The following is a 72,089-nucleotide window of genomic DNA, read 5'->3' on the forward strand; positions in this document are numbered from 1 at the left end:
TCCCGAATACATACGCTTCCTCTGGTTAACAGATCTTGGTCAGTGCTGAAGTCAAAATACTGGGTTTGATTAACCCTTGCTTCAACACAGAAAGCCATTATTCTGGTCTTTTCAATCTGTTCTTTTTTGTACATTCTGACTGAGGCATGACAAGTTGGTTAAATATTAGATAGTTTGTATTATAGTTCACTATTTTCTCCATTAAATAACCAATTATAACATATATTTCAATTTCTGTCAAATGGAAAACAGAGGAGTTTCCTTGAATTTATTTTTATTAGGGCTCTTCAAGTCATTTCATTTTGCAAAATTAAAGGAAATGTCTCCTGATAATGTTATTTTGATCATTACAGCTAATATTTGTGCTACATTGTCATAATAAGACTTGGCAAAAACTGAATATGCATCATTTTCCCCAAGCAGTTTTCTGTGTCATATTTAATAAAAAGTACTATACAGAAATTTTATGTGCATTAGTTGGAGAGAATGTTGAGATAATCTGTTTATTAAAACCAACATATAGCACTAAAATGTATTTTAAATGATAAGAAGAAAATACCATAATTCTTTTCTGTTCTAAAGTGCATTTTTTTCATGTCTAATATTCTGGAATTGCTTAATCTCTTGACAAAAACTCTATAAATTACAATACTCTTCTAATGATCACAGGGTATTTCTTTCACTCTCAGGACATTATGACTCTAGTGGGAATTATGGTCACACTTTAAGAGGATTTGATTCAGTATTAGGACAGCAATTGTGTGTTAATTAAATACCAATTGATTATTTAAAGTGCATGTGCTGAGTTTTAGTGCATTTATATTAGGTACATAATCTGTAGATCTTGATTACAATGTTTTGAATGATAGATTACAGGTGCTGATAAAGCAGAAAATGTTTGAGTGATGCTGAAAAGTGAATAAACCAACTGTTTGGTATTCAAGGACACCATGGCATAAGTAGGTAAATGGATGTTCCTGTTAAACCATATTTATAACTGGTTGTGATGCTTAATTCCACCATTTTGCAGGTTTACTAAATCTAAGGACATGGTTTGCTTTGGTTTTCTACTACATGAGCAAACTAGCACAGCTTCCTTTCTAAAGGAAGAAAAAGATTTGAAGGCTAGATATAGTTTCTGTCATCTCACACCTAGGGGATTACACACACTGGGGCAAATAGGAGTTTCACGGATGGGTAGGTTTATGCTATATTCTGTGTTGAATAGCCAGTAAGAACAACCAAAGCTTTTTTGCTTTTATTAAGTCTCAGGTCAAACACCCCTTACAGAATGTGATCCATACCCACTTGATTAAAAACTGGATGAAAGCTTAGGGTTCACAAAGAAATATAGTCAGTTTATGGCAAGCAGTGGGATTTTGTTTGTGCTTAGCTTACCAGGGCTTATGTTGGCAAAGAAAAATTCACCACCCATGGCTTCCATATCAAGGCAAGAGCTATAAATAAGATTGAAATATTTTCACATTTTCATCACTTTACAGTACTCCATGATTTTTGGGTGGTGCATTAGCTTGAGTCACCATGCTTTGTGCATAGAAGTGAAAGATACTTTTACCAAGAAGAATAGATAAACCAAGAAACTACAGGAAGAAGGTGTCCTGGTTCCAGTTAGGACAGAGTTAATTTTTCCTCATAGTAGCTGGTAGGGTGCTATGTTTTGGATTAGGGTGAGAAGAGCGCTGATAACATGCTGATGTTTTAATTGTTGCAGAGCAGTGTTTACACCAGGCCAAGGACTTTTCGGCTTCTCGCTCTGTCCTGCCAGCGAGCAGGCTGGGGGTGCAGCAGGAGCTGGGAGGGGACAGACCCAGGACAGCTGACCCAAAGTGGCCAAAGGGGTATTCCATACCATATGGCGTCATGCTAAACAATATATAGGGGTGGCTGGCTGGGGTGGGGGGGCCGGCTGCTCGGGGATAGGCTGGACATCGGTCAGCGGGTGGTGAGCAATTGCATTGTGCATCACTTGTTTTCTTACACATTATTATTATTAATACTATTATCATTATCACTATTATTATTATTATTGTTATTATTATATTCCTGTCTTAATAAACTGTCTTTATCTCAACTCACCGGCTTCACTTTCCCGTTTCTCTCCCCCATCCCAGAGAGGGAGGGGGGAGGGTGAGCGAACGGCTGTGTGGTGTTTAGCTGCCAGCCGGGTTAAACCACAACAGCCCTTTTGGCGCCCAACGTGGGGCTTCTTCAGCACGAACCACCTCCTCCTCTGATGATATCCCAAAGTATTTGCCTTCTGGCCAGTCCATAATCACCTCCAAGATTCCTGGGCGACTGGGGTTTCCTATTCGAGCCCGCTGAGTAATCAGTGCAACCCACTTGCTCCATGTAGCATCAGTTGTGGTAGCGATCGGCACTTGCTGTTCTTCAACCCTCAGCAACCCCACAACAGAAGGGTCCTCTGAGAGACCAGGCAAGGTAGACAACTGTTTAATGTCCTCTGTCTCCAAAGCAGCCAACTGGAAGTATGTGCCAGTACTGTACTAGAACAGGCATTACTCCAGTAAATAAATGATTCTGGTTTTAGCATCTTTGCATATTACATATGTACAAATAATACATTCAATCTATTTATTGAAATACCCACCCAAAAAAAAAAAAAGTTCCTTTTTTTTTTTTTTTTTTTTTTTTTAACGTTGAACTGGTATATTCTATGGTAAGAACTTAGGAGTTTAAATGTATAAGTGCCTCAGACTATGGGTTATTATAAGAGGAATGAAAATTACTCTAATACTGTTTGGAGAATAGCAGCTGGTTTTATCTGCTGTGCCAGGTTTATTTTTGGCACCATTCCTGATGTTTCCTGTGTGCAGACCCAGTGGGGGTGAGGATAGCAAGCCTGAGTTTGTGTGAATGGTCATTGCCAAGATTCTGCCTTTCTACTGGAAAAGAAGAAAAGGAGAGAATAGATTTGAAAAGACATTGGACTGACAAGACTGAAGTTCTGTGTTTACCAGCAGAGTATCTGTATAACAAACAGATAATGGCAGTCCAGGCTTCCCTGTGCAGGTGTGCCAGCATCCCTCTTCAGAAAAGATCAAGGCTGTGGGTGAGAGGCCAAAACAGATTTTTACGTTCATATACCCTGGTATCCCGGGTTGCATTAGGAGGAGCGTTACCAGCCGGTGAAGGAAGGTGATCCTTCCCCTCTACTCAGCATTGGTGAGGCTGCACATGGGCTGCTATGTTCAGTCCTGCCTTCCACCTCCCCCCTCCCCCCCCTTTCTCCCCTTCCAGCACAAGAGAGACCTGGACGTACTGGAGACGTACTGGAGAGACCTGGTCCAAGATAAGCCAAAGAGATGATGAAGGGACTAGAGCATCTCCCCTATGAGGAAAGGCTGAGACCCCTGGGACTATTCAGCCTGGAGAAAATAAGGCTCAGGGGAGTTCTAATCAATGTGTATAACTACCTGAAGGGAGGGTACAATGAAGATGGAGCCCGGCTCTTTTCAGTGGTGCCCAGTGCCAGAATAAGAGACAAGGGCACAAACTGAAACATTGGAGGCTCTGAGGTCTGAACAACAGGAAATTTTATTTTTTTTTTTTTACTGAAGGGGTGACAGAGCACTGGCACAAGTTGCCCAGAGAGGTTATGAAGTCTCCTCCTTGGAGATCTTCAAAAGCTGCGTGGACATGGGCCTGGGCAGCCTGCTCTGGATGGCCCTGCTTGATCAGGGGACTGGACCAAGTGGCCTCCAGAGGGCTCTTCCAATGTCAGACATTCTGAGATTCTCTGATTCTGTAATCCTGTTTAGAGGCCTTCCTGCTGTGACTGCCAGCAAGGACATCTATTTTATAGATTTATTTATTTATTTATTTATTTATATTTTATATATATATATTTATAAATATATATATATATATTCCTGTATAAAAGCTGGACAGAGACTAAATGCCAAAAGTTCACATAGGTCCCTGAACCAATGACAGAAGTCAGTCACCAACCAGCAGGACTTAACTTAGGAAAACAGCCAGAGGTGTCAAAGTCTGCACTGCAATCATCTGCACCCCAAATCACAAATCCTGATCTTCAGCAGTGCTGTCAAGCCCTCTGCTGAGCCCGCATTGTCCTCTCTGTCCCATGCCCTCAGAATGACAGGCTTTGCCTTTCACAAACTTTAATAATAATCTCTGTGAGCCAGACTGTGCACTCAGGTAGTAAGCAAGCTGCAATACCCCTTGAATATTTCTGTATTATACCACAATTCATCAAGACCCTTTTAGGTCAATTATTTTTTTTTTCTAGGAAAGGAAGTCATCTGCTACCCATTTATTTCGGGCGTAAAATCCTAATTTCCAACTAAAGCTGCTTTGCTACTTCCTCCTTCCCCTTCTTGGAGGCACCAAGGGAGTAGAAATTCCAATACTATCTAGTCACACCTAGCATGAACACATGAAGCTATGCAAGAATGCAGAGAGAATTTTGTTTCACCCTGCTTCCCAGAAGGACTGCATCTGACCTTTCCGAATTCCAGCCTTCAGTACTGTCAGATAATGGATTTTTATTTATTTTTAAGGTCACTGACACCTTACAAAGAACACAGAAAATGTTGGATGGGATGCTTTCTGTGAAATGGAAGATTTTCAGTGAATATTACTCATTCATAATTATTGGAGACCTGGATCAAAAACAGTAAGAGAAGACGATTTTTATTTTTTTTTTTAACTTCAGTATTCCTTCCTTCCTTTCTTTCCTTCCTTCCTTCCTCCCAGGTCTCCATCAATATTATATATATCTGACTGGATGAAAAATTATGGCAAAAGGTATGTGAAAAGCTAGTTGTGGTGTACATCTTATTCTACTCACTGGGTACAAGACAAAGCTCCACTTGAATGTTTGGAAATTGGGTATGATCTATCTTTACTGTACAGGTTCTTCAATTTGCAAGATAAGCACAGAAAAAAAAAAAAGGAAAAAAAGGAAAAAAAAAAAGGAAAAAAGAAAAAAAAAACTGTTTATCTGTGAAAAATACCCTAAGAACAGTACATGCATATTCATGTACATTTGGATAGAGATGGAGTGATGATTACATTTTGACTAAAGTTAAGAAAAGGAACTACTCTCAAATACCTAAGGGGAACATATATATATACATATATATATATATTCTACCAGCAAAAACAATTTAGTCATATATGCTGTCTAGCACTGTTTTGTGGTTGCAGTGACCAGTTTCTAAGGAATGGTCTTTTCTGATAAATGACTCTAGAGATAAAATACTGCCACTGTGTGTGGAGCTCGTTAGTTGTATCCTGATGTATCAGTGATGGCTCAGAGAGATACAGAGAAAAAGAAAGGAAGCATGTTTTATCCAACAACTAGTTGTTCACAGCAGTAATTTTACATATGCACATATGCAAATATCTATGCACATATATATTTACTCAAAGGTACACATACACAGGCAGTTATATTAAACGTATTCTCTATGGGAGAATGATTTTCAATATAGCAGAACACAAAAAATGCTGAAAATATGTTTACCTTTGAAACAACAGGAAAAAAATAAAAAAACACAACCCACATGCCCTCCCCTCCCCAAAGGTATTCTGTCTAACTGCAATGTACAGAATTATGTAAGAATACTGTGTGCAGTTAAATAAACATAAGACTGAGCAGATTTCCCCAAGTGGGAAAAAAGCTATTTGAAGACTTTAGCTTTATTTTTTTAACTGTTCAAAGTATGGTCAGTAGAAGAAGCAAGCAGAGTTCTGAAAGGAGTAATGAGATGACAAAAGTAGAGAACACCTGAAAGAGCATCTACTCTGTACGAAGCACACTATTTCCCTTTTGTTGTGAACTCTTGGACTCGTGTAACCCAGTCAGGCTAGTAGTAGAAAGAGGGTTACATGCAGGGTGAGTGAGGCAAGAGCTGTATCTCCTTCCAGTTTGCTATTCTGAGATTTGATAGAGTCCAGTCTTCATGTTCCACTCATGAAAGAGGTACAATCATCTGCGGTGGGTGGGAAGGTAAGTGATCTGAAAGAGTTATGAATGCCAGCTGAGAAAAGGGAAATATTCTGCTACTAATTCAGCATCTTAATGTCTTAATAAAAATATTCAAGTACTTCAAATACTCGTTGACTTCTGTGTGACTAAAACTTTTGAAATCCAAAGTGATTGGTTGATAGCTTGCCAAATTGGAGCTTAGAACCTTGACACTGGATAGGTGCATTATGTGTGTGTATATGTATATTCATATATTTTCCTTCCGTGGGAAAGAGAGTTTTTAAGAATGACTTGAAATGTCTTATTTTCTAAAACTTGAACTGAATATAACTTATTTTTTAAAAGATTTCTCCAGCCTACCCACCAAGCATCCTAGACTGGGTTTCTCATTCTCACACTGCATATCATGAAGCACACTGTGATGCATCAAGTCATATATCAAATTTAGAGAGGAATGAATCATAGCAGATTGAAATTTTGGATGGCTCACTCTCCACATCTTTGCCTTGCAAAATGAGGCTGAATAGCTTGAAAGAGTGCTGTTTCCTTTGCCTTCTTTTGTGCCTAAAGATAGTAAAGAGTCAGCAAACACTAGGATCATTCTCATCCTATTTCTTTTGGTATTTGCATGTGCATCCTCTTTCTGTTCTTAGCCAGTGGTCCAGATGTGCTGCCAGTACTAGTTCTCCCTTCAGACATTGCTTCTTTCTTTCCATTAAGCAGCCTATTATTCTTCCTTCTTCACATAGCTGACGCTCAGTTGCAGCTCTAGTACTAGCCCCCCTGCCAATAGATTGCGAACATAAATCAGACATTCCTGGCTGAACCCACTTAGTTGTTTGTCTGCTTGCCTCCTGTTAATGCATGCACATGCCCAAGATCTTCTTAAACTCCATCCACAGACTCATTACACTGCATGCCTCGTCCCCTCAAAAGTCAAGTACTTAAATATGGCCTTAATCCACAAGTATAATCTCTGCTATTTTAGGCCATGGCTGGAATCCCAAAATAGAAAGATGTGAAATAATGAAAACCTACTAACTTTTGTTAAACCTCAGTTCTATTTTTGAGTGAAGGTTCTGGCCACAATTTCCTTTCTACAGGTCAGCTCAACCATTCCCTAAAGCAAACACGACAGCCTTAAAAATGCAACGGTGTGTCACCCTGTGATTCATCGTCCAGCAAGTCAGAACCAAAATAATCATTTCCTAAGCAGGGATGTACCACCATGTGATACAAGGAAAGCTGACATTTTAAAAATATACAGGGATGGATGTTTTTTCAAAGGTTTACCAGTCAATACCCCCAGAGAAGTTTCTTAAATAAATCTGTAGTTTGTAAATCTATGCTAAATGCTTGCCCTGAGGCCTTATTCCAATCCCATTGATGCTGATGGAAGCAGAATCCACTGAGGCAGAAACAGCAGGCTGGAGTAGCTAAATTTCAACTATTCTAAAATTCACAGCCTTTTGCAATCACTTGCTACCGCAGAAGGGATGAGGCCAATCAAATCTTCCCCTGTTCCTCTTGCTGCCAAATTCTTCCTTACTCTATGCCCAAATATTTTATACTTGCTAGCATCTGTTGTTTCTCCTACAGTCCCTTCTTTGTAGATTTGGGGGTTATGAACCAAGAAAGTTTGACAAATAGAACACACGAACAGCATGAGAGTATCTGCCCTCTTGCTCAAAACAATGGTGCAGTCTCATAAAAGATACTAAAATTTCTGTGTGGGTTAGCATTACCTTTCCTTTGCTGTGTCCTCTAAAGCCTTCCCCGTTAAGCTGCTGCTTGATTTATGTCATGAAGCATTACTTTTTATATCCTTTTTCTTTTTTTAATCTTATCTAAAGATGTTCTCATTATCCATATAAATGCCTGTTTTTCTTTCTGAACTCTAAGTCTCAGTGAAATCTTATGGCAGTGGGTTTGGCTGATTAATTATGCATTGTATAAAAAGATACTCCCTTTTATCAGTTTGAATTTATTTCCTTTCAGTTTCATCTACTCTCTCGTTATTCTTGTCTCTTGACAAAGGGCAAGTTTATCTTGTTTTAAAATCCCTTAATATCCCTCAGTGTGAACCAATATTATATCCCCATCACCTGTTACACCAAGGATCTCAATATGTCTCAGTCTTTGGATGTCACTGTCTTTCTTTTTTTTTTTTTTTGTAGTCCCAATAGCTTTCTAGTGGATATACAAACCCTGGTTAACTTGGTTATAACTGTGCTTCTAATACAGGTGTTCTGCAGATATGTAGAAGCAATCCAGTGACCTCAAGATCAAGGACTATCAACTAAAAAATATTCATTCTACACCGACCTCTCATCAGTGTTCACTGCTCTGTATTTTAACTTGATTTCTGGAAGCTGTGCTCATTCAATGTTAAAGTTTACATTGCAGATCAGCTCTAATAAGATCTTCTCCAAACTATTCCTTTTTCTTCTCTTCTTATCTTGAATTTTCCCTGTCATTCATTTGCTTCTCTTTTGCCATTTGCTTAAGTGATCTGTAAGCACAGAGTAAGGAGTTAGAGTGCTTTAGAGTCTACTTCCCTTCTCTCTCACTTGGCATGGCCATACAGCACGTGGTAGTGCATGCACAGGTGTGCAATCAACCCTTCTTCATCGCTGGTGTTTATATGTCTGTATTCTGATATGCTTTCAGTTTTTCTGGTGAGAAATTCAGCACACTAATCATGTGAATGCATAAACTTGATGTGCACCCAAAAAGTGCCTCTTTTTTAACAATAGAAAGTTGAAGCTGGTATACAAAACTCCAGGTAGCGATAGCTTACTGTAAGCTATGAAGAGAACCAGTAACATCTGTTTGATTCTATTTCTCTAATTTCAGTTTGGCTATAGTTTTAGCAGGGCTCAATTGAGCTGGCACAGGAGGGTCTAGTTTAAAACTAATTCTGTTTACTACTTATCTATTAATCTCAGCTATTGAGCAGTGTGGGTACATACCCAGGTGTTTAAATTCAATGGAAGTGTTTATCAATGACTGTATAGAGAGAATCTCTCTCAAGAACAAAAGGGTTTCCTCCATTTTGTCACTGCAAAAGGAACGTAGAAAGCAGCCGTGTATTAGTCATCTGGCTCTGTGATAGGCAGTCCACCTCTAGGACAGATTCTGACTGAGGAAAGCAGAAAGAGTTTAAAAGCTTTGACAACTAGTTTCAGTGTTGATAGATGCTGTCTGAATGTTCTCACACAATTTTATCTCCATCTATTTCTGGTCAAAGTTTAAAGACAGTTTATGACTCTATTAAACAATATCCTTGTGATACAGAGCACTGAAGGAGAACACTGGTAGCATCTCTGAAAGCATCTCATTAATGCAGGACAAATCATTGCCTCCTGGCATTAGTTTTGTGCCTTATCACCAGAACTGTTCATCTGACCATGTGACTGTAGTGGAGGGGAAGGAAGCACAGAAAAGAGCATGACAAAAAGCACATTCTCACTCTATCAAAACCCTCTTGCTGTGGATTAATTAGAGGATTTCAGGAAGCCCCAGATTAGTAAATGGAAATCTTTGTGATTTGCCTTGGCAATTATTGGACTGAAATTTCAGAAGTTGAGATAATTCCCAAGAGAAAGTGCATCTGTGCACTTCAAATTAGCTGCTTATATGCTTGCTTAGATTCTTTACATGCCTTGCAAACCATGCTGGCATCCTTAAAAAGTATACTCAGGTTGACAGATTTAGAAGAAGGAAATCTTTGGTAGATACCCTGGCAGAAAATTCCCTGCAGTGTTTCACGTAGAATGTTTCTCCTCCTCCTAGAAAAGATATCCCAGAGGAATTCAGCTCTTTCTCCAGACATATCTGCCGAAATCTCAGGAAATAAGAATTAGGAGCATAAAAGAGAATTATTTGAGACCCTCAATCTATCTTGAAACTACATACACCTGGCAGCCCTGGCTCTGGTCCCAGGCTGGTGTAATTTTAACCCCTTATATGAGTAACAGGTTGTCATAAGCAAGGTTTAGTGTCTCTTGACCTTATAGGATTAACAAATGAGAGTAGATGCTATTGGAAAAGGGTGAGGTTTTAAACTCTGAAAGCATATAAATTGTGTTTCAAGTCTTAACCACTTTCACGTATCAGATTACACAGATATGCCTATTCTTTTCTACTGTTTTATTTGAAAGGTTTTATAGCATCCCTTATGCTTCTGAACTAGGATATCTGACTTTACAATTAAGGGTATTCAAAAGTGTTCCTATAAGGTTGTTACTTTTTGTTTCTTTTAGCACTTAAAATCCTCCCTTTTTCTCTCTTATTTGTAATTTTGCTATGAAGTATGAAATCTCCAGTATTTTATTCCAGTTTTATGTCAGTATGAACCTCTGAAAAAATGAGACAAAATTTGTCTAGTGAAAAGTTACATTCAGTTTAAACATACTTCCTGAGATCAGTTTTAGATGCACCACAAGCTTCTAGCATCCACTTTGGAAGGGCATGACTCTCGTGCAGTCCATTGCTGTATCTACAGAGCCTCTGTGGCTGTCTTGGTTTTGCTTACATCATCTCAATGATGCTGGATGTTTACCTTGAGTTAACTGAATCCTTTACCGAACATCACTCAAAGCTGGGTTGTGAACTCCCACTGAAACTTTTTTAAGACATTATGCATTCAAAAATCTCCACCAAAAGCTATATACCTCACTGTCCCTTGTTTTCCACATAGATGCAATTAAATAGTGGTGTGTTCCATATCCCACGGGAAGTGTTGGGAACATGAGCATTCCTGGATGCACTCCTAGTATAGCTCAGCCTCAGTCTTGAATTCATAAATAAATATCCCATGTAAATTAGCTCATTTATTTGCAGTCAGGATGATGCTGGCACTTGTCATAATCATGTATTCTACATTTTTTTTATTTCTCAGCTAGCTGGTTCTTTTTTTCCAACTATTCAAATTTTTATCCCTTGCTATTTATTATCTCATGGTGCAGCTCAGATTGCCAATTACTGTGACCAAAGCTGACACTGCAGCATTCAAAGAAATTTGCTTTCTCACCTTCTCTCTTCTTCCATTCTGGGAAAAAAAGAAGACAGAAAGAAAGAAAGAGAAAAAGAGAGAAAGAGAGAAAGAGAGAGAGAGAAAGAGAGAGAGAGAGGGAGAGAGAGAGAGAGAGAGGGAGAAAGAAAGAAAGAAAAGAAAGAAAGAAAAAGAAAGAAAGAAAGAAAGAAAAAGAAAGAAAAGAAAGAAAGAAAGAAAGAAAGAAAGAAAGAAAGAAAGAAAGAAAGAAAGAAAGAAAGAAAAAGAAAGAAAAAGAAAGAAAGAAAGAAAGAAAGAAAGAAAGAAAGAAAGAAAGAAAGAAATCTTCTAATCTTCTGCATATTCAAGAGGAGAGGGATAGTCTCTCAGTCTGCCCAAGTGAGATAGATAGGTTTTGGTTTCTGTTTCCTTCCTTCAAATTCCATTAATAATCTGTAATTTAGATGATGTATAAGGAGCTTTGATACAGGAACAGTGTCACAACACATGGAGTAGCCCGCACAGAAACTTAATTTTCCTTTTGACTAAAATACACAGAAAAATTATAGTTATTATATCATAGTGCTTTAAAAGTCTGGTTCATGATTGTTTTCAAGCCATTTTACACAGGATGAAAATCTTAGTGAAATGTCTTGACCCAATTCCTAGAGAGTCAATGACAAGTTTGGGATCAGGGATAAAATTGCCATAGTACAATTTGCTCCTGCTGACTGAGATACAAAAAGTATATTCTTTAAAAAGAAGTAGTTTCTTACAAAGTGCGTTCCCTTTAAACTTCTTCAATTTCTGGAAACACAGGCAGTATTTGATTGTGTCTAAGACTGAGGGTGACCCTTTTCTCAGATCAGCTGAAAAAGAAAATCAGTTGCTGATTCACAAACTGAAGTACTGTGTTCATATCAGCCAAAGCAGAAACACATTGGTGGGAGGTGATGTGTTACTGCTATGAAATCTGGCCCCATGTCAGCTAAGATTCTGCCATAAAGAAAAGGGTCATCTCAACAAAGGAAGAAGAAACTCATCCAGGGACACAAGCTCCATCGTGTTCAATGATCATCTCTCTTTAGCCTTGGACACTTGATTTACCATCCCTACTTTACTTTCATCATCTCTGAAATATTCATGTTTGCAAAGCTTTTGGGAAGTAAAACGGGCAATAGAAATGTTCCATATAATCAGAGTCAGTGTTCTGATGACATCTGAACTAAAACAATAGTTTTCTATAAAAGAGATTTTCATTTTTACAAATAAATAAATAAATAAATAAAATAAAATAAAATAAAATAAAATAAAATAAAACAAATGTTAGCTATAAAGGCACTGTGTTTTTCATTAGGTAATGAATAATGCCTGAAGTAAAATAGGAGAAAAAAAGTCCAATAGCCAAAACAAAAGAGAATATTTAGCATATGGAAGAAAAGTCTGGAGTGGGGTAAAAAGTTATAAAAAAACGAGAGAGAGAGGGAGAGAGAGAATAAATTTAGAGGCAAATCAGAGGTTTTAGATAATAATCAGTACATGCTGAGTATAAATGCAAGGCTATTCTGGCTCTATTTTATGAAGAACAAAATTACAGTATGCATTTTTATAGTTTGACCTAATTGCTGTTTTGAAAATGGCTTCCTTATCACTGAAAGCTAAGGGAATGTGAACATGCTTGTAGACCTTTGTTCTTTTATTGAAAGATTTATGTTGCTAACCTTCAAACACTGGGTGATATATGGGTTCATATCTTTACTGACAAATTCCAGCCTCCCTGAACTCTAAAAGTTGGAATGCAGGTATAACAGCACATACAACTCACTTATCAGATTTCTCAGCATGAGGAGAACTTAAATAAAAAACATCAGAAAAGGATATCAAATGTCTGTGACCTATAACCACCCCTGAAAGCTAAGAATGGACTTGATCTGTGTGTGCTTTGTCTGACATGTAGAAACTGCTAGCCACTCAGACAAAAGAACAATGGGGTAGAAAGAAAAATATTCTACAGAGATTATATATCAGACCTGAAAGACAAGATAATTTATGATACACATTAGAGGCATTAGAGACACAAGTTTTCTGGTCAGGCAAAAATACAGCATTCTATTTAGCAGGCAAAAGCTACAGAGAACTGATATATTTGGGAAATTCTGATCCTTGTAAATTTGTATTAGAACAGACTGAGGAAGTAAATGAAGCCAAGCTATCAGCAGTCTTAAAAATCAGATGTGCAAGTAAAGCAGTAAGATCAAGTAAAGGTCAGATTTTATGGCAAAAATCAAGGATTAAATCATGGGAGCTGTCATCATTGATGGTATCATATATTTTCTTTTTAATACAAAACGTGGTCATGGACTGTGTTTCTGTGGTAACAGGAAAGGTTGATATCAGAATTATGATGTAAATGAATGGATCCTCATATACCTTCTGATTCACAGTCAGTGAAGGATATGCATAAGGAACCTAGATGTAACTTCTCCAAGAATATCATTAAAAAGAATAAAGAAGAAAGGGTCTGTGTGCTGACAGAGGGTTCTGCACATTTTTTGACAGGAAAGCAGTAATGAGAGCAAAGCAAGCTGTTCTTTTACTTGCTTGATTTTTCCCTTCTCTCCTCACATCTCTCTTTATTTCCTGTTCTGTTGTCTTTCAAAGATTATATTGTTAGGCCTGAAATATTATAAATGAAGTTGAATGAGATTACTTGATAAAAGGAATGAAATATTGATTCCAGATAAAAGGGTCTATTTCTAATGGAAGTTCCTCCATAAACATATGTATTCTATCAATAACTATGGTGAGTGCATAGCACATTGCTAAAAAAGTGAGGACAAAATGTCCTTGAAAATATAATGAAGTCAGAAATGGCCTCGGGACCAGTGCAGAGATGATGCTGGTTTTCACTTGGAAAACCTGTCTTCTCATGTTTGAGTGAACTTGTATTTATTTGTGTCTCCTCTTTCAAGCCAACTATTATGTGCCAAAAAGAAACTCTGAATGAGTGACATTGTGGGGTTCCATATTTATTCTCTCTCAGTGGCTTCCAGATCAAATGCGTATGTTTTACAAGTTCAAAGATGGTTTTCTGACTGCCAGAGCTCTAAATTAAATCTGGGATCAGAAAATTAAGCATTGTTCTTTCTGAGCCTTTGTGAAATGTTCGCAACAAAATGCCAAACACATCAAAAGTACAGGTCACTGCATTTTCAGTTGATCTTGTTTTCTTGGTCTTGTTTTCAATTAGAACTGCAAAGATGTTATTTCCTTCCATATCAAAGCTCAAGAGTGGCACAACACTTAAGCTAGAAAATGAAAATGTATGAGAACAATTCTGAAATCTATTATTTTGAAATGCAAAATATTAGGATGGAGATCTGCCATGTATTTTCACTGTGGAAGTTTTTTGTGTGTTCTAATGAAAGCCAGCCTTTTCACAAAATGCACAAAACATGAAAATTGTTGAAAGAATATTTTCCATTTTTCTTTTTTTTTTTTTCTGCTAATCACATTTTTATATAGTTTATAAAAAGTTTATAAAAATCATTCCAGGAAAACAAGCCTGAGGGGAAAAAAAATCATATATCCCAGTATGCAAATAGAAGGAATAAGATATGTTTCAGTTAATATCTCTACATGTTCACATGACCCTTTCTCACAATGGAGCTTAAATGTGGGACCAGAGGCTATGACTGAAACAGAAAGCCCGCTCCTGAATTTTCCCGTTAAGGCAGCATTTTGAACATAGAAGAGCCCAGTGAAGCCTTGCAATGAAGCCAGCAATCAGTCTGTTCAGGAAAAGTTAGAGATTTCAGTTCTATATTTTAAATATACATATAGTGAAATAAATGTAAATAAGGTGAGCAAAGATAAACTTGGTTTTACTTTTAATCCTTCTTCTGACTGTAGCAACACTTAGGTTTTTTTAAACTCAGTAGAGCTTTTTGAGTCAATTTGCCATTTCCATTCATATAAACCTTTAGATGAATTAATTTTATCTATGTTTACACCATCTTTTCCTCTACTAGTCAAAGAAGTTAAAATTCAAAATCTCTTGTGCATTGTTCATTTCATATTTGCACACGAAATAGTCTATCACAGCTCTATTTACACGTCCCTCAGTGAACAAATAGATAGAACCAAAATCATATAACTTAAGTGATCAATTACCACCAACCAACAGAATTCTCATCCTGCATGTGTACCATTGACTCTTGGAGTAAAAGGATATCACAAAGATAATAATTGAAAAAATTCAGGTAATAACCACAGTGGAGGAGATCTCAGAGTTTTTTTTCAGGAATTACATGTACCGATACAAAGATATCGTACATTTATCTAATAAATCTTTCATTATCAAGAGTTGATTTCAAAGAAGAGACATTATTTTCAACATTGGAAGGTTTTCCAGTGCTTGGGACATGCTGACATAGTTTTTTGCTTTTCCTTTTCATTTTTATTTCTCTCTCTCTTCCCCCCTCTCTCTTTTCTGCTCTCTTTCTTTCTTTTTTAAAATGAGATGTTGAGGTTTTCCACATTTTTTTTTGTAATAGTATCAAATGTCGCCAATGATTATGGCAATTAGTGAGATTGCGCAACAGAGAAATGTGCAATGGTCAAAGATCCTCAGGATGATAAGGAGACAATTCTAAATGGGTCCTACAATAAGCATATCATGCAGCAGAAACGTCTGATATCCTCAATGTGCAATATTTCATCTCTACATATCAGTATGGATTAAACTGGAAGAACAGGTCTACACAGACCTTGAAACTGATTTGTGCAATCAGTCAGCAACAATCAAGTTTATAAAAATGTTCCTTAAAAGCACACTAGACCTAACTTTATGCTTTCCTCCACCAGACACCTTTTCAAGACAGCAGTCAAAAATATCTTCTCCCTACAGTTACGCTTGTTTTATCCTAGTTATGTTACATATAGAGATGTGTTGAAAATCACAATCTATTTATAAGCCAGTTGAAGAAACATGCTTTGGCCATGTACTCTAAAAGCAGCAGATGCCATCTGCAATTAAAATGATGTAAATTTATTATATTGAGGAACAATTAAAAAGCATTTGTGTGAGTATTTCTGAAGAATCATAGCACCTATATTATTATAAAGAAAGAATGTGAGGTCTCTATGGCATTTATTTTAAAGTTATTTCTGCAGTCACATTGTCTGTTATTTCAGTGAAAAATAATAGAGATAGCATTTATTTGAGTTCATCTAGTATATCTGAACCTGTATATTTGTAACAAGCTGATTAAATAAATAAATAAATAATGTTGTGTTGGATGACTAAGAATTCAAAATTATTAACCACCACTGCATAAAGCAAGAACCAATGAATATTTGGTTTTGTTGCTCTTTTTTTTATTTATTTTTATTCCTAAAAGGCAGATGTGAGAAATGATAATCCCATCACAAAATCTGCTCTTCAAGCAAAGTCCCTTTTCCCAGTAGTCTGCTTTAAATGGTGATCCTTGAAGCATACCCTGAAGACAAACACATCCACACTGAGTCAGAGGAAGAAGGGAGAATAAGTTACAAAACTAATGATTCCGCAAGGAAAAAATCTTAATTTAGACATCTCTCCTTTATATCCATAACTAAATAAATAAATAAATAAAAACTTGTTTAGATGTCCATGATATTTTGACAAAGTTTTAAATTACTTTCATTATAGCTGTAAGGGAGTGCCTATTACCATGTTGGTGTTACTCCAGATGAATTGTCCATATTCCCTAAGACAATAGAAAATATTGAAATTATAGGGAAAAAAGATCCTTCAGTCTATGCAAGTTTTGCAAATGAGTAACATAAAGAAGGAGGAATAGTAATAATAGACTTTAAAAAAAAAAGAGTAAGAGATTCCAATGAAAATTTAGTTTGAGTCAAAGAAAAAAAGAAACTGAAAGTTTATTTCTCAAAGGAAGAGGCTTCAAGATACTTAAACTGTACATATTACAACCAGAACTTGGAAGATCTGAGAAACCGTTGCATTTCATCACTGGAATATCTATGTTACCCATCTTCCACACTGATGAGAGCTCTTTCATTTTCATGAAGTGTTGTTTCCAAATGAGTACAGGAAGTAGGTTGAAGTAGGACAACTTGAAGATGGCAAAGGCTTAAGTAACAAAGTGTCCTTCAGAAATAAAATGATAACATCTTCACCACGTGTAAATGACAGAAGGTAATCCTGGTAACTGCTGAAAGCTGATCATCCAAAAATAACAAGGAATGAAGACTTGATAGCCACACAAGTGTCAAGTATCACACAGAGGCAGATACGTCAGATCTCCTCTAGCCAATAACATATCACTTGTTTTATCCAGAGTGATTCTGGAGCCAGCTGCTCCGCTGTGACTTCTACCAAATTCTGGCAGGAGATGTCATCAAAAAAACTCAAACAGTGACTTCGAAGAATTAGAGACATGCACTAGGACAGTTTATCTTCATGGGGACAAAACACACTAATTTCACCTTCCTCCTGAGTGCAATCATGGTTTTCTTCACAGGTGAAGAAAAAAGAGAACATGATGAAGATCATCAGCACTTTTCAAGAATGATGTCTGGAAAAGAACAAGTGCTTCGCAGTATCTTTTGTGGTCTTTATATGCTAAGTCAGTGAAGCCACATCAAATCAGTCCTGCTGGTTTACTACAGGCAAAACATTCTAGAAATAAGGGGAAAAACGTTTTAATACTCCAATAAATGAGACTGTTTATGAAAGTTCTTCTCATCATTGACTGAGAGACAATACAAATTTTTGGTTCAGCTGCCAGAATTCCAAAAATTAAGTTTCTTAATTTTTCTTAATAAAAATGCCTAAAAGGGCTTTTCTAGAGGAATCCACAAAATATATTGTGGTTTTCAAGTAAAATGATGTTATTAGAAAGAAGAAAAAGACATAAACATTCAGTTAATTTAGTAAATGCATAGTTTGCATGTTAATATCTTAAAATGTAATAATTACCCATACATTTTCACATTGTGACATGAAATTACAAGTTAGAAAAATTAAAATGAACCATAAATTACCCATGGAAATGAACATGCAGCAAAATGTTGGTACAAAGACAATTAAAATATTTAAAGTCAACAAATGTAATACCTGTATGTCCAGACTCACTGAGAGTATTCTCATTCTTTCCTGAAGAGGGATTTCCCTGGGATGTTCCTAGAAGTGAGGATAAATTTCACTGTGCATCAATTCTGAGTTTCTTTCCAAGCCTAGAAGTTGTAACAGAAATCTGGGTGGAGTGGAAAATTACAAACACAATTACAAATTACAATTACAATTACAAATTACAAACACAAAATCTGTTGTCAGCATGATGTTCCCTACAAGCCTTAGTAGGCTTAATCTCCAGATAGGATAGATGCTTCCTTACAGATTAAGACCTCCATCTATTTTTACAGAGATTTACTAAAACCTCTTTGATATACATATTTCTTCCAGTAGATTTTTTTCATTAAATATAAATATAAATAAATAAATACATAAATAAATAAAAACCATGGGAAATAACAGACCAAATCTAGTTCTTAAACTCTATCCACTTAAAGCTGTTATCCAGATTGACGAGGAGGTCTGAGATCCACTGAATATTGTTACAAAGATTACAGATAAGTGCACTAAAAGGTGATAGCACTATCAGTGTCTTGATGACTTCAGATCACATTATGTTTTTTAAGAGTTTCTATTAGTATTGAGCTCAGCATTTTACCACTAGCTTTTCCTCATACAAGTCTGGCATGGATTCAGATCACAGTTCTGATGTAAAGTTCTTCCAAGACGTTAGAGAGAATGTAATGTTTGAAAATAAATATAAACAAATGTATTGTTTGTCCCAAAGGACCTTGTTCTGCTGCTCACTCCAAATCCAATTAATTTTTCCACAGTATAGATGACATTTTTCTCCATAATCAGTAAACACTCTGATCACTCAATAAATAGATTCATTCAAGGTTAACCAAACAATATGGCACCAAAGAATTGTTCTGACTGAGATTTTATGGATGCTCTGATGAGGCCAAATATGTGCTTGGTCTTGAAAAAATAAAAAAAAAAAAATCCTAACAACTCCAGAGTCTTGTCCTTGCCATGTTAGAGAAAGAAGTTAAAAACCACTATAAACCACAACGTTTTAGAGAAAGCAGTCACATAGCAGTATTAATTTTGTCAATCCTTTAGTCAAAGATATTATTTTAAAGCTTATCAGCCAATGGCCAAATTGAGCAAGAAAAAGAAAAAAAAGAAAGCCTTAGAAATGAGAGAAAGAGAAGAAATTATTTCTAAAAGCTAGATCTAATACACAGGTATGCCATAATCTTGGCAATAATTAAAAAACAATATTGTTTGCCAGTGTTTTTACACTGTTTTTACATTTCTCCGTATTACTAGGACTATAGTTTTCTGTTTGTTCATGTAGTGTTGCTACCATCTAGCTTAAATTGACAGTGCTGGTTGATTGGTCTTCGTTTTAAAAAGTCAGCATATGACTTTTTACTTTTCCTTTAAAGGTGACAAGTAAGTTTGCCCTGTTCCCTGTTCAAAGGAACATCCAAATCTCAATTTTAAAAGCAGGTTTTTTTAATATATTTTTGTTGATTTGAGTGACCAAGACATTATTATTTTCAATCAAAATACATGTCTTGGATAAAAAGATCATAATAATGGAGTCATAAAAATGGTGGTTTTATATCTGAGGGTAAATAAATTGATTGCATATTGAAATATTTCATCACAAATTACTCAGATGAAAATCTCATGATATTTATCAAGCATTTTTTTCATATAATTTGAGTGGTTGCTCAAATTATAGTAAAATAAGGTTATAATTACAGTAATTTGAATGCCTAGGGCTGGGTTTAAATTTAAAAAAAAAAAAAAAAAAAAACAGTTCATTCAGAACAGCTTTTTTCAGATTTTCAGTTTGTCTTCCAACACGAAAAAGAAAAAACAAAAATGTTGCTTTCTGGGGAAATCATAACCTCATAATGTCCTACATTTCAAATTGCCTCTTACATTTACGTAATTTGATATATTAAGTCATTCTGTCTGAACTTAAAGCACAGCTGAATCAAATTTTGTGAGGGTCTTGAACTGGCTCCAGAATTCAAGTTTGCTAACAACTTTCTCAAATTGCTGCTGAAATCCAAAGATTATTCTTACAAAATGACAAATAATTGTGTATATACACGTACATATGTCCATATATATATACATATTTATACTTATATAGATATCTATATTCTGCTTCTGTGTCTACATACAACAAAATTATTTTAGTTTCCAGCTGGTGGACAAATGTGAATGTGATCTATAAATATGAAGTTTGACATAAATATTTTACGTTAAAAAACTTATAACAAAAAGCGAATCTCTAAAGCTAGTGGAAAATGAATTCAGATTATTTTCCCATCCTGTCCTCTTCTGCTGTCCTCCAGTTTGGACAAGATCTAGATCTGTATATATTATAGATATTTTGAAAATATTTGCTCATGTTCTCAATCAATTCTTGTCTTTAGCAAATATTTCTCATGGTTCTTTCAATATTATATTTGTTCATATGCTTTTCAAGTTTGTAGATTCAATCAATCTTTCCCTGTAACTTTTCCTGCGGGCATAAGAAGATGTGTTTAGGTATATGTTTGACTATTAATAGCTAATAATAAACACACACACACACACAAGAAAACAAAACAAGCAAAACAACAACAACAAAAAAAACTTTCAACTAAAATTTAAGAGAAAGCAAATAATTCTGGATTAAATATTCTCCACATAATGTACATGCAAGTATTCAACCATTTCAATCACTTTAAAGGAATCCCCCTACCCCTGTAGTTGTCAGCCTGAATTTGTGAGCTTTATAATTTTATCAAAAACAACCCTTTTCTCATAGCCATCTAACTTTCTTACTGATTTCTTCTTTTTAGCATACCTCTCTTACAATGTGCCAGATATTCTTTGCAAATGCCAAGAGCATTTCACCTAGAAATGTAACCACCCTTTTCCATATAATTTATTTTACTTCTCAGTTAACACCACATTAAGCATGTGCTTAACTCCACTCAGCAAGCCAGACTTTCTAGGTTCTAATCAAAAGCAGTATAAGATTTTTCAAAATTATTATGTCATTGATATGCAACCTCACTTGATTTTTCAGCTAATTTTACTTAATGATTGGGATCAGGAAGAGACAAGAGTTATTTGCAAATAGGGTAGTGAATAATGCTGCTGTTCAGAACTGAATCAGGTTCTGTGTGAGTCCTGCATGCTTATTTACTCATAAGTCAATCATTTTTTCATTCATTTGTAAATACATGTAACTGACTGCTTCTTCATAAATTATTCCACATTTCAAGATAAAATGTCATAACATTATTTTTAAGTCTGATAGCATGTGGCCACATACTATATATAGCACCAATTAGCATAATACCAGATAACATGAGGTGATATGCAAATAGAAGAATGCAGCACTGGCATGGCCCAGCACAGCAAACTCTGACATCTGCTTGGCAATATTTTGCACTTGTAAATTCTGCAGTTCTGTCTGTTTGTGTTTAATGAACTTGTCTGGAAATTTAGAGCACCTAACTGAGAGATTATCCAAAGTAACAGCACAGCAGCAGTCTGTTTTAATTTAGGCTGTCTGCAAGCTACTGCTATGAAAATTAACAACTCTTAAGTGTGTTAAATAATCCCTGGCCTTTGTAATAATTGAGCAGGCTGAAAGGAGTCATACAACTTGTATTATCTTGTTGTCAAACACCAGCTGACTTTTTTTTCCCCATGTATATTGATTTGGAGAATTAAGTTGCCTCTACTTAGATATGTCAACCTGGAAGGGTTTTAAGGACATCCAGCAAACTGCTAGGGCTACGCTTTTAAATAATTTGCAACATCCAATGGGGTTTTATTTCGTAGTAACAGGCACAAACTATACTTCCACTTCCTGAGCATCTCCAAGGGCAACTGCAGCACAAATTGCTCTTCTGCCTATCTATAAAGCATTGGGACAAAGAGTAGTGACAGAAAAAGGTTGCTAGCAATGCTTTGTAACCCCAGTATGTTCCGTGTATTTTGTCATAAATTCTGCCTAGTAATGCCTTCTCCAATACAACAGCTGCCCAACGCTGACTTAATTCAGCCATTTTATGTGTTTAGAGTACCATTCTGGCAGCAGTGCATGTTTGCCTAGCGCTTACTTGGCAATGTTACCATCTGACACTGGGGACAAACTCAAGCTCAGAACAGATGGGAGAAGAGAACAAGAGGTGCCCCTGGCCCAGGAGATATCACAAAACCTTATTATCACCATGGATGCTATTGTTATAATGCCAAGAAGCCCCAGCTGAGGCTAGCAACTTGTGGTGCCAAGCAGAGTTTACACAACAATATAAGACATAGTTCCAAAAGTTATGCCTTCAAAGTTTCAGAGAAATACTGCCAGGAAAACTGCATGTATGACATGCAAACATTCAGAATGTTGAGTAGCAAACCTCACAGAAGGTCTTCATTCTGGACAAAAAGACCGAAGTTTTGAACTTCTGTAAGGAATGAGGTGGATGGTGCTCTACCATTGCCCAAGTCTTGCAAGTTAAAAGAACTTTAAGCTTCATCAGGCATATATCATCTCATTATTCTGCAATAGCTTCTGACTGATGGGCAGTTTTGTGTTGTGGAAACTTCAAAGGATGCGGAAAGTGGTATTGATTTGGGGAGAACAGAAGCTGGAGTGTATTTCCTATTTCTCTGGCACTGAGAAAGACTATTAGCTTGCTTTTACAGAACTTCAATTTTTGATTCTCTGTTAAGGTGCCTAAAGACTGGAAGAACAATTTACTATAATTATCTTTTTTTTTTTTTTTTTTTTTTTTTAACAGAGACTAACCAATTTTTGTGCATGGTTATTGAATAACGAATGGTCAATTCTTGGGATATAAATATATGGGTGGATGGATAGATGACCACAGGCAGGAGAAAAATCCATCCTGGTCTAGTTTCCTTGATTATTTCTGTAGCTATAGTCTGGCAGAGCCCATTGCAGATTGATGGTGCTGATGACTACACTATTGTTGTGGGACCTGAGGTCTTGGGGGGGAAAAAAAAAAAAAAGAAAGAAAAAAAATCTACCTCTTTACTTAAAGTTCAGTGCAGCAACAGTCCGTACTGGAAATGCTTAGTTTCTATGTTCAGCAATCTTGAAGTCTTGATTAAAATTTTACACTTTAATGAATTTACCTTATATGTACTGTGTAATTACATGTGTTTGCATGACTGAAAATGACAGTCTATGCAATTTCAAATATTTGATTCTGAATACTAATAAAATAAGTTACATAAATTTCAAATTTTATTTCACTGCAAGAAATCCTACTATTTTCCAGTAGATACAAGTCCTCTAGGAATTTAGCTGAGGGCACACACATTGCAGATATATATACTGAAGAGCAAGAGTGACTTTTCTCATAAGACTGACTTTTTTTGTTTGTTTTTAATTAAAATACATGTATTATGGTTTCAGTATGTGCATATTTTTTCCATGCAAATATAAACACTAGTATGTTTATGGAGAAATTCATTGATCTAGTGTATCAGATAATGTTCTGCAGTGGTCAGGCTCAAGGGAAAATAAGTATGTTTTATAAGAGTTGAAAAAATGTATTTAGTTACAAAATAATATTGTCAGTGTTTTTCTTCTTTTTTTTTTTGTTGTTGTTGACATGAGACTTTCTAAGTAAACATTATTTTTCATATCATGCAGCCATATCTCCTACCACCAATTTTAACAGACAGAAAACATTGAAGTGAGCACTATTTTTATTCTTTCTGATTAAATCTTTTTTTGGTAGCTATGTGCTGTATGGAGTAAAAGACACTTTTCAGCATTTAAAGTTTGAGCTGAACAAGCTTCATTTTATCTGTCTGCTTTTGATTTTGTTCATGGATTTATTGTCAGAGAAAATTTCTTCCTCTTCTGATTGCATAGCTTGAATTGGATGAATGTTCCTAAATCGTTACAGAGGGATTGTATTTTTCAAGGCAATAATATAAAGAAATAAAGAACATATATATATATATATATATATATATACGTTGACTGTTCTCTCTATTAATTATGGAATAGCAAAAGGATCCTTACTCTTTGGTATATCCATATAGGTATGGATACGAAGAGATTAATAAAGAGCTCCAAAGACTGAAGCTCCTAATTGTTATTATGTTTAATATAACCTTGCACCATGTTTAATATAACATGCACAGTAGAACGCTACAAAGCTGTATGTTTTGCACGTCTGAAGTAGTGACCTTATGGTGGGAGACAAAAATACTTTGTCTAAGAGTCCTGGAACTGGCTGGGACAGAATCTCTTCGCTTGCTTATTTATTTATCAGTCAAGGCCAAACCTGGGAAGAAACCCATCTTTTACTCCATCTAGAGACAGCAGATTCTGCTCTGTGAAGGAAGACACTGAATTCATCATATATTGCACATATCAATTTAAGGCCACTTCATATATCTTGCATGTATTATATTTCTTTCATCATTATTAAATGTATTTTTAAATGTATTTTTATTGTATCAGATCATGCTCAAAAGTATATAAAAGTCCTTAGGAGGGTAACAAAAAGTACATATACATGTTATGGTTTAACCCCAGAAGGTAGCTAAGTGCCACACAGTCTAGTAATGCAGAGATATGATCAGTGTAACTTTCCTTCGATCAATCAGTCACACCACCAACCAGATCTCCCTGCATTTTGCATTTCTTTACTGAACACTCAGGATTTTCTTTTCTTCCATTTTATTTTTCATTCTACTGACAAAGTATGCCATTTTGCAATTGTGTGTCCTTGTCCTGAGGGCAATCTGCCTCTCTAACTTTGATCTAACAGGAGTTTATCATGTCACCAATGCTTTCACATTCCATATTTCACCTGCTTGCATCTTATTACTCTATTATGTCCTCAGGGCAACTACCCTTTGAGGTTTGTTCTCAGATGGAGCTTCTGCACCATGGGACAGAAAGTAACATCAATAATAACAGTGGACATAAAACAGCTGTAAAAGGGAAAGACAGGCCTTCAAGAGTCACAAACCTAAAAGAGTTAGAGCCAGTGATGACTTTGTCTTTGCCAAGCATGTTTCAGCACCAATAAATCTTTGCAGTGTGGCTGCTATCTGTTCATACATCAGCAATGTTTACACATTTGAAGTTTCTGTCCACCTTGGGATTCTTTGCACTTCGCTTCATTCCAAAATCCACAGCAGAAACAACACAGTCTGATGTGATCATCGGATGATCAGTTCAATACCCTCACTTGTTCCAGGGAAAGGGATCTAGAAACAGAACTACCCAGAACCTACCGTAAGCAAAAGAAAAAAGCCTTACTGACCAGCACCAGGAATGAACAGGGAAGATGGCGTCTACTGGGTACCTGATATGCTTAGGAAGTTGCATTGAACCTCTTTTTGACTGCCTCTTCTTGACTTTCTTCTTGATCACCTTTCAAATATTCCTAATCTAAAGGCTTTCTATTTAGTGAAGAACAGATATTCTGATTTCTTGATCTTCAATGGTGGGTAAACAATTGTTCTAAATACACGGCATCTCCCAGGCTATGAGTGTTACATAAAATAATAAAAAGAATAAAACCTATGTCATATGACTATAAAAGTAAATATTTATCCATATATTCATTCTTCGTTCATATGAATGTCTATGAATTTACAAAAGCTTTATCTATAGAGAACAAAATAAACATTTGAAGTCATCCATAATTTTAGCTATCACTCACAAAGTAGCTATTATAAAGGTCTTCCAAAACCACTTAGTTTGAGCTATACACTCAAAATCTTTTAATTTGATGTATGCATTCTAGAATAAGTTCTGTATATTTTTTATGCCAGTTCATTCAAAAATGTCTTTGGTGAAATTAATATTGGTGGATACTCATATAATTCAGGAGATAAAAAGCCTAGATGTCCCTTCACGTCAACTGAAATTGTATACATACGAATACTCTTATATGCATAAAAGAAGTTTCTTGGATTTTAAAAGTTTCAGTATGAAATGTATCCGACCTCCCAAAACTGAGAAAAGTCAAAATATGGTAAAGCAAAATCACAAGATAGACAGTGATTATGTATATTTTAATAGTCTGAATTGCTTTTATTTGCATAATGCAATACTATTGCAGTCTTGTTGACTGGAGTAGTTTTGTTTTTTGAATATTAAAGGATTAGCATCAGTAGCATTCTCCCCCTCAGTAATACTCTTTTAAATGCACATTGTGCTTATAAGAAATTATAAATAGCAATCTTCCAACAATAGCAAGACTAGACATGGATCATTAGCTGTATTAGAATCTACAAGTCTAGATCTATTCTCCAGGAAAAAATGCTGGTTCAATCTGGTTGAACAACTTAACCAATGAAGCATTGGTGTTTTTGTAATGATACTGGAGTGAATTCAGACCAAAGAGAAAACAAAAACAGATTTCCTTCTTTTCTTTTTTTTTATTGCTATATTAAGTAAATACATTCAAAGAAAATCTGATTGCAATCACTGACATTTTAGAAATATACTTTCCCTTTTAGTATCGGAACCTACTGTTGCCAGCAGCTATCAGAAGAGGAAGTATCACAGATACATAGGTTTCAGGTTTATTATTTGTTTCCTGAAGAGTATCATCTAGTGTACTTTCACGTCAGGGATAATATAATTGATATGCTAATAAAGCACTGAAGTTCAGGGATTCATCTGGAATCAGTGATTACAGTGATCTATCCTCACATTTCACGCTTTTGGCCTCCAGTTTCAAACTCACAATAGTTTAAAATGTTAATCAGTGAGTCATAAACACAGAGAAAGGCATTGCAGAAAATCTTGATTGAACACTTTGTGTGGAAACATTTTTGATGAAATGCCTTCTATATATATATTTTTTTGTTACTTTGATCACTGTCTTTTCCAGTTTTTCAACGGAAAAAAAAATACTTTTTCTCTCAATTTTCCCCATATGTTTTCAATTATTCATAAAAAAAAAATGAGCTTAGTTTTCTCTTATGGTCTAGAAATGTCTTTTGAGAGGATTTACTAAATTTGATTTTATTCTCCGATAAACACTTGAAATTCTGCATATTTTGTAATCCAGAAAAAAATATATATGTTGGAGTGTTTTTTTTTTCTTTACTGGTATGAAAGTAATCAGGATTTAAAAAAAAAAAAACTGTAGGAGTGCAAGGGTTCTGACATAGTATTCTTTGCAGATATGTCTGAACAATGCCTATGCTCACTACTTGCCTTGCTAAAGACAATAAAAGAACTCTGGGAACATTAAAGAGAAAAAGCGTGTGATAAAGAGGCAATGGAAAAAAGGCAAATGTTGATTCAAACTAATCATTGTGAAATAAAGTGTGTCACTTTATTTTGAATCAATTCAACTCAATTACTTAATGAGGCATAGTGGAGGAAGTCAGTCGCTGGAGTGATTCAATTGTTTAAAAATATTGGAAATAGTAAAGGGGAATACAATGTGTTAAGATTTTTAAAGTAAAGAATAAATAACTAAGGGAAGATGAGAGGATACTGGCAAGTCACCTTTCACAGAAGTAGGTGGGCAAAAGATAGTCCAACATTATCTCGTGTCTTACTCTTTTTGTGTCTTTCAATTATTTTTCTCTTTCAGTGAAAGAGTTTCAGTTTTTCTTACCTTGCCTTTGCCAGTGTCCCATATGTGACAGTGGCTTGGTTTACCAGGAAAGCTAAGCAGGAACCCATTCAGCAATGGTGGTTACATATTGTCATGGATTAGAAGTCTAGAAATGGTAGAGAACAGAACAAAGAACAGCAGAAATACATGGCAGGAAGAAAAGAAAAAAAATAATAATAATAAATAAATAAATAAATCCTCAATTATTCTCCAAAGAAAAGAAACAAATACTTTCCCTGATATTCTCCTAGCTGCATGCCAAAAACATATTTGAAATGTTAAACTATTGTTACAATTTGGAAAGCATGAAAATTGCAAAAGCTGCAAGCTGAAAATGCTACAGATAACAGAGAATCACAATTTAGTGGATTTTCACTCCTTCTACTAATAACTGACAAAGGATGCTTTGATCAAGCAGATTCTGTTGACAGAGACTTTCTATAGCAGACAGAAGCTCTTATCTTCAAGCTATGAAACACAAAAAACATTCATAAAGATCACTTTGAATGCCATTTTCTCTGTATTATGTAAGTTTAGGGATTACTGAGCACAAAAAGGTGTGTGATGAAAGATACAAGACTTGGAAGATATTCTAGTGCACAGTAATTCACTGCAGTTCTTACCATTAAATTGCACATACTGCTGGTAAACATTATTCCGTATTTAGCAATAGTGTCAATGGTTCTGGCAATTTTCATAGGCAAAAATTTTGCTCTTACAAATGGATGACCCTTAAAAATAGCACAGGCTTTCAGCAGTAACTACAATAACTTTTTCCCCTCTTAAACCTAAGCTCTGTCTCAGAAATACAAGTTATTTAGCATGAATTTCATTAACTTACTAACTAGAGAGTGAGAGGCTGTTGCTGAGTAGAAGCACTTTAAGATCACAGTGCCTTACTTGCATTTTCAGAACATCTTGGTAAACCAATTAAAACAGCTTTTATTTTAAGCATTTGTTATTGCATTCAGCACTTTTTCCAACATCATAAAATTCTTTAACTAGCCTTTCAATATTGAATATCCCATTATAATTTTACAGTTGGACTTCCAAAAACGTTAAAGAACTTGACGGGGTTATGAATCACAGATTATTTGCTTCTCTGTGGACTAATCTATCACAAAGATTGAGATCAGATCTTTATCTAAAGGGCTGGTGTTGATTCAAATTCAGTGGCAAATTAAACTGGGAGAGTATGCGATTATCTCACACACATATCCATACTCTTCCTACAGCTGAGATTTAATTACTCCTAAATCATTTTTCAGACCAATGTATTAAAGCTAAATCAGTAATCCCACATGAATTTGCAGCATAGTGTATGTATATATCATCTTGAATCAATACTAGCCCGGAGGTCTCCTCACTGGCATATACATGATGATACGCACACTCTCACTGAAGATCAGGGTATATATATCTCATATCTTGTCTTTGGGGCTTAGGTACTTAAATCACGATTGCTTCACACATGTTGCCAGATTTACAACAAACTAGAATTTGTCACTCAAAACCTTGTGAAATACAGTATTGATACAAGAGCTTTCCTAAAGGAATGGACTTATAAAAACGTCCACCTTATTTTGCGTGACCTCAGCCTGTAGCTGATGCCTGTGACATTTTCTCCAATGTCACAGAGATGATTTCATCTTCTCTCAGAACTAAGCGATCTAAATGATGCTGATAAGAAAGACAATATCCAGCTTTTTATTATTGTTGTTTTGTTCTGTTTTGTTTTTTCTTTTATTGTAATTTTGTCTCTTTATCGTTTCGATTTTGTCGATATTGTCATTCAGTGATCATTCTCAAAATTATTAGCTGTTTCAAAGTTTTATTTGATTTTCATCTAAGCAAAGCCAATAATGTAACTGACAATTGCTTTGAGTATTCATTTCTCTACCAATTCACAGACAATCAGATTCATTCCCACCTTGAGACTAAGCTATCATCATTCACCTTAGCCTATCAAAACAGTCAATCTACATAATGGGAAAATATAAAAAAACTGGGGTCATAAAGAGCTCTTTCTTCTTGAAAGCTGCAAGGAATATTCTATTAGCATACCTTGCAGACTTTAGCTGTGTATGTTCACAGTATAGGTCAAAGAAATGTTTGTTGTGTTATCCTCATGTGTTTAAACCGCCTGGAAAACAGTTAGAAGTCCTTGAGTGTTTTTCTCTGTATTTTTCTACTAGGTGGTTTGGGGTTGCTTATTTAGAATTAATACACTTGGTGGATTAAAGAAAACAATGGATAAATACTGCTACCTGAGTAGGAGTAATTCTTGACATGAAATAAAAATTACCCTTTTCTCTATTCAGACAGGTTGTAGGAGGTCCAGAGAGAACAGCATTTGAAAAACTAATGAAAGTCCCTTTTAACTCTCTGGATCTGATTCAAAATCTGATGAATTTAAAGAAAAAATCCTATCAGCTGCCATAGGCTCTCACTGAGTTTCTAATCTGTGAAAAAGAATCATTGCAATTTTATATTGCATTCATACTATAACTTTTATATCAAAACTGTTATAACTTTTAAATCAAAATATCATTTCTGTCATTGGTCATGCATGCATAGTATCCCTCAAAAGGAACGCTCCCTGTCCTTTCTTTGATGTTCTTTTGTCTACGGTGTGTCTTTTCAAGTAATTGTGAGCAGAATATAAGTCCTTAAAAACATAAAGCAATAAGCATTGGGGGAAATAGGGAGAAATTCCAGAGGGAAAAAAAAAAAAAAAAAAAAAGACAGACAGACGGACAGACAGACAGAAATTATATGGCCTTTAATGGAGTTCCAGTAAGAAGTCTTCTGATACTTCCTGCCTGGTGACTCTGAATCTGTCTACGAGATAATGTCTCCAATATGAGGAGATCAAGTCTTTACATCTTTCTGAAATGACCTTACTTTTTCACTAGCTTTAGAGCTGATTACTGCATTCACTGAAAGCAGAAGACCTTCAAGCCTTTTTTCATGTAAGCCAATTTCCCCCTTTTTAGATGTAGTCTTTTTATATTCTTACATTCCTTAAATTGCTAGTAAAAAGACTTCAATATATAACAGATGTGCACATGAACATTGCATTGAATTTATTTTAGATATAGAGTACAGACTCAAAATTTCATTCTTTCTCTTCTCATGTGGTGAGCACCTGCATCTTTTTACCAAAAAAAATGTGGTTGAACAGGAAAGAAAGCTTGTTATGCTTGCATCTCACTTCCTTTCTGCTTGTATTTTTATAGCAGAATTACATTTGGATACCTGTTTTATTCCCCTATAAATGAATATTTTATGCACATCATATATATATATTAAACATCTCTGAACAAAGCAATTCACATAGGACATTTCAGACGTATATTTACTTTTTGGAGATGCTCGATATCACCATTGCAACTTTTTACAAATGAAATGCCATGATTGGAAAACCTGTTCTATAACTTTAAAATGTAACAGATTTAATGTTAACGGAAGGGAGGATTGAGCTGTGGTGTGTTTTACAGTGGTTAGCAAAACAAATCAAGAAGTAATGTTTGTATTGCCAAATCTGACTCCCAGACTCTAGTCATATAGGCATCAATGGAAATTTTTCAAGACTTTCATGAACCTTCCAATGGGAAGAAATAAAATAAAATTTCAGAAATATGATAGGATTTCCTACTCAGATTCTAAAAGATATCTAAACAGCTAGGCCTAAAGAACAATGAAACTGTCATTACCAGGCACGCATTTCAATGATGGCCATCTCCAAAAGGCATAAATCATGGAGGATTAACTGGATGGATTACAGGAATACAAATGATATTATAGACTTTGCTTAAAAATGTGCCATTACAACTGACATAAGGATGGAAGCCTAAACTCCCTACTCAGAACTACTTCTGTAAGCAAGCCTAGACTAATCACTTCACTGTCTGCGTTTTCTGCACACCAACCAGAGAAATGGTTTAAATGTGCCAAAATCAAAACAGATGTTACATTTTTGTTGAAGCTTTTTGTGGTAAATTTAGTAGTCCAAAATATAAATGCAATACAAACAACTTAAATTACAGACAGTGAAGACTGCTGAACAGTCACAAGACTTGTACTGAATTTAGTGAAAAGGAAAATATTTAAAGCAAGTGTTTCTGACTGGTTCTGATGGTTTGGTTTTCAACGTCTTGTGTCTTCCATTGCTACCTGCAATTCCAGTACATTCAGTAGTATAATAAAACATCTAGAAATTTGGTATTTGTTTCTTCATCACAATTTTATTAATTATACACTGACTTTTCTAATGAAAAATATTAGTAAAAATATAAAAACACTCAAAAACTAAAATAATTTATTCCAGACTATGCCTAGAGGTTTTGATTTCAACAAATATGATCTAGAGAGATTAAAAAATGAAACAGAAGATGAATTGGTAAAATTTTCAATCCATTCCACTGGCAAGTGCAACTGTATCAATGTAAATCACTGCTGGGTGGAAAACAGCTTCTGTCCAAGAGCTCGTGAGACCTGTTTGTTAGCATGAGCCCGTTTGTGATCATAGTAACAAGGCTGTACTCTGCAATGGACTTGAAATAGATGATGCAATTCTATATGGCTATACAGCTTCAGGAGTAGCATTTTCATGCATTTAGCCACCTTGGAGTGTGGAGCAGCTAGCTTGTGGCTATTTGTATGAAGTAAGGTCTTTCAGCAAATACTGAATCCTCTGATGTCATCATTTCCTCATCAATAAAATAATGCCAGTGCAGTGATACAATTATCTTTCGCACAGTATTGTCATATAGGTTAAAAAGTGGTATTTCCTTGGTTCCAACATATAAAACAACTTCTAGTTTTTACATCACAGTTTTAAACTAGCATTGAACCTGATAGTCAGGTCCTAGATTGCAGTTTATAGCATTAGGGCTAATGGGCAAATGCAATCTGAACAGAAAGGCTTAAATGATGATTCATGTTATCACATAAGATTAACTGGACCATTTTGACCTGCATGTCCTGCTCCAGCAAATGTGCAACAACCCTAATAGTTTTGATGCAGTAGTCACTATATAAAATTCCAGGACCTGTGTGATGCAGAAGGTCAAACTTGACAATCACAGCAGTCCCATCTGCTTAAGCTAGTTTAATACTTGTTTTATGTGTCTGTAGCAATACAAATCAGTCAGAACCTAATGGTGAATTTGACCCTAAAATTTGTTGCTGTTTATGTCGCATAATATTGTCTTATGAGGAGTGGCTGAGTTTAGCTGGAAAATGCAAAAAAAAAAAAAAAAAAAAAGGAGTTTTCATTATCCTAGCCTTGCTCAACCTTGTAACCTTGTGTCGAGTTCCACCTAAAGGTTCCTCTTCCTGGCTGTGTATCTACACCTTGTAAGGAAGTATGAACTGAGGTGATAGGAAATTTTGATGGGATGTAAGTGTAGATAAGTAGGTCTTCTCTAGGTGCTGAATATCTGAAATAGTGTTTAGGTAGGTAGAGACACAGATGAAAGAATAATAAGCTCAATTTAATGCATGGATAAACAGCTAAAAATACATGTTACTTGGAGGATATTTACAATGGCTATAAATGTTTTTTGTAACTATAAAGATTTTTTTATTTTTTTTTCAAACTTTCTATCAGGTATGGAGAAGTCTTCTTCTGAAATATGATTTTACTCTGCAAAATACCACAATTACCACATGAACAAGATCATTTATATTTGCCCTCTCTTTTCAAGATATTCAAGCAAACTTTTTTCAGTAACTGCAAACTTTTTTCAGTAACTGCAAACTTGTGCAAAGCTGCTATACATTCAACCTATGTCTGCTTTAGTATCCTGCTTGGAGTGAAACTTATGAACAAAAAGGTTGCACAATATTATTTATTTATAAACAAAATATGCACTCGACAAAAAGATAGAATGATTTGAAAAATCAACTTCGTTTTGTGTTTCTCAGCAAGCAATAAATAAAAAGGTTATAGTATTTCTGATTTATAACCTTAGGAGAAGTTAAAATTAGAAAATTGTTTTAAATAACATCCACACACTAGGTGAACCTTTGACAATATTTTTTTTTCTCACAAAAATGAAGATTTACAGCTAATTGTTGACAGCATTCATATACTCAACACATTTATCCCTCTTTGTTCATTTCACTTTCTTCTACAGTCTGTTTTCATAACATGATAACTATACTAGCTTGTCACTGGTAAGAGACTATGATTTCATTTCAAGAAGAGAAATCAAACAGAAATGAACTATGTAGAAAAGCATAGAGAAATATACACGTCAGCCTTCTCTAATATTCATAATAACAGCAATGGTTTAAAAAATATGCATGTTTTCAATTCACATGGACAGGGCTTCTTATCTGTTGGTCAATACTTACAGATTTATTTGTTATAAACCATCTTTTTAACTGGTTGTTAAATGTATATTTATACGTTAAATCTCTGGCCTCCTAAGTAGACCCAGAAATGCAGTTTGGTTTTGCTTTTGGTTTTCCTTTTTTGCTTTGCTGGCTTAAACAACCTTCTTGCTGTATTAGCTAGAAAGAGGTCAGACTCTGAAAGGCTGGCAGTGCTTTGTGTCCTGCAGGTGGAAATACTACACAGTGAAATGGAAAAACACAGATGTGAAATGCCCATATTTTTAGCTGAAAAATATAAGTCTGAAATCAAACACTGCTTGCAACAATAGGCTGTCTTGCTGTCTGACTGAAGAATTCTTAAATATATTCGAGTTAAATGTGGGGAAGGGGAGGAAGGGAGAATAGTTACTAGATATTCAAAAAAAAAAAAAAAGCTGTTCTAAAAGCTGGGGAAAACAAAGAGGGGGAGGAGCAGGAGGAGAGGGAATCTGAAACAGAACTAAAAAGCTTTGGGTTAAATCTCACCTAAAAATTGTGGGTGGAACCTGAAGCTTATCAAGAAAAGGAAAGCTTCATAACATAGCATTTTTGTATTTTCCTGAACTTGAGGCTTACCCAGTATATTTTCCTGAACTTGACGCTTACCCATTACACTGAGTACCCAAGAACCTATACATTCTCCAGTTTCCCTTACACTCTCTGGTACAGTGTGTGTATTCTGGCTCATCTGCTGTAACACATTCGTTGTTTCCCTCTAAAGTCCTCAGTAGTTTAAAGCAGAACACCAGCTCTGCGGGTGATCATTATGTATCATATGTGACTTTAGACACAGAAGTTGGTGGTCTAATACAGACACAGTGACTGTACAGGAGTTTTGAAAAAAAAAAAAAACAGTTACTCTGTCCTTTACAACTTGCCAAATCTGCAACTTCAAATCTTCCATTTAAATACCCACATAAAACAGACTTTTCATTTTCATGCTCTTTATGTTTCTTCTTTTCTTTTTTTTTATCATTTCTCTCACAAAGTTATGAATACATAGGCACTTATATTTGATTGTCATAAGCAAGAACACCTGTGTTACAGGAAACATTGGGGATAGATTTATTTATTCTCAATTCAGATGCAGAGCAATTAGGAAAATACATGAATAGTTTTGACTTCCATTGAGGAAAGCACACATCAGTAGTGTGATAATATAAAGAAGAATAAGAGAGGGAACAAGACAGCCTAGGCGTGTTTTCAGATACTTGCCTGAAAAATATGTGGGTTTCATAAATCACTGATAATGACCAAATGCGTGGCGCACTTCCTGTTGTAGGCTCCAAAGCAGATGAGGTCCAGTGTTTGGAAATCCCCAGGGGTAGAGACTAAAAAATACTGAATCGATTTACCTAATTTCACACACATTTTTTTTCCACTTTTAGTAAGGCATAGTTTGTTTCACTGTTCCACTTATTAACCAATTGATAAGCAATTAAATTGCTAGCAGTTCCTCCCTCACAGTCTTCTAGGCAGAGCACAGGGCCAATCGCAAGCAAATATCCCAGCCTTGGAACATTGTAGGAGCAGTGTGGGCAAATTTGGCAAAAAGAGGTGCCCACAGGGACAGGAGAAAAAGTATGTGTTAGCATTTCTGGGCTACAGGGAGGACAACTGACAGCTGAAGGATTAGCTGGTAAATTGAACAGCCCAAAAGGCAGCTCCAGGATTATTTTGGAGGGTATGTTTTCCCTCTTCCTCCACCCTAGGATCATTCAAAACTACACATTTTTTGTTGTCTCACAGAAGGACTCTATGCAACAACTAACCACAGTGAAAATGAAGAGAAATGGTCACCCCTTCTACTTTGGCTTGTAATCTAGTGCTATGAGTTCTTTCCCTCTCCCTCTCCTATCTTTCTTTACGCAACTATGGCTTTATATGTCTGCTCTATGAGGAATCTACTGTACATGTTTGGTCCCCTGAATCATACCTTGGTTTAACATACAACACAAAGTCCGGTTCTCTCCCACACTTAAGCAAGGAGCTACGCTTCTTTTCTGAAGATCTCTCCTTTTCTGATAGCAGACAGAGTCTGCCACTTTGAATTGGAATTAGGAAGACTTCCATTTGTGCTTAAAGGAGAAAAAAAGGAAAAAAAAAAAAAAAAGAGATATTTTTTCACCCAGAAGACTAAGCTAAAAATGAAAACTGAGCCTCAATTGTGAGGCTCACTTTTTTTTTTTTTTTCCTGCCATTCTAATTACCTATATGCCAATACATTTCAGAAAACAAAGCTAGAGGAAATGAAAAATACCTACTACATAAGAATTTTTTCCTACATAGCCATTATGATAGTGGTTTAAAAACACACCATTTCAATGTGTTTGTCCTCAAAACAATCCATAAGGTAGCAAAGCCATTGTACACTCACTTAATAACTTGAGGAAAAGTGTCAGACCCAGTTATTGGAAGTCATGCTGGGAGCTCACATAAAAACAGTGAGTTTATGTTACAATAAGAGTTTCAACTCCAACTCCTATGAACTCTGTCATTGTTTTTCATTACCCAAATAGTAGGTGAAGCACAGAGAAATGTGCCTAAGCAGCACCAGAGTTCAGAAAAGAGCTGTGTTCTTCTGACTCTAATTCTCTCTAAGCCTTAACCACTTAACTCCTTGTCATTACAGATTGCAGCCTGTTAGCCAAAACAAGGTACAATGTGTACTCCGCTCTGAGCTATCCCTATTTTCTTTGTGGTTTCCCTTGCTTTAGCAACACCCAACAGAGGATGAACTGTTCACATTTCTGCAAAAGTCAAGCCAAAGTTGCACAGACTTTGCTATGCTTTTAGCCCTAAGGGACTGAGAGTTCACAGGTACAAAAACAACAGAACATCTGAATTGGAAAATCAAGTAAAGTTCAATTGCTATTAGGAAACCAATTTCTTAAGCAAAAGCAGAGCTGTTATTTAAAATTTGGCTACTACAAAATCATCCACTGAAGCACTTACATGCTTATTACTATTTATGTTATTAAACATCATGAGTGCATGTTCAATTCTGTGCAAAGAAAAACGTATTTATATCACCGCACCTGATCATGGAGCCTACAGGGTACGGACCTGAAGAAAGATATAAACCTACCTCCTTGTTAATCTCTTGATGCAACAGGAGTACACTATCTTTCCTTCATCCCTTGTCAACATAATTGGACCTTTAAAAGGAGAGCAGCTAATAAAAGAAGACATTTTTGTTTTGGCATCAAGAAATCTTGTGCTAGGTATCGTGCACCCACATCATGAGAAACAACTTTGCCTCAAAAGAGTCTACAGCCCTGGCATAAAACATAGGTGAATGGAGAACAAAGAAAATGGTATTTCTGTTTTGCAGCTGAGGAAATGACACACAAAGCAATGTCCATTCTGCAAGATAAAAATTGTTTCAAAAAAAGGACTAAGGAAGCCAAATCTCCTGACTTTATCCACAGCACTGATTGTTTAGTAACATGTAACTGATTATATAATTTCCTAAACTGCAAATTCTAGAGGAGATGCTATTACTCATACTTCTGTTTGCATTACAGGCAGCCTGAACTCATCCTTCATTTCGGTTGCATACAAATGCCTTCTGCCCTTACCACAAGTGATGCCAAAGAGCCTTTAGGACCTCAGGCCATTTAGGCATAGTTGTGTTAAACTTGGCTGTCTGCAATGTGCCCACCAAGCTGCTTTCTTCCCCTCCTCCACACGACAGGGGAAGAAAAAAAGATGAAAAACTCATAGGTCAAGATAAGGACAGCGAGATCACTCACCAATTACTGTCATGGGCAAACCAGGTTTGTCTTGGGGAAGATTAATTTAATTTATTGCGAATTAGCAACAGAGTAGGTTAGTGACAAATAAAAATAAAAATAAAAATAAAAATAAAAATAAAAATAAAAATAAAAATAAAAATAAAAATAAAAATAAAAATAAAAATAAAATAAAAATAAAAATAAAAATAAAAATAATAAAAATAAAAATAAAAATAAAAATAAAAATAAAAATAAAAATAAAACACCACCCCACACACCTACTTCCCAGGCTCAACTTCACTCCTGGTTCTTCTACGTCCTCCCACCGAGCAGCACAGAGGAATGTGGAAGGAGGAATGGGGACTGTGGTCAGTCCCTAAGGCTTCGTGTCCACCGCTCCTTCACAGTCACTCTCTGCCCCTGCTCCCCGTGGGGTCCCTCCCACGGGATGCCGTCCTTCCCGAACTGAGCCTGCGGGGGCTGCCCACAGGCAGCAGCTCTTCAAGCACTGCTCCCACATGGCTCCGTCCCACGGGGTCCATCCCCCAGGAGCAAACTGCTCCAGCACGGGTCCCCCACGGGCGGCAGCTCCCCCCAGACCCCCTGCTCCTGCGTGGGCTCCTCTCCACGGGCTGCAGCTCCAGCCCAGGGCCTACTCCTGTGGGGCCTCTCCATGGGCTGCCGCATGCGTATCTGCTAGATGTGGTACACCACAGGCTGCAGGGAAACAATTGCTCCAGTGCCTGAAACACCTCCTCTCTTTCCTTCTTTACTGACCTTGGTGTCTGCAGAGTTGTTTCTCTCTACATTTTCGCACTCCTCTCTCCCGGCTGCTGTTGCCCAGCTTTTTTTTTTTATTTATCTTTTTCCTTCCTTAAATCTGCTCTCCCAGAGGCCCAACCAGTGTCACTCACTGGCTCGGCTCTCGCCAGCAGCAGGTATCTTTTGGAGCTGGCTGGAGCTGGCTCTTACCTACCATGAGGAACATTCTGGGCTCTTCTCACAGAGGCCACCCCTGCAGCTTCCCTGCTACCAACCACTTCAATCCAATACAGGCCATGAGTACAAGGAAAAGGTGAATGGGCCAGGCTATTCTGGGATGTAATAAATGGCAAGTTTCAAGGTTTTTCCCTGTAGACGTTCTACTAGCCGTGACCTGGGACTGAAGGAACTCACGTTTGCCAGTCATGGGTGCACATTTTTAAAACAGGAATAATTTTTGTGTGCTCTATGACACAGTAATGTTAAGAGTATCTGCTTGCCAGCCGTGTGCAATATGTTCAAATGTTCCATCACTCCTCTCCAGTCCCTGCATAGTAAACAAGAGAAAACACACTCCAAGGTGCCAGCTTAGCCTGGACTTTTCCCCAGAAGACACCAGAACTCATTGTAAGAGATCTGATTATGTAAATTTAACTGCTGTGTAGGTTTGGACCTGAGGCCAGTGCTTGACTGACAGCACAGACATACACAAGGGCAAATGATATCTCCAAGATCACACAGAAAGCATGTGGCACGACTAAGCTCTTCTAATAAATATCTTTTTTTCTGTTTAACATGAACCCTATGTTGTGATTGAACTGGCTGGCTTTCTACAGTTACACCATCTTGGCTTTTTTTCTTTTATGCCATTATTCATAGCAGAATTTGATTTAAAATGTCTATAGGAACTAAGGCTACACCCACAGATATGTGAGAAGTAAATACCTTTGTAGATTTAGGTCTCTGTTCTCAAAACCCATTGTCTCCATTGTGCTTTCTTTCCACACATTATGCATCTCTATGACAAATGGTTATGACTGCGTTTGATTTGAACATTGACTGACGAGTACAGGTTGGGCAGGGGGGAAGAAGAGGGGTATAGGGAGCAAATATTCAATTTAAAAAACTTGTGTCGTAAAACACATCATAATTTTCAAGTGAAAAGGACATCTTCATTTTCTAAATGGGCCTTTTAAAATGATAGGCAATAATGGGAGAATAAGTCCATTATTCATTTATAAGGGAATTAGCATAACAAAGCCGCTTAATGTGAGAGTTCAGAAAGCTCTGATTAATAAATTAATCCTTGCATTTTACAATAGGTCTCATTTTTTGTGAATAATTTCTATAAGAAACTATTTTAATAATCTCAATTTTTTTTCTTCAGATAATTTAACTCTTTATGAGCTACCCAGATCAGAGACCAGAATGAATTTCATGTTATATACACAAGTGCAAATCAACAGTTCCTTCCAAGCACTAATAGCATTAGCATAGGGGAAAAGCTGGAGGCAGGAGCAGAGAGAGCTCCATCAGTGGCCATGCAGCACATAAAGGTACATCACACTGGGGCTAATAACTAAGCAGCACAATTTAATTTAATATGAACAGTAATGAATATAAAGGGAGGGGAAAAAGAAAAAAAAAAAAGAAAAAAAAAAGTCTCCAGTTTTATTAAGAGTAGCCTGAATAGAAAAAGATTTATTTTTTTTCTCATCTATTGAAATCCCTTTTATAGTTGTTCTTTCTATACGTTGCTTTTCAGTGTGAACATGTGGACACACTATCTCTTAGACTTACCTGCTACTTCTCTGATAGACTATCATACAATTAAAGGTCTTTGCTTTTCTGAAAGAGATCTGTTCCAGATGAAACACTTTCCGTATCAAGTCATTGCTCTCCTGTCTTGTGAAGACAAGTAAGGCATCATACTCAATCTCTTTTTTTTTTAAAAAAAAAAAAAAAAAGAAGCCTTTTACTCTCCTCTTTTTTAAGCTTCAGTGAATCAGGCCTTCTTATCTGAATAACCTTTAAAAGGGCTTTATTCAGGTTTATTTTATTAGTAGCATTGTTCCTAAGTAGATGTAAGTAATGCAATTTGATGTATGGCTTCATTCCATGTCTATTTCTGTGTTAACAATAGTATATAGTAGCTTTTCTCTTTTTGTAGGAAGACACTAATGAAACCAGCACTTTGTGATTTTATTTCTCTTTCCCCCCGTAATTCAACTCTGATGCTGTTATTTCCCTTGTACAAGTGTAATAGGAATGGACAAATCTTTCTGATTGCTCTTGGAGGGTCAGAAATGATGCTTACAATAGGAATCTGGTGATAAAATGTTAGTCACAATGAAGCAGAGAATGGTGAATTCTGCACAGACACACCACACCATGCCGTGCCTGATGTGACTTACCTCAGATTGCTTTCAAAAGCATAGAGGAGAGGGTTAATGATGTAACAACGTAACAAAAAAGGCAGAAAAGCAAAAGCAATTATTTCACCTTGAACAATGTGACTGCCACTTTTACTGAGGTTAACAGTAAAAACTCATAGTGTAGTTTGGTTGCACAAGGAAAAAAAAAAAAAAAAGGGCCTGATAGGCACCTGTTGACTTCCTATGTTTAGGAGTCCAGTCTCTGCATGGTGACAGAAAATAACAGCCATTGGGTGTATGTCCTTCCTACTGGGTAATGCAAATGGAATTTCTTTTCCTGGTCTTCAGCCTGCAAGTCAATGATAGAACAGCTATCTTGCTACCTTTCTTTTGGTTATCAGGACAATGTGGTCTCATTTCTTGTACTATTGACCTTTGCTCATTTACCAGTAGTCTCTTCAGGTTTATTCCAACTTGTCTGTTGTCATCACACTACAGATATAAAGATGATGCAGTGCTTTGTTAAACAGAATACCACAACAGAGGAAAAAAATCGTTGTACAACAAGACAACAGCATTCATCTAGACTGCACAGCAGTTCTTCACAAATCATTCTTAATTCAGATGCAAGCCAGAAGCAGGAGATCTTTAAAGGGAAAGTGTTTGACAGATTATGTTGCCTAATAAGTCTCATATTGCAAAACAGAGGGGAAGGCACTTTTAGAAAACTGTTCCTAATTCAGGTTTTATTGCAAATTAATGATGCAAACAGGAAAACAGAAACTCCATTACTTATCTGCATTAAAATTCTTCCATCAAAGAGACTTCAGTTTGAATTTTATTTGTGATTTCTATCATTATTATTTTGCTTTAACTTTGTATTTATATCTTTATTATTTTGGTTTAATTTATGATTTCTTGTTGCCTAGGGTGGTTTCGGAAGAGCTGTGAAAGCTTGGTGAAATCTATTTGGCAAAGCAAGATTTAAAAATAAATAAATAAATAAATAAATAAATAAATAAAAAGTTTGCCAAGGTTGTGAGCCTAAGGGTTGTTGTATCATTTAAATATTTCTCTTATACTCCATGAAAAAAAAAACTAGAAATTACTGCTTTGGCACTCAGTGCAAGTTTCCATTTAATTGTTGTTCCCTTTGGCATTGCTGCTGCTCACAAGAAATAAAATATATATATATAATTTAAAAAAAAAAACACTTTCACAAGTTCCCTTAAGGTCCTATTCATATTCTTCCTCACTTCATTCCTTCTGCCCTAGCCCTTGTTTTCAAATGTTCCCCATCTCATCGTACACACAGAAACAACTTTTCTCTTCCAGCCCAGCTCTAGCCACAAAGTAGAGATTTGGTGGCAGTTGTTGCTTTACCTGTTTGGAATCTCTGTTGTTTCTCATGCTTGCAAGAATGATAGTGCTCACTCTATATCAATGCTTGCTCTGTGCACATTTATCTATTTATGTTTGTGCAGTATTATGTATATTTTCCAGACTTCACTGTGAAACTACAGGCAAAAATGACAGAAAGCCAGGAGATTTAAGAACATCAGTTTTCTGGAGTTCACTTCACGAGTCAGCTGCTAATTGTCATGGTTTTTTTTATTTGTTTGTTTGTTTTTTTTGTCTTTTGGTGGTTTGTTTTTTGTTGTTTTTTTGGGGGGAGGGGAAGTATTTTGTTTTTGTTGTTAAGAGAGCAGATCCTTTATATTATTTATGCTTTTTCCTCATTGCTGAAAATTCTAGCATAGCAGCATTTTTCTCTTGGTATAGATTTAAGATTTACCTATTATCTTTAATAACTCTCTCTAAGTCATTAGTTCCTTAGACTTGGAAGACTTGTTCTCATCTGTTGGCTAAGTATTTAACATGAAGTGTTTCATCAAAGACTAGACGAGCCAGGGATCACAGTCATAAAACAAAAGGTAGAGCCTAATAGAATCACATTGATTCTCTGTCCTTTCCACAAATAGGCTACAAATTAAAAACAATAAAGTATAAGTTGAGGCACATGACGTTTCATTTCTGGTTAGCTGGGTTAGCTGGGGAGAGTAATACATGAGCCACAGGCAGGTCCATTAATCTCAGCTGGCCAGATATGAAACTGCATGTACAAAAGCACCTCGTCTAGCTTTTGTTTTATTTTGCTTTGCATTGGAACCTTCCCATCACTACAATAAATATAAAAAAAAAATGAAAAATGAATTTTTAGTAATGTTCAAAATTTTTCCTTAAATCATCTAAAAATTTTGCACACTACCCAGTAAAAAAAAAAAAAAGAAATCACACATGCCAACCTATTTAAAGTTTCATTCTGGAATTCTGCTTTCTTTTGAATATCACATTTGTTGTCACATTTCTAAGCATGAAGGCAATACAGAAAAGAGGGCAAAAATGTAACCAAGTGCAAACTTTATGATTTCTACTTTCCAGGTTAGCCAGGGTTCTGTTTAGCCATTGGTGTCAACTAAAGATGTCCCAGAGCAGCTTCCTTTTCATGTTCTTTAGTAGCTTGAAGCTTCATTGTTGTGCTCTTCATGAGGTGGGGAAGCAAAGAAGAGACACAAGAATCCAGAATCTGCTGGCCATAACTGTGTCTCATTACCTTTGTCTTCAAGCTCAAGTCCACTGACCCAGCAACCAAAAAACAGAGGAATAACTCTACAATTAAGTCATGTCTGTATGCTTCTTGTGGCTTAAGGCAGCAGAGGAAACTTTAGTGTGGGGTTTCAGTGGAGAATTCAGGTCTGCTCTTTGCTCAGTCAGCCATTTAGTTCAAAGTGGTGGATGAATTCTAGATATCGGATGCATGACTGCTTCTCTTCTCCTCTTGAGATGTCAGGATTATTATGGGAGGAGAGAAGGCTATCAATTAGATACATGTAGAGTCCGTCAGCTAGCCTGCTAGGAGTAAAAGAGAAGAAATGCCAGATACAGATTCACAAATGCAAAAGAAAAAAAGTCATTCTGTTTCATGACTTAAAGCTGTAGAAAAGATGACCCTAGGGTAGGCATACACTAATACAGATATCATAGCATGCACAAACTGGTAAAAAGGCTGTTGTCATCCTGGTTTTCTGTCAGACCGTATTATAACGTATCCTGGAGCCTTAAAACCTTCAAGCAGCAGATATCATTTAAGGGCTAAGTTGGAAGCTGGACTTCTGAACATATGTAACTTATGTTAAGAATTACACTAATAAAAAATCCAAGGCAGTGAGAACAAGCAAGTGCACTATTTCTTTTTTTTTTTTTCTCTCATCAACAAGAAGAGTTTAGCCTTACAATCTTATTTAAAGTGTTGCCTATGACTACCCATGTGCTTAACAAGATCATCACACTATAGATTCCCAATCAAATAACATCCAACAAATTTACTTAAGTATCTTTCTATCGTGACTAATAATATATCCCCTTAAAATTCAAGACATTCAGGCAAATCAAAAGCACTACCAAAAGCAAGAAGAAAATGAGGAACTCAGAACATTCTGTAAAAACAGTATGTTTAAATGCAATCCCCAAAGTAGTCCTTACAAAGTAAGTACCATAGCTTCATAATCAGTAAATGAAGAAAATGAAAGCAATTGAATCCAGTTCTGTAAAGGCCTAATTAGGGTGGGCAGTAGGATTTTTTGGTTCACCTCTGGGATTTTTGAGTGTTTCCTGCATTTTTAAAAGGCCCGCAATGAATTTTATTTATTTATTTATTTTATTTTATTTATCTATTTATTTATTTATTTATTTTAATCCTGAAAATTCATTAACCTGCTTAATTCTAGAATGGCGTAAGACATGTCAGGAGGTTTACTGTGTAGTCAGTATCTCTGTATATCCTTACTAGAGGATTTGCAACTGATATGCCAAGGAAATGGCTAATGTATCTGCTAAGCCCTAGGTTTTAACCAGGATTATTACCTTTCCTGTTTCACTCTGCTGTATTAATGCACTTTGCTAATGATTTTTATATTTAAGTGAGCCCTTTAGTAAATTTCACATCCAATGAACTTTCATTATGGGAAATATGGCTAGTTCTTCCAGCAGGAAAAAAAAAAAAAAAAAAAAAAAAGGTTACCTTTCTTCCTGGTAGGAAAAGTAACACTTTCATGGGAATGGTAGCAGGCTATCCTGGGTGATGGAAAGAGTTAGGTGTTTGCTACAATATGACTGAACGTGTTTTGTAGTTATATTTTGCATATGTGTGTTGCATGGTACTTTAAAAGCTTTGAAAGAGTTTAAAATATGGAATAAAAGCTTGAATTTAAAACGTACTGCAGAGTATCTTTGAGCCATTTCAGATATTTTTTTTCCTCAGAACACGTAGAAGTTGCAGGAGATACCAAGAGCTGGGCAAAGCTACAAATGTCTCAAATGTCACACCATTTGGAATGTAACTCTAAAAACATTGAAGTACTCATTAAAGTAAGTGTAAAATCAATCAAGTTACAACAAATTTTAATTAACCATGTGTAAAGATTTCAAAAGCTATTCATGCTCCTGTATGCTCAGACTTCTTGACGATATGCTTCAAAAAATTAATTGATTTAAAAAAAAAAAAAATGAATTACTCCACCATGGATGTGTACCTGAAACTGCAGGAGGCTTTCCGTTCATCTCAGGAAAGCCACTGATAGCCACTTATGTCAGTATTTATATTGCTGTCTTCAAGCTTTCAAAATTCATGAGTCAGCCAAAAAGAAGTTTTGTCATTGAGCTAAAAATAATTACGCTAAACAAAAGTGAGTGGCTCATCTGTCGTTTTCCATCTCCCCCTCTTTAAGCTGTCTTGTTTGTTTCCAGGATTTCTTTTCCAAACTCTGGAGACCAGAAAGCTGTACATTCTTTAAATGAACATTAGGAAGTCCCTTCACACCACTTTAAACCTCAGCCACAGGAATCAGGAAAAGTATACTATAGTCTTTGTGATTTAAACAGTTGCTATTTCATTCATCAGATGCATAGAGAATGCACAATCTCACAAGTGTGGATGTTCAGTTTGGTACCATGGGTAAAGGTGGTTTGACAGATATGACCACTCATTTTCCTCCTTTCTAAAAGTGTGTTGGAATAGCATGTGAATCATAGAAAGTCCTTCTCTCTAAAGAGGGATGATATGTTGCACTAATACTCACATTAAGAACATCTGCCATTTCCCTCATTCATCTTTCAGTTTTGATGGTGTGGTGGTTTTACCCAGCTGGGCAGCTGAGCTCCACCGTAACTGCTCTCTCACTCCCCCTCCTCAAAGGAAAAGGAAACAAAATAGGATGAAAAAGGCTCAAGGGTTGAGTTAAGGACAGGGAGATCACACACCAGTTATCATCACAGGTAAAACAGATTCAGCACAGGGACATTAACGTAATTTATTACCTATTAGTAACAAGCTAGAGCAGTGAGAAACTAAAAGCAAACTATAAACACCTTCCCCCCATCCACCCTCTTCTCCCCCTAAGCAGGGGAACGGTGAATGGGGGCTGCGGTCAGTCCCTGTTGCTTCGTGTCCGCTGCTCCTTCACGGTCACTCTCTGCCCCTGCTCCACGTGGGGTCCCTCCCACGGGATGCCATCCTTCCTAAACTGAGCCTGCGGGGGCTGCCCACAGGCAGCAGCTCCTCAAGAACTGCTCCCACACGGCTCCGTACCACGGGGTCCATCCCCCAGGAGCAAACTGCTCCAGCACGGGTCCCCCACGGGTGGGCGGCAGCTCCCCCCAGACCCCCTGCTCCTGCGTGGGCTCCTCTCCACGGGCTGCAGCTCCGGCCCGGGGCCTGCTCCTGCGGGGGCTCTCCATGGGCCGCAGCCTCCTCCAGGCCACATCCACCTGCTCCACCGGGGGCTCCTCCACGGGCTGCAGCGTGGAGATCTGCTCCGTGTGGGACCCATGGGCTGCAGGGGGACAGCCTGCTCCACCAGGGGCCTCTCCACAGGCCGCAGGGGAACTGCTGCTGCGTGCCTGGAGCACCTCCTGCCCTCCTGCTGCACTGACCTGGGGGTCTGCAGGGCTGGTTCTCACTCCTCACTCTCCCAGGTGTTGTTGCACAGCAGGCTTTTTTTCCTTTTCTCAAATGTGCTCTCACAGAGGAGCAAACAATATCACTTATTGGCTCGGCTCTGGCCAGCAAGAGCTCCCTTTTGGAGCTTGCTGAAGCTGGCCCTTATCTAACATGGGGCAGCTTCTGGACACTTCTCACAGAGGACGCTCCTACAGTCCCCCCGCTACCAAAACCTTGCCGTGTAAACCAATACAGATGGAGAAAAAGAGAATTACAGTGGACTCTGTAAACATTCTTCCATCTGTGGGGACAGCCAGGGAGAGCTCTACTGAAAAAGAACAGGAGATCCTGATGTACAGTGGGCTAAATAGAAGCCAGAAGTGTGCCCTGGCAGCAAGCCAGTCTGGCAGCAACTTGTGCTGTGCTAACAGAAATGCAGCAAAGGTATCACTGGAAGTAATTATTTGACACTTGCTAGACCATATCAGAAATACTGCATCAAGTTTTTCAAGTTTTCAGCCACCCACCACCACCACCACCACCCAACCTGCCCCAGTACAAAAAAAAAGAAAAAAAAAAGAAAAAAAAAAAAAAAGAGAAAAAAAAAAAAGAAAAAAAACCACCACTTTGATAAAGTGGAGCAACAACCCGGTTGTCCAAAAAGGCTGTGGGTTCTCCACTGAAAGAGGCTTTTCAGGACTGAACTGGAAAAAATGCTAAGTAACCTGGTCTGACCACATACCTTGCCCTGCTTAAAGCAGCAGATTGCAGTAACTGACTTTTTGATGTGTCTTCCAACCTGAATGATTTTATGGTTGCCATTAAATTTATTCTCTAAAGCAATTAAACAATTTTTTTGAGAGTAATTGCTTAATTCACTGGCAATGTATACCAGTGCTATGGATAAGAACTGGTGTGCATTGTAGTTCTTTATCCAAACTGTCAGATAGGAATAATAATTTTGTAGGAAAAAGCAAATTTTGAATTGTTTTCATTTCCTTTCCTCTGGGTCCACAAAATTATCCAGAAATTTTCCTGTTCAAAATGTGTGTTGACTTCATTATTTTTGAAAAACTCTTCTCATCATTAAAATTTGTTTCTTTTGCTCTACGTTCCTTCTCAGCTTATTTTTATCCACAAATGAACATTTGTAGTTTTTTCCTTTTTTTTTTTTTTTTTAATGTAGCTTTTGTGTTTGTTTATTTTGAGTCAAATAGTAAGCCATAAGCTGGGAGAACAAAGTTATTTTTTTAGAAACAAATTCAAGTAGAATATAAACTATCTACCTGTTATTTAATAATGATAATAGTGCAGCATAGTATACCACAATATGTAAAATAGCATGGCAAATAATAAAGAAATAGCAATCAGTTCACATATTGTATATATTAACTATTATGTGTAAATATATACACATTACATTACTATACTTACTACTACTTCCCTAAGTAGCTGAGATTAAACTGTTTGTTTACTTGCTTGTCTAATGAAGGAAAGAGTGGCAAAACTACAGACTGGATACCTCAAAGAAAATTTAAATCTAGTGAACTGCTGAAATCGTGATCTCTCAGGGTTCAAAGAACTCATGTCAAATATATATATATTTTTTGATATTTCAGAACAGAAAATTGTTTTACAGTAACCATTCAAATATAGCTGTTTTGTCCAAAACTAAAATAAAGGCTTTGACTATGGCAAAGCAAGTGTTTTTTACCAGATTTTCAACAATTGTAAAAATATTTTGCAGATGGTCAGTAAGAAACCCCTTAGTATCTTTCATTTGCCAGTCAACTAAGAAAGTAATTATTAACATTTTCCTAAAAAACATTTCATAGGATCATAGAGTCACAGAATATCCTGAGTTGGAAGGGACCCACAAGGATCATTGATTACAACTTCTGGCTCCACACAGGACCACACAAAAATCAGACCATGTGCCTGAGAGTGTTCTCCAAACGCTTCTTGAACTCCAGCAGGCTCGGTTCCTTGACCACTTCGCTGGGGAGCCTGTTCCAGTGCCCAACCACTCTCTAAGTGAAGAACCTTTTCCTAACACCCAGGCTGACCCAGCTCCATGCCATTCCTTCGGGTCCAGTCACTGTCCCCAGAGAGCAGAGCTGAGCGCCTGCCCCTCTGCTCCCCTCGTGAGGGAGCTGCAGGCCGCCATGAGGCCTCCCCTCAGCCTGCTCTGCTCTGGGCTGAACAAACCAAGGGACCTCAGCCGCTCCTCATGCATCCTCCCCTCCAGATCCTTCACCATCTTTGTAGCCCTCCTTTGGACTCTCTCTAATAGTTTTATGTCCTTTTTATACTTTGGTTCACAAAACTTCACACAGTACTCAGGGTGAGGCTGCACCAGAACAGAGTGGGACGATCACTTCCCTTGACCAGCTAGCATGGTGTGCCTGATGCACCCCAGGATATAGTGAGCCTTCCTGGCTGCCAGGGCACACTGTTGATCATATTCAACTTGCTGTTGACCAAAACCCCCCAGATCCCTTTCTACAGGGCTGCTCTCCAGCCTCTTGTCCCCTAGTTTGTACGTATGTTTTGGGCTAACTTCTTTTATGTCTTCATTGTTCCAAGAGAAAAGTTGTTGATGTTGTTGGTTGTTGTGGGTTTTTGTGTTGTTGTTATGTGGTGTTTTTGTTTTGTTTTGTTTTTTAATTTATTGAAGGAAAGTTTATAACAGTAAATTTTGTGTGAATTAGAAGGGGAAGCCAAAGTTTCACCAAAATCCTCTTTTTTTTCCTTTTTCCTCCTCTGTTACTGTTATAGGTTTGTACAGAGGTGAGTGTGTGTGTGCATGTTTAAACAGTTTTTTTCTTATGTCTTCCTCTGTTCTGCTATGTAAGGAATGGAAATACCACTATTTGAAAAATCAACTGCAGACAAATTATATGGAGCTCAAAGTATAACTTCAGTTCCTAGCTCTATTAACAGAAACAGGGTGTTTCCGGTCTCCAAAGACTGATGTTTCCATAGGACAGGATGAATCCTACCTGTCATCATTAAACAAAAAATAATGTTGAAAGTAATTCAGACTCAAGGAGCAGGATGTATACACAATGGTCCAAGCCATAAATGTACAAGGTAGGCATTGAGAGCGGATGGATGGAAGGAAGAAGCAGGGTTGCAATGTGGTTATCTCTTTTTCTGGAAAAATAAAGTAGCAGAAAAGGAAGGATGCCAAGAAGGACAAAGGAACAGTGTCTAACAGAGAAACAGAGTTTCTTGTTGTTGTTGTTTTATTTTGTTTGTTTGTTTGTTTTCAAAATGTTCATATATTTTGAGTTAGGATCATTTTTAGGCATGTATCTCTCTCCTGGAGTAGCTATTTTTTCTGGAAAAAAGAAATTATTTATGGTACAATTTCATACCCTCATACAGTAAGTCCACAGGCAGATTTTTGCATAAATTGCCTTGAAAATATCAGTCAAGAGAAAGGAAGGATGACCACTTAGGACAATAATGTTAATGTGGAAAACAAAAATTTTAAATTAAGGGGAAAAGAACCATGGAAATAAAAAGGGGTTGTTGCCACAGTAGTGTGCCACAAACCGAATGCTACCAGAACGTTTGTTCACTTTTAGCTTCCATGAGGCTGATTCCTCCTCTCAGAAAGATTTACCCTGATGCCAGAAAGTCTCTATACCCCAATCAAGGGCACAGGACTTGGTTCATAAGTTGAAACTAAAAGAACAGCGTCTACAGTAACATCAGCAAGAAACTTAACTGCAGATTCAAAGAACAAGTGAAACCCTTAATGGCAAAATGCATGAAGTGGCAACTTTAAGATGTGGATCAATCAAAGACAGAATTGACAGAAAGGCAGATAAAGAGTCATTCTCTTGACAGTATTTGTATTGCATTTTGCTGCAATTGTTACTAAGCCCAGGACCCTTATGATTCATTGGCAGAATCTACACTGTGTCAGCTGAAATGGAGTCTTCCTCTGTTGGTAGAATCTGCTATGTGTTTGTCTTAGCAGAAATCTCTCTTTGCATAACTGACAGGTTATTCTGCAACTATGTTCCATGGAAAAAAAAAATAATAAAAAATAAATAAAAAATTCTGTCAGACTTGTTCCATTTTCTGAAATATCTGAAAGCATTGTTAGATACTAATAAGTTCTTTCATATTAGTAATGTCACAAAATATTAGTAATGACACAAAATATCTTTGTGTAAACTGATCGTTCACCAATTTCTTCCAAGTTGTATGGAAGGCCAAGAGTGCTTCATAACACAGGTAGTATTTCTGAAGGAAATTTAAGAAGAATCCAGATCACCTTTCAAAAACTGAATAGAACAAACACACACAGATTATGGTTAACCCCGAACACCAAACGGGCAGGTGAGAGACTAGATAAGATGAACACAGCACAGCTTTGGTTAGTGTAAGTTTGAGGGAGGGGAAGCTGTACCATAGCAAATGCAATTCCAGTGCTCTGTGTTAGGTATATGCATATTTCAGATGACAACATGGAAGTAGGTACACTGTATATGTGACCTCTTTTAGGAACATACAGTTTGTGAAGGAACTGCTACTGAAAAAAAAAAAAAAAAAGAGAAAAAAAAATGAAAATAGACAAATATACAAGTAAGTAATCATTGTATTTCTTCCCTCTTCTGTTGCATTACTTTGGAGTCATCACTAACCTCTGCATTTTCATCTGTAAGAACCAGGACGGTGGACTTTGCTTGATGTTAATTGACCACTTACTTTGTGCACTACAGGTAGCTATAAGGATATATATTTTGACTCATGATTCAGACTGACCTTGCTCTCCAACACAATATTCCATAAAGATGTAATAAGTTACGGTAAGTAAAATTTATGAGTCATGATTATGGGATATTTTTTTCGTAACACTGAGATTTTCTTTCCTTTAGGCCTAGCACATTTTAAAAATGGCTATTCATTTGTAAGTATCAGAGATAACTAACTGGATGCACCTATTTAATTAATTTCTCATTTTGCATATGTGCAAAACAACAATGTTTGGTATTTGATATTTATGAGTCTAGGGAACTCTTACTGTGTTAATGCTGTAGTTCTAATTTGTATCTTTAACTGTTATAACATCTGTATATTTTGGTGAACATAGTGGTAATGTAATGTAGAAGGCAGTCTCATTGTCAGACCCTTCTTGGATGGTCTTCAGCAAATTAGTCCCTTTTTTCTCCTTGGGATGTAATTGACAATTTGCTTTTACAGTGGTACCTGGAGAAAAGGTGCCATGTATAAGCTTTGCATTTCTCATTGTCCTGAGAATATGCTCTTTGGTTTGATCTATGTCTAAGGGCAACTGGTTGAAAGCAATACTTTCTTTTTCTCTTATTCCCTCCCTTTTTCATATTAGACACAGCACACGATGGAATGGCATAATTAGGAAAAAACATTTTTCTCACTGAAGATGCATAAAGGTTGTTTCCTTTCTGTTCTTCAAGTGGCTTATGTCACCCTGAAAGAGGAACGAGAGGAGGAGACAATCTCAATCTGCTTTTTATTTCATGTAATGTCAATCCCTTGAATGTTGCCCTTGCAGTCTTCCAGATGCATCCCTAAGGGTTCAGATTCCTCTTTACAGTAGGCTAATGCTGCTGTGGAACTTTGACATTGCTGATAAATGATGCTACATAAGGGCAAAGTATTGATTTATTGCCTGCAGTGTTAGATTGAAATTTGTAAGTAGGGACTATCTACGGACTTTACAGACTGATATTTGTAACCATAGTTTTCTGATGGCTGCTTCTGCTAAAAAAGAAAAGCTGGTGATGTAAAGGAAAAAGGAAAAGATAACACAACCTGGAAATTCTTACGTATTGAGAGACTGGAAAGTGGTGAGACGTCTTCAGTTACTTGATCTTCAAGTGAGCAATGGAGGTGTTTATTATATAAAATAAAAGCTTTTTGGGAGTGTTCCAGCAGGGAGAAACGAGTGGGTCAATTTACTGCTTGGCTTCTGTCTGTCTCTGCTGCGTTACTTCATTCTCCACAGTTCCTAATAATACTAGCCAGGTCCAGACAGGGGGAAGAGTTTCTCTCTTGTCTGAATTTGCCTATCTAGTTCAATGCTACTTCCAAATTCTGTCTTGGTGTTAGCCTGTATATAATCCCCCAATCAAAAGAAAGACAAAGCTCTACAGTGTTCACACAGTTATTCTCTGTAAGCTAAAAAGAAATAATTCCATGATTTATCTTTGGGTTTATAAGACTGATTAAAAATACTTTTCACTTTTCTCTCTCTTTATATTTTATCCTATATTAGCCCATGTAGAGAGTTAAAATAAAACATTTGTTTGTTTGTTTTAAAGAGGTAGTTTGTAAGCATTGAATGGAATCTCATCCAATTAATCCAAATATTTATGTAAAATTAGTTTTTTAGTTTTAAAATATGAAATTCAAACAATGTATTAGCAATTGTGTATCAAACTGTATTACTTACAGTCAACATTGCATAATCCACACCCTGTGGTTAACACAGCTGACACTGTTATTTGCAACACATTCATTGTGATTTATTTGTAAATATTGACTAAAATACTGAATGGAACCAAAATAATTTTGGAAAATACATGCATTCAAGAATTTTACCAGCCATGAGAAATTTGTAAACAGATGTAGAGATGAGATCCAGTTATTATCTTTGATACACTCAAAATAGCAGCCATGATAAGATGTGTTTTGGAAAATTATTTCATGTGTGTTGTTTGTTTGTTTGTTTGTTTTTCTAAAGGAACTAAAAGCGGTTCCTTGCTTCTAAGAGGAGTGTAAGTAAAAGATTTTCTGACAATACATTTCCAAAGAGCAGAACAGAAAAAGCATAGACAAGGTAAGGATCCTGAACTGACCTCCATTATTACAGAAACAAGTGAATTTGCCTTACTTTAAAACAAACAAAAGTACAAAATTGAACATCAATGCTGCCCTCACAAAGCAACTCCTCACATGACTAGTAATAATGGTAGTGTACATCCTGAGATTGTCAACACTCTTCCTACACATAGTCTCAGTTATCACAGAATCTCAGAATGGCTGAGTTTGGAAGGGACCTGGTCACCAGGTCAGGTCCAACTCCCTGCTCAAGCAGGACCACCCAGAGCAGGTTGCCCAGGCCCATGTCCAAGTGGCTTTTGAAGATCTCCAAGGAAGAGAGTCCACAGCCCTTCTGGGCAACCTGTGCCAGTCCTCCATCACCCTCACGGTTAAAAAATAAATAAATAAATAAATAAATAAATGAAGTGTTTCCTTACTTTCAGAAAGAGCCTCCCATGTTCCCATGTTTCAGTTTGTGTCTGTTGCCTCTTATCTTGCCACTTGGCACCACTGAAAAGAACCTGGTTCCATCTTATTTGCAACCTTCCTTCAGGTATTTATACACGCTGATGAGATCCTCCCTGAGCTTTCTCTTCTCCTTGCTGAATAGTCACAATTCTCTTAGCGAGGTCTCTACTGAGTTGGTTCACAATGTCAGGAGATGCACCTTGTGGTCATATCTGTGCAGATTGAGTTATTCTTGTCTTCTAGGATGTTGGAATGTGCCCTTGATTCCTATAAAACTTGGATTTCTCAACAGACTAATTGTCTGAGTAGGGATGTCACAGATCAGATCAATACATGTGCAGGAGTAAGACTTTTGCTGGAGAAAGAGCAGAATTAAGCTAAATGAAAGTATTACATGAAAAAATATATATTCTTTTCTGTACTGATTACTCTTATTTTTTTTCTTGATGTGCTATCCAACCAGGTGTTAGCCAATTCTGCAAAAATAGTTTATATTCCTGGCTTCTGACTGGGATTATATATTCCTGGTTTTGTGGTATACATTTAGAGAAGTTGAACAAACATAGTAAAGCATTGAATGTTCAGCTGACACTGTCCAACAATGGGTTGTTGGGTTCTTACCAACTCGATATACAGATTGTCTAGACTAAACTTTCTCTAGTGTGTTTTATGCACATGGCAAGATAGTGAGCAAGACTGATAGATATGCTCAGGTTACCTTGCTGCATGAAGGAAGTACAGTACATGCCTAACCAGAAGTTTTGCCAAAGTCTTTCTAAATGCCTTGCATGCATTTCTAAATGCCATGTTCATGGTAGATGTAAACTGAGTCCAAAAGGAGGAGCGGAATATCACCACCTTCTGGGTCAGTGAAGTTTACAGGCAGAGCTCTTGTATTTCTGCTTGTAAAACAAGGTGGAGGTGAAAGCTTTTGTGTTGTACAAAGAACAAATGATGAGTCTGTTGATCAGGAGGATGCTGTATCTTCTGTTCTTCAGCAGCTCTGATGGGCAACCTGTACCAACCTCCTCTGGAGCACAACCACAAGGAATCCGATGCCTTCTTAGAATCATAGAATCATAGAATATCCTGAGTTGGAAGGGACCCATAAGGATTATCGAGTCCAACTCCTGGCACCACACAGGTCTACCCAAAAGTTTAGACCATGTGACTAAGTGCACAGTCCAATCGCTTCTTAAATTCAGACAGGCTTGGTGCAGTGACTGCTTCACTGGGGAGCCTGTTCCAGTGTGCAACCACGCTCTCAGTGAAGAACCTCCTCCTGATGTCCAGCCTAAACCTCCCCTGCCTCAGCTTGACACCATTCCTGTGGGTCCTATCACTGGTGATTAAGGAGAATAGGTCACCTGCCTCTCCACTCCCGCTTGTGAGGAAGCTGTATACTGCGAGGAGGTCTCCCTTCAGCCTCCTCTTCTCCAGGCTGAACAGGCCAAGTGACCTCAGCCACTCCTCATATGTCTTCCCCTCTAGTCCCTTCACCATCTTCGTAGCTCTCCTCTAGACACTCTCCAACAGTTTTACATCCTTTTAGTACTGTGGTGCCCAGAACTGCACACAGTACTCGAGGTGAGGCCGCAGGAGTGCAGAGTTCCCAAGTAGTACTTGGGAATGCCAGTGCCTGTTTTGCACAACAGAATTGTACATATGCTGTGTCCATAGGCCAGGGGCTTTGGGGTGCCATCCTGGACCAGTTGGTGTTATGGTTCTGGCTGGAATACTGGATTCCCGGGAATCCCAGAGAAAAAGAGTGAACTAGTATCAACAATGCAAGCAGAGTGAAGCCCCCAGGTCTCTACACAGAAACTATGTTCATATCTAGTTTATAATTTATCACATTTATTTCTTATGCAATATTAAAGGCAAGAAGGTGTTACCCAGATATTTTCAGTAGATAATTAAGAGAATGGCTTAAGTGTATCAGAACCTGATACACTGTCAAGTGAATTGCCTTACTACTCATTATTATTGCATTCTTTATTTTGTTATCTTCTTCCATACAGCACTAGAACATTTATTTCCACTGAGATGCAATTTTACTGTAATCAGAATAATGAACTTGTCTATTCCCATGCTCTTTTCAGTCGGAAGGAAAACTTAAAACTTTACTATATTCTTGAGTCATTTGAATAAAGTCAAAAAAAAAAAAGACATTAATAAAATGGAAATATTTTTTTCTGATTTGGGGTTTAATTTTAATATTGTAGGAAAACATCTGTATTAAGTAGTTGTGCTGGACTGAATTTTAAGTACATTACCATTTTTTACCTAAGCAAACAAGGAGTTGCTTGAAAGGCTCGACAGGAGCATTTTCTATTGTATAAGGCACTCAGAATCAAAATGTTTCACAAGGTCATGTTGATTCCACAAAGGATTCTTTTCAGGAAAAAAAAAAAAAAAAAGTATTATAATGTTGGAATGTTTAATTTTTACATTTTCGCATTGAGGCATTTAAATTCTTCCTTTAGAAATCATGTTTCTTATTTTTTTTGTATCCTTGACAATAAAGTAGTATTTCTTAAATTAAGTTAAAAACAAATTATACAAAGTGAGTCAACATTTTGGTTAGTTATGATTTTTTTTTAGGTTCCGTTCAAAATACTTTAACATTTTCTGATTTTTTTTTAATCTGTTCAATTCCATTTTCTGCCTCACTGAATAAAAATAACTGATATTCTTGAAATGAAAATAACTCAGCATTGCTAAATTAAGTATTTCAATTAAAATAAATATCCCTTTTCAGTTTTCAGCAAATCTTTACTTTTTCAGGAAGCTTTTTTTGGGGGGGGGGGGGGGGGGGGCGGGATGAGGGTATTGTTCTGTGATCATAACCTCTTCTTTAGTTTCAATGTCTAGAATTTCCATGAAAAAGGGATTCCTTTTTCTGAACAATGTAGAAACTGCTGGTAGAATATGGGCATTTGCTCTGCAGGTGCCTAAAAATAGCATATTTACTGGTGTTATCATTTTACTGTTTTGTCCCAAATTACATGTTGCTATGTCAACAACATGTAATGTCCAACAGCAACAACTGGGTGCAGCCTAACATGCAACACATGAAGACAAGGTGTAGAAGCAGAGATTAAAATACACGTTTTTTCTGTTTTAAGGCAGTTACCCACTCACTGTTATTTTTGGTAATTAATGTCAGAAGTACTTACCACTCAACCTGCTCACAGATTGGTGGGTGCTCCTTATCCTCTGTGAGCAAAACCAATGTTGGATCATGGTATTTTTTCCAAGTTCTCCTTTTATTCCATATGGGCAGTGCAAAAGCCCTGCACTTTGTGGCCACCTCCTGTTCTTGGAGCGTGGGTCACGGCTGTGCAGGTTTGCTCCCTTTGCCCTCTTCAGAGAGGAACTCTGCTGGAGCTACATAAAGCATGTAGCAAGTGAATTGAGGAGGAAACTTTCCCTGTAACTTCAAGCATTATTTGCCTTCCTTGATTTTATATAGAAAGCTTGTGTTTCCTCAGATATCCTTCCTAGCACTGAAAACTAAAGCAAACTTGTTCGTGACTTAGTAAAACACCTTTTAAGCATAACCTTTTAAACCTTTGTTAAATGCACAAATTTCTTGCATTTTGTAACCTGGGCTGCATTATTTTCCATGGTTTGTCTCGCCTTCAGGGTACATTTAAATAATTGCCTAGTCAATCAGAGCAACCCATTCTAATCTTGTTTCAGTATTATTTTGGCCTGTATAATTCATTCAAAGGAAAATGGCTCCCTCATCCTTAGTTTCTAGGAAACCTTTTCTGGTAATTCATATTGACAGCAGTGAGTTGTGACATTTATCGGTGAGGTGAAGCTGACCAGCTGCAGGGCTCCTGACTGATTAACTCAGCCAACAAGCTGCTCATGATTCCAGCCAAGTATTGACTTTTCTTTCCTTTCCCTCCCCTCTAGTTGGAGAGAGAATATGGAGGCATTCTTTATCGCTACATTTTCTTTTTACCAGTCATACGAAAGTTTTTTTAAAAAATGGACCATAGGCAATATCTTCCCTTTAAACTTTATTTTCTTAATGCAATAGAATGTGAAATATATTTCAAGGAAAGAAAATCACCATTGAATTTAAACTAGAAATATAAAATAAATGAGCAGATTTTATCTAACGTTATTGGAATCATTTACTTCAATAGCAGTGAGCTTCAGTCTTGTAAACAACCTGTCTGTAATCAAATGACCTTTGGGATGAAAAACCCCTAACGTTTAAACTTAGCTCATTTTCATTCTTTAAGCCCAGAAGCACAAACTGTGCTTCAAGGTAGGAAATATCTTTATTCTCATTTGTTTGTGTGTTTTTAAAGCCAAGATACTGAAGTCAAGGATGAAGGAATTCCAGTATTGCTCTGTTTTCTCTCTACTCTAAAATGAACAACATTTTTTAGGTCAGGGCTTGGAATTAACAGCCTTTCATTTTTAATAGCAATAAATAATCCTGACTCCATTTCAACAGTAGTTGTCCCAACCCCATTTTCATGAGGGAAAATGTAAATTAGCATTTCTCTCAGGCAATTTTAATTTATATCTTTTTCTTTTTTTTTTTTTTCTCTACATCCACAATGTGAAGAACATATGGAAAGAACAATAAAATATTTTATCATGACAATCAAAATGGAAGTTTTCATGTAGTTCTTGACAAAGGTGTGTGAAATTAATGCACCTTTGTATGGTAAGGTTAATAGCATGTTTTCCTGAGCTGTCACATTTAAGAATCTTGAAATTTTGCATTTATTATTACATCATGAGATCAATTTATAACTCTCACTGTTATAAATATGAAGTGAATCCAGAGCATGCAGGTGTTGATTTTATACCATGAAGTCGAATGCCAATGAATAACTTCAGGTATTGAGGCTAGCCTGCACGGTCAAAAAATAAAAATTAACATTAGCATAGTCCAGCAGGTATAATCTACATCCTGCAAAATCATTAAATGAGGTTGTTAATTAACACTATTGGTCTTCCTAATCCTCTCAGACTCTCCTGGTCAGAGACAAAGGAGTTTCAGCAAAGAAACAAGCACTTCTCAGAAGAACTGCAGATAACAAGCTAACCAGCTAACCAATTTTGAATCCCTTCATTCTAGACTGACTTGCATGAACCACAATCAAACTTTAAGAAAGCATAAGTGTTTCTAGAACTGACATTTTCAAGCACCATTCTTCCATTTATCCAATCTTGGCACTGATATGTAAGATCTATAATTGCTCTTGTAGAGGTGGCATGTCCAGAAATGGGAGTTCAGTGTGGCAAAGGACAAAACATTGCTGGGAAGATAAGTCAAAGATGATAAGACCATGCAGTTGCCAAAGAACAGACATGCCTTAGTACATCAGTGTTAGACCTAATTACATTCAAGTGTTGGAGTCTTCATGGAGAATCGAGTCAACCAACTCTGCTAATGCTGTCATCTGATTTCTGTGATATTCACTGCCTGGGATTAACACAAAAGCCATTACTAATGCCCTTCAACCTACTGAAAGGCAGCCAGAATTGGAGCTGAGAATAACACAAATGACAGGTAGGGATATCAGTTCCAGGCAAAATGGTTTGGCATAAATAGGGCAGAAGGGGGCTTCTGATAGAAAGTAAAAATAAATTGTCATAATTCTCATAAGAACTGTGTGATGGAATAAATGCCCACTGGCACAAGTATTCTTGCTTTACTATGATAGCAATGAAAGTCATATAATTTACTGGAACTTGAATGTTTGTACTAAACCTGTTAAACTAGTTGATGCACCAGGGATTACCAAATTCAAAGTGATCACAGAAGTTAATACATAGATAAAAAACGTGTATAACTGTGTGTGATATATGTACTGCACTGCTTGTTATATAAGCTTATAGATATATGTACCTACATTCAGTCATTTTTCCTGTGTAAAGAAGTTATGTCATATCATGTTCATATTTATGATGCAGGTATGTTTGAAGAACGTTTGTATTTCCAGAGAGACACTCAGAAAAAGAGTACATTTTCAATACGTATTTGGAGAAATTTCTTTAACAAGAAAATGTATTAGGTTGCCTGTCTGAAACCGTGGCTTCTTCAAACATAGCTGTGAAAAATGCCTTTTGTCATTCCTCCCCAGTGCATTATGTTGTGACAAGTCAGTCATGTTACATAACATGATGTGACTGATACCAAATGGCATATAAAAGATTTGATCTCTTTCCTTTTAGAACAAGGATCCTGTGCTATACGTGGATGGACTTTGGAGTGTCTTCTCTTTCTCTTTAAATAGAGGGAACAAAGGAACATCCAGATTGAAAGACCTTCCATAAGTGATAAGTGTAGGAATATTGCTAATGTTTAGTTCACATCTGTTAACTGAAAAATATCTTCACCTTAGAAATGTGCACACTTTTTCTGTCTGCCTCTCTCCACTGTGTCATTGAGAGTAGATTTTTATTAGGGCCTGTAAGATAGGCTTTGAGAAACTTAAGCATGTAATCCTGTATGGCTCATGACATCACACGATGAGGTGTGTACTGCATTGTCGGTGACCCACTAGCTTGACCCAGTTACTTCTTCATACTGAGAACAGCAGAAGCGAAGGAGGAAGGAGGGCGCTGAGAATACACTAGGAGAGGGAGAGCACAGGATATTAAAAGGAAAGGTGTTTGTTCCCTCTCTTACCATGTGTTTTCAAAGCTGTTGCTGTTTTGGACCCCTTGAAGCCAGTGTGTGTAGAGAGATTCACTGTTTCAGAACTATACCAAGGAATTATTTCATCTGCCATAAACTAATCCACCACAGTTTATTCCAACTGCAGTGTAATCCAGCTGGTCTTAATAGAGTTATCCCAGGGATAGCACTGGCCCATCAGTGTAATTGGTGTGGGTTAAGTAGCCTGAGAAACCAGGTTAACTGGAGATTTGCTTCCTAACAATGACTGTTTTACAAAGAAGAGTTTAAAAAATAAAACAGACTAGTCTTTCAGTGAGAGACTGCCAACAACCAGCCCAAATCCTCCCTCCCCCTGAAAAATAAATCTTTACTGTATTTTCCTGACTATCTCACTGAAACAGTTTTCATACTCACAGCAGAAGCAGATCACAGGAAATATATAAGTAAATAAATAAAAGCTGTGTAAGAAAAAGGAAGGCAGTACAAGTATGAAAGGATAAAGCAAACACTTAGGAAACATTGTCTGTTTCAGATTTATTAAAAAATAAATAAATAATGTTCATTTGATGAATAACAATGTACAGTATAGTGATAATATTTGCAAAACTCTCCCTGAAATTTAACTGACCAAAATCCAGTGACAATATCTTTGTTTACATATTAGCACTATCAGTGACATGAATTTTTAGTCACAAATTTCAACATGAGCAAATAACAAACATAGCTTTTAAAAAGCATTCATTAGAAGGAAAGTGACATAACACTGAAACACTCATCTTAATGTCAAACATACCAGCATGTCAAGGTCATGATAAAAGATCATTTCTAAAGTAAGATGTCGTGAATTGATAAGTTAACAGATATTTAGTTTCAATAACACATTTTCATTACTCTGGAAAGTGAAGTCATTTTTACTTTTTCTCTCACCAAAATCCTTCAGTTAGGCTCCGGGAGAATATTAAGCACCTAAGTTATACTGCTGTAGGGATATTAGAGATTACTATCCTGGATGAATCCAAAGTCTTCTCCAGACTTCTTCTCCATCCTGCTCCTGATAAAACTCAAGAATTGGTGATTTGCAAGTCTGATAAGTAAAACCAAAGCCTACATTTACTAATGTTTCAGTGAGACTGGTTACAAATCCAGATCAGCTCTAGGAGAAAGTTTTTTATAAGACACACTAGCAAATTGTTGAACTTTTACCGATACATTTACATACTGAAGAGTTTCAGCTGTCACGCTTTCACTGTACTCTCAGCAGTCCTGCCTCTAACTCATTCCTATCCCAACTCAGCTGTCATCCAAATATCAACGAATACAAATGTCTGTTTTGAAGGGGGTAATCAAAAATAAAAATAAAACAAAATAAAAGATAAAACAGTAACACTCTGTACTGTCCTACAGTATTCTGCCTAACAACAGCACATCTAGCACTCTGGCACATCTCTTTCCCAAGCACGTTCAACTTTATATATGTGTTACTCCTGGGCTGAGGTAAAGGAGCCAAGATTGGTTGTGTCTCCATAGTACTCCAGTCTATTGAGGGTGGACTCCACTTGTTGAGGCTCTGAGGATCCATTAGTCATTCATTGTCCGTGTAATATACAGCACTCCAACAGCAAAATCAAACTGGACACAATCTTTACATTCAGAATTAATAGTATCCGTGACATACCTACAGACAAAAAGAGGGAAGGTTTGCATAAATTGTGTTAGTTAAGTACGTAATTGTTGTAAAACCATGCATATTCTGTGTGTGAGTCTGCTCATTCAGAAATGAGAGAATGTTCCCTTTGGGACAGTGACAAATGAAATGCTGCTTCTTGGGAAGAAAAACTGGGAGGCACCAAAAGTGTTTGTGGATTCAAATGTATTACAGGGTCAAACAGGCTTGAGTTTCCTTAATCTCTTTGGTTAAAGATTAACTAAAGGCCAATTGTGTACCTATTTGGAAGCTGTGTATTTATTTGGAATATTAACTGAGTCTTAAGACAGGAAGAATAAAGAGTTCCTTCATTCAAAGATAATAAAGCTTAGCTGTTCAATATTCATATCACTTAACCAAACTAGAATTATATAGCAGGGCCTTGACTGATTGCAGAGCATACAATTGCATCATGAATAACATTGTCAAAATGGAGCTCCAAAGCAGGACACCAGAGAGGACGATCAAGCTAGAATGTAAATATCACAAAGAAAGACTATTATGTTGCAGTGTTTCCCAGACATTATAATTCATGAGTTTGATTCAATCAAAATTATTTCATAGCTTTCTAAGTGCAAAAAAGGGCACTAAAGGCCAGTAAAGCTATGAAAATTGGCTCCACAGATGGCTGGTTTGTTCTCTAAGAAAGCAGGCAGTCTACAGAAAACTTCTGAAATGACCTCATGGTAAGTTAAAATTTGCAGAGTTGATGACAAGGTTAAGAGGACAATCATATAAATTAGTGCCAGAAAGCTGGCTAGGGAAAAGAATCACTCATTTGAACCATTAGCTCTTTCTTAGATTCTCAACAAATTAGTACTTTTGCAGAAAACACTCACATTTTGAAACTCTGTCTTCTGGAGATAGACTCCTCCATGGCTTCCTGCCCAATACATCACATTTTAAATCCCAAAGACTTGATTCTGATCACGTAGCTGCATGTATAATAAAGTAAGGAGTAAAGGAGCACTTCACAATGGAATTATATCAGTGAAAATCTTGCGTAAAAGTAGCAGACAAAATTTAGGACTGGATTCCATGAGTAAAATCAACCAAAAATATACTAAGCTTACTAAGTTTTTTTTTGTTTGTTTGTTTGTTTCATTCATTTGTTTCTTTCCTTCTTTCTTTTTCTTTTAAACGAGGCGCCAAAGCTTACTGTCTGGTTGGAGGGGGACTAAAAACTGTTGAAATTTTCTTAGAGGTAAACTTCCATCTCGATGGGTTTTCTATCCACCTCTTCACAGTTTGGTAAATTTCTTTTTGCTTGCTCTCCTGTTCCTGAGGAGAGTACCTGAATGACAGTCTTAGTAGGGTTTTTGTTGTGCTTTGGGGTTTTCCAAGACAAGATTTTCTAAGTGCAAAATATGATTACCAAGTAACACCATCAATATTTAAACATTTAGGTTGCATAAGGAAAGAGAACTTTAGTCTGTAAATGTGTATAAATACATACGTTTATATATGTATGTACTTGTGTGTATATATATATATATGCACACACATGAATTCATGTATGCTTGTGATTGTTAACTTTAGTATAGAAGAGATGTTGTGTATTTGCCAGGATATCAGGAGAAGGCCATGTCACTCAGTTGCCCAAGCCCCTCTTTAGCTGTTGAATCAGGTGCGAGTCAGGTTGCCATTTATAGTGTTTAATGTATTTCCTGTAAACGTGCAGGAAATGTTTGTTTGAAGTTCTGAAGGAAACAGTATTGATGTTCACAGAGAAGCGACAAACTACTTGATGAAAGAAATCATTTTCAAGAAAGAGTCCTATGGGAGAAAGAGAGCCTGTTTATTTACAAGAAGATCAAAGCAACTTTCATATGAATTGATGCTAAATATTTAGTACTTGAGTGACTAGCAAAGAACACTCTAAACTTCTGAAGGAAAGAAAAAAAAAAGAAAAAAAAGAAAAAACAGACAAATACTGATATATAAATATATATATGTTCTCTATTAGAAAAAAAAAATATTTTTGGTGTTATTTGCATTGTAGTAGTGTATAGGGTCCAAGCTGAGATCAGAGACCCACTCTGTCATACTGTGTACACTTAGTAAAATACAATCTCTTTTCTGACCAGCATATCAAGTAAACAGACAAAGGTCAAGAAGAAGAACTAATGCAAATTCATCTGTATGAATTCCCCTTATAACTTTCAAAAAAGTACATTAAATACAGTTGTCATGAACTAATCCAAGTGCAATTTCAGTGGAATCCACTTGCTGTGTATGTCAGGCAAAAGAAATATGAACAAAAGACCCTATATATTAATTCTATATAATTAATAATTCTATATAATAAAAATTTCCCTTAGATTTCATACTTATATTCTCATCTTTTCTTTCATCCAAACCAAATCTAACTACAAAAGTCAAAATCACAGCCAAGTTGTCCTTACAGAATAACAAAGTATCATGACAGAAGCCATTCAGTGGCTGATCAAACACAAAATGAGCAACAGGAACAGCAAGGCATTTCTTCTTGCTGTCCATAACCAGTAGGCATCCATCCACCAGAGGAAAGCAGTGTAAATTCCCAGCAACCTCAACCTGACCTGACTGCATCTGGCAAGGATCTCAGTCTCCCTCCTTAAAGATGAAGTTTGAGGAGAAACTGTACACAAACTAATAAATATATCTGACTGCCAGTTTTTCTGAAGCTAGGGAGGAAGAGAGCTGGGAAATAGGCCAATGGCATAGGTCACTATCTTCTTCCCTGTCCCTGACTGCAGATCCCTAATGCTGTAAGACCTCCCTCTTGAAATCAGTCACATTAGTGACTCTAGGACCATGGTTAATCTGGAACAAGGCTAAATTCAGACTTCCTCTGTTCATAAAAAACTTTGTCCTCCTATGTGTAATGTAATACTTTTCACTGTATGCTCCTGAATAGTCCTCATTTCTGTAATACTTCTCCCAATAGTGCATTAAGTGTATCCTTACCATCTGTCACATGTGGTCTGTTCTCTCTCTTATACTTTATTACTACCCATATAAAATGGCATATAAAGAATAGAAATTAGAGGGCAGTTGGTTGCACAGAGTAAATAAAAAGAAAAATTGAAAACATCCCATGATAGACCGTTATGAAAAAAAAAAAAAAAAAAACTATATACTTTCAATTCCTTCACAAGTTCAAAGTAGATTCTTCAAGATACAGTCGCTGGCATAGTATTCATTACTCTTTTTTACAAAGAAGAGTGATTATATTTTAAACTTAAATAGTGATTATTCTATTGTTTCTCTGTGAAAGTTTAATAAGCATGTTGTAATAAGAACTATCTCAAAGAAATAAAAAATACCATTGCTTTAAATACTCAACATTAGGAAAACAAAAAGAAAAAATAGAATAAAAAAATAGTTCATTAAGCTTTATAGATAATTTCAAGCAATGAAATACATTGAGCTCAGGAGGACTGACCCCCCTTTCCTCCTTTGCAGTGCCTAATAGAGAGCACGTGCTCCTCAGCACTAACCTCTACAGACTTGTGAATTGTCTGCATTAATTGTATGGGTGACCTAAGCTAGGCTCATTTGCCTGTCAGGGCAAAGTTAGTCCCTTGCCCACTTAAGTCCAAAAAATCCTAAGCATTCAAGTTTCTGTATCTTCCCTTGGGAGCTCAGTCTCACTGGTTTTGTTGTCAGAAAGATTTTCTTGAAATCAATCTGCTTTTTTCCCTTTCAAATTTCACCTTATTTTGACAGGTAACATTACATCTGCTGGTTGTCAGTCTAATTCTGTGCTAATCAGTATTTCAGCTACAGGTATTAGAGTGGGTTGGCAGCTTTAAAAAAAAAAAAAAGTTATTTTTTGTTTTGTTTTGTTTTATTTTGTTTAATAAGTTTATTGCTGTCAACATTTCAAGAAATATATAGATTTCAGCACAATTTGAATGGTAAGGTTTCTGAGGTCACAGGTGAAATCTTTGGCAACTCTAAAAAGGTAAGTATAGGCAGAGAAAAATTAGAAAACTAATTATTTCACTACAGAAATTAATGTTTCTTTTTGAAGAACTATATATTGTCATTGTTTTGAATTCAATTTACAAAAAAACTTTAAGTGCTATAATAAAATCAAATTGTCATTCCTTAGCCAACTTTGAAGTGTGCATTTTAGGACAATGGAATTGTATCCTTGCTTTCTTCTCCATCAGAAATACTTTCGTAGAAGGACAAATTCTAATAGTGTCTTTCTTCTGGAATTGGTACTATTTAATATTTTCATAAATGACCTGATAGGAAGGCTTATTACGAAAAACAGATACCATATGCTGGGAGGGACTGAACAAATGTTGGAGGGCATGGACAGAATTCAAGATGATCTTAATAAAATTGATATAGACAGAAAATATGAAAACATTTAGTTGTAAATGCAAGATGCTACACTGTTTCTAGATTAATTAACTGCATAAATACAGGATGGGGAATATCTGGTTTTAAACATATCTATAAACAAATTAGGGGTTGTAAGGGGTCACAAAGTGAACATGAGTCAACAGTGTCATACTGTTGTGAAAAAGGCAAATATCATAGCAAGTGTATAGCAGGATGTATAAGAAAGAATACAACTGGAAGGAAATGTGAAGTAATACTTTTCCTCTATTCAGTGCTTTATTCACACTATGGACTTAGATGGAATATTGTGTCTAGTCCTGAGCGCTACACTTCAATAAACTGATAGATCAGTGCAGACAGTGTAGAAAAAAAAATACAAAAGAAAGATCAGAGTTTTAAAAATATGGCATATGAGGAAACACTAAAGGAAATGAGTTTGTTTAATTCAGAGAAGAGAAGACCAGGGGATAGTATTTGCTTTAACTAACAGTTAAACTAACAAATTTCTTGAATTTCTTTTCTTCTCCTAGCATATCATGATTTCCAACCAGTGAAATAAATTGGAATGTAGAGCAGAGACATGAACCAGAAATGCATAATACATCCATGATAAAAATAAAGGTATCTCTACCTTTGCAGAACAGTTATTGTAGGAACTTCTAGAGAGAAAAGAGGGGGGTTGAGCCAGAAAGATGTGTTGTTATAAGTAATAGCCCACAGTCTACGTAAATGACTGGGTAAGGACATTTTAAGGTTTACCCATACTATATCATCTGTAACCTACTTCCACTCTAGAAGTATTTCCAGAAAACAAAAACCTCACAATAATTGTGAGTTCATTGAACTTTGAAATTATAGTGTTTCAACCTCATTATTTTCATCAGTGTCCCACCATGAAAATCTCTGTAAACAACAGGTGTAGCCAATGCTCCTATTCATTTGCAAATTATCTGAACTTCTCCAATCTTGTGAAAATGTCCTGAGATTTTTAGTAATCATTTTAAAATCAAACAAGAAGATGGATCAAATCAATCTTACATGAAAGGTATAGCTCCCTATATAAATATCATAACTTCAATAAAAAGAGTGTATTAGATCATATGAAAATTTAAATGTTATATGTCTGTAAAACTACCAATATATTTTTTTGTAAAACACAGAATCAATAAAAACAACTTCAGTGATTGTGTGCTGTATGTCTTAACATATATAACTGTATCTATATAACATCCCAGAAAAGATTCTGGATTACATCATTAACTTTAATGAAACCCAAAATGGGAAAAGTTTGTTGGCAACTAAGTGTTAAATTTTTGTACTGAAGAATGCATTACAAACATCACTCCAAAATGGGGACCATACTAAATATAGATCCTATAAGATTAATTTCTGTTTCTCTTTGAGTTCTCGTGAGACCCAGTTGAAAAGAGACTCATCTTGCTTTATATGGAAAGCAGGAGCTGTCTGGTAATACTAACTATACAAAGCCGAAAACTGTTGAGAACAGAAAGTAGTGACACAGCTCTTGAGCTCTGCTTTAGAAATTACATCCAGAAACTGCACTATTCAATAAACTGCATGGATTCTTGCCTTGCAGACTGTGTCTTTTTCCCCAGCCACCAAAACTGTGAGGGAAATCAGTGAGTCCAGGTCATGCAAGTCCCCTACGCAACCTGTTGCTTGCTGAAGAAGACAGTTGCTGCCAACATCTTCAGAAAGAAGAGAATACAGACACCTCAGAAAGGCAGCAGGGAGAGAATAAAATCTAGAATAATCCTCTAAATTATGATCTGTTGTGGGAACAGCTGAGTAGCTATACTGAACTCAATGCATTGCACTCAACAAAACCTGGATATGCTTTCCTGTCCTCAACTCCATTCCCAAAGCAAACAGACTTTGGAACTGTGCTCCTCTTCCTATGAGGTGGTGGGACAACAAAAAAGTAACCCAGGCTTGTCTGTCACACACACAGTTGAAATTAAGTAGAAAATGTTTGAGACTGTCTAAATAGGAAACAATTTTCCCAGCTCAGAAAAATGTTAATAGACACCAGAAACCTTGTGACTTGATAAATAGAACAGGAGACCAGATAGCAATAACAAGAAACGAGTTTCCATTTTAGAAAAAGAAAATTCTTATCAGCCACCCACCATGTGCTATAATTTAAAAAGCTTTTGAGCAAAGAGTATTTCTTTACTGCTAACAGGTTTAAAATGTTGCAGTATGTAGACCAAAAAGTCTTGATTAGCTGTGGCAGATGAGTCAGCAAAGAAACAGTTCACAATGCAGTCCAGCCCTTACATTTTGACACAAATTGTTAAGGGCTCCCCAAAGTCATTCCAAAAAAGCAAAAGGAAGAAAAGAAAAGGAAAAAAAAATAGATTTAACCAAGGAAAGAGGAAAAGGGAAGCCTAGCACCACAGATTTAACCTTGAAATTTACCGTAAGGAAAAAGAAATCATAATGGAGAATATGGCATTCTTCTTCCTCATAGATTGTTTGAAAGTTTTAGGTTTAATATATGAAATTTAGTGATTGCTGTGGCAGTGTATTCCTCAAGAAACTTGTATACTTGTACACTAGATTTTGCCGACACACTTCGGGTAGAAAGTTACACTAGCAGACAGAACCTTAACATTACATATTACATCACAAGTCATTTTCTGTTTTTTTGAGAGAAAGAAAATATTGTGTCAATATAGCAACAGGTACACAGTAGTTCTGGGTAGCTACTATGCACAGTGCATCTACCTGAAGGTGAACCATCTTATAAACCTATGTGATGTCCACAGAAACAAAAAAAGTTTGATTCAAGAGCTGAACAAAACTCATCCCAGAAATGTGCTGTTTTTGCAACAGTAATGACGACTTCACTCCTTCCCTCAGATCATGATGTATTTCAGTTTCCAAAGCAACAATCTGGAAGGAAAGAAAGGAAGATGTGAATTAGAAGTTCTGAGGATTCCAGATCACATTGCATTTCTAGCAAAAGACAAAACACTGTCTTTTGTATTCCAAGCAAATTATAGTCTGCTACTTTATAATCCTGATTTCTATAGGACAAAATTCAATGACTGTTCCAGACAATTATATAAGATTGCTATCTGTTTTAGAAGCGCAAAAATTTCCCTTAATCTCTCAGACTGAAGTGTTCTTTTTAAATGCGAGAACCCAGCAATTTTCTTGTATTATTTAACATTGCTTCATGATGTGAAATATTTTACAGTGTCCACTAGTAGATGCTGTTTTACTTCCCATTTCAACAACCAGGCTACTGAAGAAAACTGAATCAGGAGACTGCAACGAAGGGTAGCAGAACATAAGCAGCAGCTCACTATACAGAAAAGGTTAAATGACAAGCCTACCCCAGTACCAGGGCTATAAACTCAAGAATTGGGATAACACTTCCATTTTCACTTCAGATAGTTGGGGATAGACAGTGGGACCCAAAGCAATAGCAAAAGATGGAAAATGTTCCAACCTACATGGATAGTACCACCACCAAGTTCTGTCCTTCTGTACTTGGTCATATATGCCTGAATTCTGAAAGATTATTCTGTTTTTTTCCTTGGTAGCCTGAGCCTGAAGTGAACAAATAAGCTACAAATAATTAACAGTCAAGCCTATTTAAATTTCAAAGGTGTTGAAAGTCATCCTCTGATTTTCGGGATTGGTACACACTGTTTTGATTTCATAGTGTTTGTTAAATACAAATAGGTGACTTTTTGTTTGTTTGTGTTTTTTTTGTTTGTTTGTTTGTCTTTTCCCCACTACTGTTTGGAAAATAATCAAATGCTACAAAGATATCAGGATGAGGAAATGTTTTCCAGAATCCAGGTTTTCAATACTGGGTGACAAAACATGCTATTTTTCCAGTAAAACGATAGGAATCCTGTCTCTCCATTGCTACTAAAATGGCTCAATGACCTAGCTTTGAGCAATACAAATAGAAAGAGTGATGATTTTAACAGTATACTGTTAAATTCCTGTCAGCCATTTCACATCGTGAAAGCTTTGTGAGCACACTGTCAGATTTTGTACATTTTTTTTACACACTCTTATTTTCACTAGACATATATGACTGTCTTGTAATTGTACTACAGCTAAACATAGAACCACAGGGATGTAGGTAAATAAAAGTGCAGATGGTGCTAGGAAAAATCTTGCAGTAGATCTTAAGCTAGAGAGTATTCTTGTATGTTTTATTTTGCGGCCGCGCACAGTAACTGTAGACCATCACACTGCACAGATGGAAGTGTAAGTTTGAGGTCTATTGAGCATGTGGATTTTCCCAGTGTGTCACAATTACAGAAACATCTGTGCTAAATAACTTCAAGCTGATCCACAGCAAAAATTGGCAATGTTCAATAACTCTCAATATCCATTTTTCCCCTGTGGTGAGATGGCCTAGTGATTGCAAGTTGGACTATAGCATAAAACATGTAGCTTCATTATTTCAGAGTCTATTTAGAGATTTCTCCCATGGTATATTACCTACAAAATCCATATGTTTTTCTTTACTTAGCTCTGTAGAGCCTGAGTTTCAGAGAAGCCACATGCCTGCAGCTATCATTGACTTCAATTAGAGGTGTGGATATGTATGTTCTCTGAAAACCGAGTCCTGTGAGGATACTTTTAATTGATTTTGATTTGCACAGGGAAAGAAAAGAACCTGGGTGGCATGATCATAAGAGACCAGAAGGGAAAGAGACAGTTTGCCTGCAGGAACAAAGATTAGAAAACATAATCACAGCTAATACATAGTTTGTACCATAACAGCATAGAAAACATTTGCCTTTTTGTTTCTTCTGGTGGAGAGAGGAAAGTTAGTATTACCCAGGAAAACTATTAAAGAATGAAAAGCCTTCCCAAATACCCCCGATAACATAAACCTATTAATATATTTAGACCACATTGCAGCTCATGAAACTCCTACGTTTTTGCCTGTGACTGAGTTGGGACACTATTTCTCACCCTCCATCCTCCTACAGCATGTGAACCTGGAGGTTTTCGCTAATACATTACTCAAATACAACATATTTCTGATTCTTCACGTGCTGCTACAGAAATATTTTTCAATTCTTGTTGCGTTTATTTATTTCAAC

The 72,089-nt window shown here is 36.5% G+C and overlaps 1 long non-coding RNA gene across 2 annotated transcripts; it reads left to right on the top strand.

The window, feature by feature from the left end:
* The first annotated feature begins 4,419 nt into the window (after positions 1–4,419).
* Positions 4,420–60,580, top strand: LOC310895806. 2 transcript variants are annotated; one of them, XR_014580971.1, is made up of 4 exons: positions 4,420–4,678; positions 45,311–45,417; positions 51,727–51,813; positions 60,491–60,580. It is a non-coding gene; the product is annotated as an uncharacterized lncRNA (long non-coding RNA). The 2 variants fall into 2 exon arrangements; XR_014580972.1 differs by lacking the exon at positions 60,491–60,580 and having other exon boundaries at positions 51,727–53,422.
* Positions 60,581–72,089: the final 11,509 nt, after the last annotated feature.

Source organism: Anser anser, assembly GCF_964211835.1.
Source record: "Anser anser genome assembly, chromosome: 2".
NCBI classification, from domain to species: Eukaryota; Metazoa; Chordata; class Aves; order Anseriformes; family Anatidae; genus Anser; species Anser anser.